Here is a 72,089-nt window from a genome sequence, read left to right as displayed (position 1 = left end):
CGGAATATCAGACCAGCTGTGTGGATGGATTGAAGAGTTTTTAGCAAACAGAACACAGCATGTTGTTATCAATGGAGAGACGTCTACAGACGTTAAAGTAACCTCTGGCGTGCCACAGGGGAGTGTTATGGGCCCATTGCTTTTCACAATATATATAAATGACTTAGTAGATAGTGTCGGAAGTTCCATGTGGCTTTTCGCGGATGATGCTGTAGTATACAGAGAAGTTGCTGCATTAGAAAATTGTAGCGAAATACAGGAAGATCTGCAGCGGATAGGCACTTGGTGCAGGGAGTGGCAACTGACCCTTAACATAGACAAATGTAATGTATTGCGAATACATAGAAAGAAGGATCCTTTATTGTATGATTATATGATAGCGGAACAAACACTGGTAGCAGTTACTTCTGTAAAATATCTGGGAGTATGCGTACGGAACGATTTGAAGTGGAATGATCATATAAAACTAATTGTTGGTAAGGCGGGTACCAGGTTGAGATTCATTGGGAGAGTGCTTAGAAAATGTAGTCCATCAACAAAGGAGGTGGCTTACAAAACACTCGTTCGACCTATACTTGAGTATTGCTCATCAGTGTGGGATCCGTACCAGGTCGGGTTGACGGAGGAGATAGAGAAGATCCAAAGAAGAGCGGCGCGTTTCGTCACTGGGTTATTTGGTAACCGTGATAGCGTTACGGAGATGTTTAATAAACTCAAGTGGCAGACTCTGCAAGAGAGGCGCTCTGCATCGCGGTGTAGCTTGCTCGCCAGGTTTCGAGAGGGTGCGTTTCTGGATGAGGTATCGAATATATTGCTTCCCCCTACTTATACTTCCCGAGGAGATCACGAATGTAAAATTAGAGAGATTAGAGCGCGCACGGAGGCTTTCAGACAGTCGTTCTTCCCGCGAACCATACGCGACTGGAACAGGAAAGGGAGGTAATGACAGTGGCACGTAAAGTGTCCTCCGCCACACACCGTTGGGTGGCTTGCGGAGTATCAATGTAGATGTAGATGTAGAATCCATCGGTCATCGAATCTGTTGTTGAGAAGCGTACAAACACTTCGACTGAATTCCATGCGGGAGTTCCATCGTGCATGAACCACATGTTGTGTCGTACTTGTAAAGGCACATGTTCTAGCAGCACAACTAGAGTATCCCGTATGAAATCATGATAACGTGCTCCATTGAGCTTAAGTGGAAGAACATGGGGCCCAATCAAGACATCACCAACAATGCCTGCCCAAACGTTCACAACAAATCTGTTTTGATGACGTGATTGCACAATTGCGTGCGGGTTCTCGTCAGCCCAGACATGTTGATTGTGAATATTTACAATTTGATCACATTGGAATGAAGCCTCACCCGTAAAGAGAACATTTGCACTGAAATGAGGATTGACACATTGTTGGATGAACCATTCGCAGAAGTGTATCCATGGAGGCCAATCAGCTGCTGATAGTGCCTGCACACGCTGTACATGGTACGGAAACAACTGGTTCTCCCGTAGAACTCTCCGTACAGTGACGTGGTCAACGTTACCTTGTACAGCAGCAACTTCTCTGACGCTGACATAAGGGTTACCGTCAACTGCACGAAGAATTGCCTCGTCCATTGCAGGTGACCTCGTCGTTATAGGTCTTCCCCAGTCGCGAGCCATAGGCTGGAATGTTCCGTGCTCCTAAGACGCCGATCAATTGCTTCGAAGGTCTTCCTGTCGGGATACCTTCGTTCTGGAAATCTGTCTCGATACAAACGTACCGCGCCACGGCTATTGCCCCGTGCTAATCCATACATCAAATGGGCATCTGCCAACTTCGCATTTGTAAACATTACACTGACTGCAAAACCACGTTCGTGATGAACACTAACCTGTTGATGCTACGTACTGATGTGCTTGATGCTAGTACTGTAGAGCAAAGAGTCGCATGTCAACACAAGCACCAAAGTCAACATTACCTTCCTTAAATTGGGCCACGTGTCGGTGAATCGACGAAGTACAGTGCATAATGACGAAACTAAAATGAGCTCTAACATGGAAATTAAGCGTTTCCGGACGCATGTCCACTTTTCTTTATTTGTGTGTGAGGAATGTTTCCTGAAAGTTTGGCCGTACGTTTTTGTAACACCATATATACATATTATACTAGAACTGACACGTGATTACATTTTCAGACAATTTGGGTGCATAGATCCTGCGAAATCAGTACCTAGAACAACAACCTCTGGCCGTATTAACGCCCTTGATACGCCTGGACATTGAGTCAAACAGAGCTTGGATGGCGTGTACAGGTACAGCTGCCAATGCAGCTTAAACACGGTATCACAGTTCATCAACAGTAGTGACTGGCGTATTGTGACGAGCCAGTTGCTCGGCCACCATTGACCAGACATTCTCAATTAGTGAGAAATCTAGAGAATGTGCGGGCCAGGGCAGCAGTCGAAAATTTTCTGCATCCAGAAAGGCCCGTACAGGACATGCAACATGCGGTCGTGCATTATCCTGCTGAAATGTAGGGTTTATCAGGGATCGAATGAGGGGTAGAGCCACGGGTCGTAACACATCTGAAATGTAGCATCCACTGTTCAAAGTGCCGTCAATGCGAACAAGAGGTGACTGAGACGTGTAACTAATGGCACCCCATACCATCGCGCCGGGTGATACGCCAGTATGGCGATGACGAATACACGATTCCAATGTGCGTTCACCGCGACGTCGCCAAACACGGATGCGACCATCATGATGCTGTAAACAGAACCTGGATTTATCCGAAAAAATGACGTTTTGCCATTAGTGCACTCAGGTTCGCCGTCGAGTACATCATCGCAGGCGCTACGGTCTGTTACGTAGCGTCAAGGGTAACCGCAGCCACGGTCTCCGAGCTGATAGTCCATGCTGCTGCAAACGTCGTCGAACTGTTCGTGCAGATGGTTGTTGTCTTGCAAACGTCCCCGTCTGTTGACTCAGGCATCGAGACGTGGCTGCACGATCCGTTACAGCCATGCGGATAAGATGCCTGTCATTACGACTGCTAGTGATACGAGGCCGTTGGGATCCAGCACGGCGTTCCGTATTACCCTCCTGAACCCACCAGTTCCATATTCTGCTAACAGTCATTGGATCTCGACCAACGGGGGCAGCATTGGCGCCATACGACAAAACGTAATCGCGATAGGTTACAATCCGACCTTTATCAAAGTCGGAAACGTGATGGTACGCATCTCTCCTCCTTAAACAAGAAATCACAACAACGTTTCACCAGGCAACGCCGGTCAACTGCTGTTTGTGTATGAGAAATCGGTTGGAAACTTTCCTCATGTCAGCACGTTTTAGGTGCCGCCACCGGCGCCAACCTTGTATGAATTCTCTGAAAAGCTAATCATTTGCATATCACCGCATCTTCTTCCTGTCGGTTAAATTTCGCGTCTGTAGCACGTCGTCTTCGTGGTGTAGCAATTTTAATGGCCACTAGTTTATGATCAATGGCATATGAGAGGACCTTCGGCTCCGAAAGCCCATATCAATGACGTTCGCATGCTGACACTCGTTGATAGCCCAGCGTTGTAATCTGCAGCAGTTTGCGGCAGGATTGCACTTCTGTCCCGTTGAACGATTCTCTTCAGTCGTCGCTTCCCCCGTTCTTGTAGGAGCTTCTTCCGCCGGAGTGATGTCTATGATTTGATGTTTTACCGGATCCCTGATATTCATGTACACTCTTGAAATGGTTGTACGTGAAAGTCCCCAATTCATTGCTACCTCGGAGATAATGTTCCCTGTCGCTCATGCGCCAACTGTAACACCACGTTCAAACTCACTTAAATCTTGATAACCTGCCATTGTAACCGTCTTATACAGGCGTTGCTGACCTCAGCGGGGCATTCTACCTGTTTAGACACCTCTATATTTCAATATGCATGTCCATACCACTTTCTTTTCGCTTCAGTGTATTTAGCCCTTACATATGACCACATCAAGCACCTCGAAAGAACTGCATAATAAACTATCAGTTAAGAATGGATTAAGAATGGTGACATAACAACGATAATTGTTGTTGATCGTCTTTAATGCAAGTAGCTACAAATTACTCTACTGGCTATTAAAAATGCTACACCACAAAGATGACGTGCTACAGACGCGAAATTTAACCTACGGGATGAACATGCGGTGATATGCAAATGATTAGCTTTTCAGAGCATTCATACAAGGTTGGCGCTTGTGGCGATACCTACATCGTGCTGACATGAGGAAAGTTTCCAACCGATTTCTCATACACAAACAGCAGTTGACCGGCGTTGCCTGGTGAAACGTTGTTGTGATGCCTCATGTAATGAGGAGTAACGCGTACCATGACGTTTCCGACTTTGATAAAGGTCGGATTGTAGCCTATCGTGACTGGGGTTTATCGTATCGTGACATTACTGCTCGCGTTGGTCGAGATCCAGTGACTGTTAGCAGAATATGGAATCGGTGGGTTCAGGAGGGTAATACGGAACGCCGTGCTGGATCCCAACGGCCTCGTATCACTAGCAGTCGTAATGACAGGCATCTTATCCGCATGGCTGTAACGGATCGTGCAGCCACGTCTCGATGCCTGAGTCAACAGACGGGGACGTTTGCAAGACAACAACCATCTGCACGAACAGTTCGACGACGTTTGCAGCAGCATGGACTATCAGTTCGGCGACCGTGGCTGCGGTTACCCTTGACGCTACGTAACGGACCGTAGCGCCTGCGATGATGTACTCGACGGCGAACCTGAGTGCACGAATGGCAAAACGTCATTTTTTCGGATAAATCCAGGTTCTGTTTACAGCATCATGATGGTCGCATCCGTGTTTGGCGACGTCGCGGTGAACGCACATTGGAATCGTGTATTCGTCATCGCCATACTGGCGTATCACCCGGCGCGATGGTATGGGGTGCCATTGGTTACACGTCTCGGTCTCCTCTTGTTCGCATTGACGGCACTTTGAACAGTGGACGTTACATTTCAGATGTGTTACGACCCGTGGCTCTACCCTTCATTCGATCCCTGCTAAACACTATATTTCAGCAGGATGATGCGCGACCGCATGTTGCATGTCCTGTACGGGCCTTTGTGGTTACAGAAAATGTTCGACTGCTGCCCTGGCCAGCACATTCTCCAGATCTCTCACCAACTGAAAACGTCTGGTCAATGGTGGCCCAGCAACTGGCTCGTCACAATACGCCAGTCACTACTGTTGATGAACTGTGGTATCGTGTTGAAGCTGCGTGGGCAGCTGTACCTGTACACCCCATCCAAGCTCTGTTTGACTCAATGCCCCAAGCGTATCAAGTCCGTTATTACGGCCAGAGGTAATTGTTCTGGGTACTCATTTCTCAGGATCTATGCACCCAAATTGCGTGAAAATGTAATCAGATGTCAGTTCTAGTATAATAACTCTGTCCAATTAATACCCGTTTATGTTCTGCATTTCTTCTTGGTGTAGCAATTTTAATGGCCTGTAGTGTAATTATTTTCGTGATATCTGCAGATATCTATATCCGGCTCGGAACAAAATAATTATTACTGCGGACGTCAACAGGTGTAGCCCCGAATATCTGCATCAGCGGAGACCTCTATCTGTGGCTGGATATGAAAATTATTGTACCCAGTGTTTTTATGTACTTGCCTTGGTGAACGAGACGCAAGAAGCAGCTCTCTTACGAACGTCTGTTAATTACCGCCCCCCGCGCTTCGTGTCCCGCTGTGCAGCACTCGCTGCGTTTGTATGGCGGGCGGCAGCGGTCCGGCCTGTCGGAGCTGCGATCCGCGTTTGCAGGGACGAGGGTGCGCTGTCAAAGCGTTTTGTTTTGGCGGGCGCGGCTCTATAGCTTTACCATTCTACCGGGATTTGTGAGTTGCAATGATTAACGGATATTGCCGCGCTTGATTGATATCGCAGAAATAGTCGCCTGATTAGTGGGTGACGCTGCAAATCATTTAGCGAGCCCGCGCGGGAGGCGCCGATGGCAGCTGCGGTCCGGGGCGAACCGCGCGTTTGCGCAGCAGTCGCGCCGTCATCGATGAGCCGACCACGAACGGGGAGTATGCTCCAATTTGTGCACCCAGACACAAACTTTTACACTTATTCACTCTGCGCATCGTACAGCACACACGTAGTGCACATAAACTGTACGATTACTTAATAATATTCGTATGAAAAATATTAAAACAGATGCAGTTACTGCAACTATGAACAGATTTCAACTGTTTGTTATTGACACTCAATAAAAGAAACACATTGCCTACGGCACTCGATATAGGAAACTTGAAGATTTTGAAACTGCTGTGCTATTGTTCGTCTGTAGCATCATGGAAGCTACTCCACAAGGACAGTCATTTTATGTTTTGGAATCTGCCTGAATTCAATCCACTGTGCAAGTGCAATTTGCATTCCGCTGTCGATTCAGCAAGAAACCGCCTCTGCACAAACAGATCTATGACTGGCATACAAAATTCTTAGAAGTTGGTTGCCTATGCGTAGGGAAGAGCACTGGTCGGCCACGCACGTCTGATGAAAATGTCGAGCCTATCCTCGATGCGTGCAGGCGGAACTCCCGGTAGCCCACAAGACGGGCAGGCCAGAAACTTCAAAATTGTAAAACAACGGCATGTCGTGTTCTGAGACCACACCTGCTTATGGAGCCTCAGGATCTGCACTTAATGCAGTAATTGCGCTCTGGCGACCGTAACGGAAGGAATGAATTTTGCATTTCATTTCTCCATGATATGGCAGAGGACTCTTGTTCCGAACGACTCATCTTTATGAACGAATCGACATTTCAGCTATCGAGTAAAGGAAATCGCCGTAATATAATAATTTGGGTGTCCCAAAATCCTGGTCTCGTCGTCGAACGTGAAAGAGACTCACCAAAACTAAAAGCGTTTTATGCTGTTTCTTTTCACAAATCTTATGGACCATTCTTTTCTGCAGAGGAAACTGTGACAGGAATGTCATACCTGGACATGCTGTAAGACTGGTTGTTTCCTCAACTTCACAAATATTCCATTGATTTCATTTTTATATGCGACGGCGCCCCGTCTCACTTTTAGCTTGCGGCGGAGCTTGATCTTAACAGCACCATCCCACAACGCTGGATTCGAGGAGGTGCACAAAAAGATTCTGTTCACTGCTTTTCACCTCCCAGGTCGCCAGACTTCAGATCTGGCGATTATTTTCTATGGGAGGAGGAGAGTGGGGTCGTACATAAAAGACAGAGTCTTTGTCCTACCTATGGCAGCTACTCTTCTCTAACTCAGACATTTACTTGTTGAAAGATATAGATTCAATAAACAGAGACACTTTGATTTGTGTGTCAAATGAAATGATCTACCGTTTCGATGTTTCTCGAGCAACCCATAGTGCTTATGTTGAGTGAACGGTATAGTGTGTCTGCGAACGTAAAACAGCCGTGTACCGCAAGTCTCTAGACGAACGGAGGGTTCCAAATGATTGGAAAAGAGCACAGATAGTCCCAGTCTTCAAGAAGGGTCGTCGAGCAGATGCGCAAAATTATAGACCTATATCTCTGACGTCGATCTGTTGTAGAATTTTAGAACATGTTTTTTGCTCGAGTATCATGTCGTTTTTGGAAACCCAGAATCTACTATGTAGGAATCAACATGGATTCCGGAAACAGCGATCGTGTGAGACCCAACTCGCTTTATTTGTTCATGAGACCCAGAAAATATTAGATACAGGCTCCCAGGTAGATGCTATTTTTCTTGACTTCTGGAAGGCGTTCGATACAGTTCCGCACTGTCGCCTGATAAACAAAGTAAGAGCCTACGGAATATCAGACCAGCTGTGTGGCTGGATTGAAGAGTTTTTAGCAAACAGAACACAGAATGTTGTTATCAATGGAGAGACGTCTACAGACGTTAAAGTAACCTCTGGCGTGCCACAGGGGAGTGTTATGGGACCATTGCTTTTCACAATATATATAAATGACCTAGTAGATAGTGTCGGAAGTTCCATGTGGCTTTTCGCGGATGATGCTGTAGTATACAGAGAAGTTGCTGCATTAGAAAATTGTAGCGAAATGCAGGAAGATCTGCAGCGGATAGGCACTTGGTGCAGGGAGTGGCAACTGACCCTTAACATAGACAAATGTAATGTATTGCGAATACATAGGAAGAAGGATCCTTTATTGTATGATTATATGATAGCAGAACAAACACTGGTAGCAGTTACTTCTGTACAATATCTGGGAGTATGCGTACGGAACGATTTGAAGTGGAATGATCATATAAAATTAATTGTTGGTAAGGCGGGTACCAGGTTGAGATTCATTGGGAGAGTGCTTAGAAAATGTAGTCCATCAACAAAGGAGGTGGCTTACAAAACACTCGTTCGACCTATACTTGAGTATTGCTCATCAGTGTGGGATCCGTACCAGATCGTTCTGACGGAGGAGATAGAGAAGATCCAAAGAAGAGCGGCGCGTTTCGTCACAGGGTTATTTGGTAACCGTGATAGCGTTACGGAGATGTTTAATAAACTCAAGTGGCAGATTCTGCAAGAGAGGCGCTCTGCATCGCGGTGTAGCTTGCTGTCCAGGTTTCGAGAGGGTGCGTTTCTGGATGAGGTATCGAATATAGTGCTTCCCCCTACTTATACCTCCCGAGGAGATCACGAATGTAAAATTAGAGAGATTAGAGCGCGCATGGAGGCTTTCAGACAGTCGTTCTTCCCCCGAACCATACGCGACTGGAACAGGAAAGGGAGGTAATGACAGTGGCACGTAAAGTGCCCTCCGCCACACACCGTTGGGTGGCTTGTGGAGTATAAATGTAGATGTAGATGTAGAGAAGCGTTCAATGATTTCGGAAGTAAGACGTTGTCATCCCGAAACGGGAGATAACAATGAGAAAGCCGAAATACTGAATTCGGTCTACCGAAGTTGTTTCACCGCGGAAGATCGTAACACTGTCCCTCCTATCAATGGTCGTGAGGACGTCGAAATGGCAGATATTGAGATAAGCGATCGCGTAATTGCAAAGCAGCCACAATCGCTTATTAGTGGACCAGATGAGATACCTGTAAGATTCTATAAAGATTTTGCGAAAGAACTTGCTCCCCTTCTAGCAGTAATTTATCGCAGATCGCTTGAGCAACGAAAGGTACCCAACGACTCGAAAAAAGCGCAAGTCATTCCCGTTTTTAAGAAAGGCCGTAAGACAGATCCACACAATTACAGACCTAATTCGTTGACGTTAGTCTGTTGTAGTATTATGAAACATGTTTTATGCTCAAGAGTTATGACGTTATTGGAAAATGAACAGCTCCTCTATAGAAATCAACAGGGATTCCGCAAACAGATATCCAGTGAAACTCAGCCCTCTCTGTTCCTCCATCAGAGTCACAGCGCAATGGACAACGGCGCTCAGGCTGATGCCGTGTTCCTTGACTTCAGGAAAGGCATTTGTTACCATCCCGTACTGCCGTTTAACGAAAAAAATAGGAACTTACGGAGTATCAGAGCAGACCTGTGACTGGATTCAAGACTTTCTTGCAGATAGAATTCAACACGTCGCTGTTAATGGGACTAAATCGACAGATAGGTAACATACGGAGTATCACACGGAAGCGTGACAGAACCGTTGCTGTTCACAATATATCAAATGATCTAGTAGAAAGCGTTGGATGCTCTTTAAGGGTATTCGCAGATGATGCAATTGTTTATACCAAAGTAACAACGCCAGAAGATAGTAAGAATCTGAAAAACGACCTGCAGAGAATTGATGAATATTGCATACCCTGGCAGTTGACCCTGAACGTAAATAAATGTAACATATTGCGCATACATAGGGGAAGATAAAATGGCTCTGAGTACTATGGGACTTAACATCTGAGATCATCAGTCCCCTAGACCTTAGAACTACTTAAACCTAACTAACCTAGGGACATCACACACATCCATGCCCGAGGCAGGATTCGAAACTGCGACTGTAGCAGTCGCGCGGTTCCGGACTGAAGCGCCTAGAACAGCTCGGCCACCCCGGCCTGCCGTAGAAAAAGAAATCCGCTACTGTACAGCTACACTATTGATGACAAACAGCTCGACAGCCGTAGAATGTGTAGGCGTAACTATCCAGAGCGAACTTAAGTGGAATGATCATATAAAACAGATAGTGGGAAAAGCAGGCACAAGACTCAGATTCATCGGAAGAATCTTAAGGAAATGTAACTCATCCCCGAAAGAAGTAGCTAATAAGGAGCTTGTTCTCCCGAATCTTGAGCATTGTTCATCTATCTGGGATACCTATTAGGCAGGGCTGATAGAGGAGATAGAGAAGATCCAACGTAGAGCGGCGAGTTTAGTGACGAGATCGTTTACCTGGCGAGAGAGCGTTACGGAGATGCTAAAGAAACTCCAGTGGTACAGGTTTCAAGAGAGACGTTGTGCATTACGGAGAGACTCAGTACTGAAATTTCGAAACAGCACTTTTCAGGAGGAGCCAGACAACATATTACTTCCCCCCACATACATCTCTCGTATTGATCACGAGGAGAAAATTCGAGAAATTAGAGCCAATACCGAGGCTTACCGACAGTCATTCTTCCCACGCACTATTCGCGAGTAGTACAGGGTTGGAGGGATCAGATAGTGGTACCGAAAGTACCCACCATCACGCACCAATGGGTGGCTTGCGGAGTATGACATAGATGTAGATATAGATAAACTCGCCTCTATCTAGTGACATTTGTTTCTGTCTTTCATGCTTTGTAATAAAGTACTGAAATCTGTTCTTTCTTTTTGAACCCCCCCTTTACTTCCTACTCAGTTGTAAACGCTTGTATATACAGATGTCTAAAGTATATAGGAAAGTTCTTGACTCTGTTTCAACTAATTTTCTATCTACTAACAACCCTTAAGAATCAAGGGACTGATTCAGCCTGCACTAGTATAATTAAAAACATGCACGTCAGTTCTACTATTTTCATTAATAAGGATAGGGAGCAAATCATAGCTGAAGGAAGCGTCGGGATAGGGGATTCAATATCATAAAACTATTTTCAGAATAACTATTGGAGATTTTCTAATGCTTAAACTGGAGAAACGAAGACGGAATAGGTGTTGAATGATGTATGATTCATATTCGATTTATTGATGACACTGTACAGTTTCCATGCAGCGCAGACAAAGTTCAGCGTACTAAGTAATAATTTAACAGATCAAGTTCGGAAGTAGCTTTGAAAATCAATTACAACAAGACTACCAAACCCTCCAGACAGGGATGATGCATTGCTTTTTAGATACTATGTGAGGAAAACGCGAGTTGAGTTCCGCATGACCAAGGTTTCTGAGATGCACTGAGGAGGTGATTCTGTTGTAGGCAGCTAACTGTATTCGAGCTGTATTTTGTAGAATCCTACGCCAGCCGCTGTGGCCGCGCGGTTGTAGGCGCTTCAGTCTAGAGCAGCGCAACCGCTACGGTCGCCGGTTCGAATCCTGCCTGGGGCATGGATGTGTGTGATGTCCTTAGGTTAGTTAGGCTTAAGTAGTTCTAAGTTCTAGGGGACTGATGACCTCGATGTTAAGGCCCATAGTGTTCAGAGCCATTTAACATTTTTTTTGTAGAATCCTGCAACAGATGAATATCAATTGTACTGGCTGCAGCTTTGTGGATCGGTTCTGCTGGACTTTCTGTCAACAGTTAAACGTAATGTTCATGATTAAAACATCCGCTACAGTTGTGAACGAGCATGGATGTGTGTGATGTCCTTAGTTAGGTTTAAGTAGTTCTAAGTTCTAGGGGACTGACGACGTCAGATGTTAAGTCCCATAGTGCTCAGAGCCATTTGAACCATTTTGAACAGTTGTGCAAATTTGGAAATTTGTGGTATGTACCTATGGGACCACACTGCCGAGGTCATCGGTCCCTAGGCTTACACACTACTTAATATAACTTAAACTAACTTACGCTAAGGACAACACACACACACACACCCATGCCCGAGGGAGAACTCGAACTTCTGAGGGGGAGGGGGGGGGGGGGGGGGAGCCGAGCGACCCGTGACAAGGCGCCCCTAGACCGCGCTGCTAAGTTGTACAGCTATTTACCTTTTATACCTTTTACAGTACCAGTTTCCAGGGACTCAGCCCCATCTTTAGGCGTATCTGTGTAAGTAGTAGGACGAAGGATACATGTCAGAGCTAACTTACAAGGCAAAACATCTGCCGCACATGGCTCATCAGATTGCATGCCCAGTTGTCAGTATGCAACAAGTACCTTTCAAGTGCAGCTGACGCATGTCACTCCTATCCTGAAAGTGACGGCCAGAGGGCACGGAAGGAAAGGACCAATCGATAAAATGTAACGCTGTCACTGGAATGCAGCACAGAGACTATTTGTAACAAATACTAGTGCAGAGCGCCAATAGGTTCCGCATCCCAACTGAGAGCGAAGTGAAATCAGTTCCCTCGCTCATTACTTTCCAGCAGCTAGACATTGCCTTAGAAGTAAAAATGGCATCTCGCATAGCTGTAAGGAAGCCATTGTAAGATAAGGACTCTGGGCCATACACCGAGATTTTTGAACTTGCTATGTTGTCATGTACAACGTGGATGTTTTTCACGAGAGTGGTCAAAGACTTACGAGATTAGATGCAAAATGGAGACGGCTCAGTGGTGGCTAAACCAGTTGAAATGAAATATGTAGGGGAGAGTGTAGTACTTAGAGGATAGTGTACCTAGGAACACATGATGCTTTTTGCCTCTATTTCAGTATAGTGACCGATCCTAGAATCACACGAACTGTTGCTCACTAGAGACCGCCATAAGCAGTTTCCGCCAATTTCTACCATTTAGGTTGTCGTTAGACACGTTTTGCGCAGCATTTGTAAATTTTTCGTGTTCTACACATCTAAGTGATGTACAGTATGTTACTGATTATTGACACACATTGTTAATTCTTTAGTTGCGAAATTTTACGGTGAGTAAACAACTATATATTTTCAGAATTATTTATATAACATGTGGTCTGTTATCCATACTTCGTCAGTCGAGCGCCCCTTGCGTCTTTAAACAAAGGAGGTGTTCTACAATGGAATATGTGATACTTGCAAATGAGCTAAGTTTCTTTAATGTCTTAGCAACTTAACCTGTCTCGAACATGGGAATTTGTCTTGGTTTTCGATTGCCTCTGTTTCAGAATGAATTTCCGATGTAAGTAGATTTTATAATACTTCTGCTTAATATGATTTCACTTACTGATTATTGGTGTGCTAGAGTAATAATGTACCATGAACAAGCCTTTAAATTGTTCCTAAGTACATGACCATCTTGTATCTTGGAACAAATTTTCACATTTGAAAAACCTTAATTTTTCGGACTAATTTTAATTAAAAAAATATCTGCAGCACGTAAGAAGTGAATGCCATCACTTAAAAGTGTAATAAGAAAATATATTAAAATTCTATTACAGGAATGGGTACAGGCGAGTGTCTGAAAAGTGTACCAAGCTACAACGTCTCCCCTCTGCTGCATTTTCAACGAAACTACGTGACAGACACAGAAAACATTACACAGAAATCCAAGTACTCCATAAAAACCGCAGCAATGGGATGAGCAACTTAAAGAACGATTCTAGGTTGCATATTAAGGAAGTTTTAATTGTTTTAAATGTGATAGATTATCAAATGAAGTACTAAAGAAAATCTGTCGTGTCAGTAAGCTCCACAACAAGTTACTTTCCAAAGCATACAAGCGTATAAGAATTACTAACGAGATATATGCAAATGTGTCATTACTAAACTAGTCCACATTTACACCTAGTATGAAGGCAGTACGGGTTTCCTATATCGTTACACAGTCTTTCTTCCTCGTGGATGAGAGTCGACAATTTACTGTTTCATAAACTTCGACTGCTTAATTATGTAAACTTTCATTAATCCTAAATACAGGAATAAATTTCTAATTGAAAAAAATTAAATTTCGTATTTTGTAACCAGTAATGAAGTGTTACGATGTACGTAAGATCAAATCTAAGATCTGTTATATATATTTAACAGCATAAAGCTTTTGAGAAATCGAACACTTACAACACTTATTTTGGTAAACGAGTTTCATTTAAGAGTTTGACGAAACACTTGTATGACAGAATATGAAAAATACGCGGCGGAATACATTTTAAATTGTAGAATACATACATAATATGTAATACAATACACCCATGTTCCTTAAATTCTCGGAAACAGTTTATGCTCCTGTTTAGACACAGATGAAAGTTACATGTACGACAGATGAATATTGCCTCTCGTTTAGAATTTCGTCTTTCACGTCTTTGACTTGTGTCTGTATCCTGAGACCAATCACCTACTACATCAGTTCAGGTAGACTTATCTGGGATCGGTTTTGATGGACCCTGATGTTTCTTGCATTGTAATTGTGCCTTTATGCTGTAGGAGCGTCTATCTCTTTATTTACCTTGCATTTTCCACGCTTTCAAAGTGCGTCTGCTGTTCTGGATTTGAATTCTAGTAGATGGTTTTGTTTATTACGGGTAATTTTATAACTGTAACACTCCTCTCCGCATGTAGCACGCGAGCTTTGAAATCCCCACCTGTATTTCGTGGAGCATAAGACCTCGGAGACCCATCGATCATAAAATAAAAGCTTTAAAGTATGAGCATTTAATTAGAATTACTACATCACAGTAAAAGTAAAATGTAATTAGTCAAAAGAGTGTTGTGGTTGGACGTTCATATGAATTATTGTAAACGTACTACAAATTAGGGTAGGCTATATATACTTAAATAATAGACACAATTGGTCACTGAGGTATTCTGGTGCTACAAATCAAAAGAAATCTTTGTAATCACGTCACATGATTTCATGTCTTGAATGCTCTTGAAAGATACACGACGTCCTAATGATGCGTAATTTATACAAACATCATTTACGAATTTACATGCATATTGTTGTGTACATAGTCCCGCGTAGTCAGCGCGTACACAACTTTCCCACTAGAGCGCGCCCCGCTAAGCACAACAGCGCAGGCGCAGCGCTCGTCCGTCACCGCTCTACGAGATGGCGCTGCCATAAAGACGGACCAAATTCTGCTTCCGCCGATCCGCATATTAATATGTCTCGCAGCCAATGAGATTGCTGCTAACGTAGAACCTTTTTCTCCTCGCGGATCACACTCGCGCAGTGATACCTGAACGCGCGAGGTGTTATAACGAGTGTACAGACTTCCGATTAGTCAGTCTGCATTAGTCTGCACTAGTCTGCTGCATCAGTCTGCATTAATCTGTAGTCAAGTTTCAGTCTGCGCCTAATAAGACTATCATATTCCTGTACATAGCCATGATGATAAATGAACAGACACTTTGTCAAGTATCAGAGATATGTGAGAATAAGATTAACGTACCAAGACCAAAGGAACTTCAGATTGTCAACTGTAAACAGCATCCAGAATCAAGTTACGTAATGTCTATGATTTTTATTATTTTAATAAATGTGTGTGAAAATTAATCAAGTTCTGTTTAAAGTTGGTCACCGTGAATCTGCTACTCTAAGCGTGCAAGTGGCATTTCTATCGTCTGACCTAACGGTAGAAGATAAACACGCCACGATAAGACCACGAGACATATTGCTGACACTCGCCTACTTCGTTAGAGCGACAAGTCAAATAATCTGATGGTGTGTGTACCGAAGGTCTTACAGTACGCACACCGTACATATGTTAGTAGTTTATTACATCAAAATGTTATTTACGCCACGTCATAAGCGCTAGAGAACAAATTTAAAAATTCAGAAGTGAATTTACCTCTGGATCTTGATACAATTGTCCACACAATGACGATAACATCTCGTGAGCGTGCCGAAAATCCGAAATGCAAGTGATTCTACAAGTACGCAAAACACTCAGGAGACGGAATCACATGTTAGAGACGTTGGTAGCTTCGAGTAGAAGCTGCATCTGCCGTCACTGGTACTCAGAAATAATTAAGCTTCCATTTACTACCGTCGTTTGGTATGACGGGAACTCCCATCGCGCGGCATTAAGGGATTAACAAAATTATATAAAACAGAGATGGGGGAGTGAATTGCAGTGAATAAAATATGAAAATAAAATACATTCCGACTAAGGAGCGGAAACACAGTCGTTCTTCAAACGCGTCACCTGAATTTTCAATTTTACATAATTTCTAGTCACACAATGAACCCAAATGTAGGCATGCTTTGTGAATTTTATTGACAACTTGTTTAACACTGTATGTTGTTTCAGTGGACGTTCGTAAAAGAATCGCAATAATTTTAACAATATCTTATTATCTTTTACTATCTATGGATCTGACCGGGTATGTATTTATTCTAATCTTCCACCCTTTTCTGTCCAACTCCTCCTTCCCCCATCTCCGTCCAGCTCCTCCATTGCCTCTCTCTGTGCACCAGCTCCATCTCTCACTCCTTGTCCATCTCCTCGTGTCCCTCTCTCTCTATCTCTCCGTCTCTCTCTATCTCGGTGTCTATTTGCACTTCTCCTTCTCCCTGTCCACCTGCATTTCCCCTTACCGTCCATCTGTTCCTTCCCCCTCTTCCATCTCCCCTCTAACTTCATCCTCTCCTTTCTCCTCTTTGTGTCCATCTCCTCCTCTTTCCTTTCTCTGTCCATTTCTTCCTCTTACCTTTCCTAATCCCTTCCTCATCCCTTACTCTGCTCCTCCCCCTTTCTACATCTCTTCCACATACTCTGTCTGTCCATAACCTCCACCCCTCACTCCCTGTAATCTCCTCCTCCCTCTCCTTGTCAATCCCCTCTTGTACCTCCCTTTGTCCATCTCTTCCTCCCTCCTCTCTCCATCTGCCTTTCCACCACTGTCCATCTCCTCGTTACCCCTCTCTGTCGGCTCCATCGTCTTCTCCCCCTCCTCTCTCCGCTTTATTACTTCTTCCCCTATAGAAAGTTGCTGGTTCTTACCCCTACAGGATTTCTTTCCACATAGTAAGCAATATGTGTACTAAATTTACCTGAAATCGATCTGGGGTTTAGGAGGAGATATGGAACATTCATACATAAATATATACATACATACGAACGTCCATTTTTATAATATGTGTGATTATGGATGTATGTGCCATTAACTTTAGATACGAATAGTGATCATTATTGAAGTATTTATTATCCAGTACTGTGTGACGTCATAGAAATCATTAAGGATGAGCTGGAGCGTGCGTCTTGGCTTTGGTGTTTCGTCGTCTCTTACTGGTACACTATGTGGACAAAAGTATCCGGACACTTGGCTGAAAATGACTCACAAGTTCGTGGTGCCCTTATCGGTAATGCTGGAATTCACTATGGTGTTGCCCAGCCTTAGCCTTGATGACAGCTTCCACTCTCGCATACATACGTTCAGTCATATGCTTGAACTTTCTTGGGGAATGGCAGCCCATTCTTCTCTCTATCCCGGTGTCTATTTACGCCACTGCACTGATGAGAGGTATCGATGACGATCGGTGAGGCCTGGCACGAAGTCGGCGTTCCAAAACATACCAAACGCGTTCTATAGGATTCAGGTCAGGACTCTGTGTAGGACAGTCCATGACAGGGATGTTATTGTCGTGTAACCACTCCGCCACAGGCCGTACATCATGAACAGGTGCTTGATCGTGTTGAAACATGCAATCGCCATCCCCGAATTGCTCTTCAACAGTGGGAAGTAAGAAGGCGCTTAAAACATGAATGTAGGCCTGTGCTGTGATAGTGCCACGCAAAACAGCAAGGGGTGCAAGCCCCCTCCATAAAAAACACGACTAAACCATAACACCATCGCCTCCGAAGTTTACTGTTGGCACTACACACGCTGGTAGAGACGTTCACCGGGCACTCGCGGTACCCGCACCCTGTCATCGGATCGCCACATTGTGTACCGTGATAAGTCACTCCACACAACGTTTTTCCACTGTTCAATTGTCCAATGTTTACGCTCCTTACACCAAGCGAGGCGTCGTTTGCCATTTACCGACGTGATGTGCGGCTTATAAGCAGCCAGTCAACCATGAAATCCAAATTTTCTCACTTTCCGCCTAACAGTCATAGTACTTGCAGCCGATCCTGAGGCAGTGTGGAATTTCTGTTTGATCGTCTGGATAGAGATCTGTCAATTACACATTATGACCCTCTTCAGCTGTCGGCGGTCTCTGTCAGTCAACAGACGAGGTCGGCCTGTACGCTTTTGTGCTCTATGTGTCCCTTCACGTTTCCACCTCACTATCACAACGGAAACAGTTGACCTAGGGATGTTTAGGAGTGTGGAAATCTCGCGTACAGACGTATGACACAAATGACAGACAATCGCCCGACGACGTTCGAAGTCCGTGAGTTCTGCGGTGCGCCCCATTCTGCTGTCTCTCAATATCTAATGACTGCTGAGGTCGCTGACGTAGAGTACCTGGCAGTAGATGGCAGCACAATGCACCTAATATGAAAAACGTATTTTTTTGGTGGCGTCCGGATATTTTTGATCACATAGTGTAAGTAGTCAGCGTGTTTCTGTTGACGGTGCTATACGGCTGAGAAGTCGCATGAGCTACCTAATTAACTGTTCGTTGGACTTGGAATAATTTGTGATTGCGAGTTATAAACTTTTGCGTTTCACTGGGCTTAGATTATTCGACTGTATATGTGGTGATTGATTTTGGGCGACTGTATGAACTTTATCTTTGTTATAGGAAGCTGCGAACTGCAATTATTTCCTGCAGTCGACATTTATATTCGTGTGTGGTGCATGATTTTTGCACTGGTTAGTCCAGATATATCTTCGGTATAAGTCACGATCGGCAGTGGGAAACTAGGATTCCAGGCTCTGAGTGTCTTCGTGAATTAATTTGCAGTTAAATAAACTTTGCTCACATGTGTTTCTCTTTTCGATGCTCTACTCACACTACATACGTCAATTATTGTTCAATTGCTTTTTCATTTGAAACTGCGACTAATGCGAAGATGCCATTCACACATCCAAAGATTTATTTGGTTTAAGCGATAAACCTCTGGCTCCGCCAACATCATTAATCCATCAGAATGTATCTTGTAATTTCACTTACTTTCATATATTATTCAATGACTTGCCAACTTACTTAATAGGATTAAGGATCAATTATGTGTTAAATGTATGACCCTTAATGCGACAGTGTACAACCAATCATAACAAATCATAACGAGTCTAGCCAACAAATTAGGTCGAGCATTAAGCTCACCGATAGCGGCCAATAAACCACCGGTGTGTACGTTGGTGTAGTTGCACAAGTGGTATTCTACAGCTGGTTAACGATGTAAAAGTCATATAATCCTGTTGCACATACTGGGCAACGAATAGTTTTTCTTCAGCTGGAGAATAAACCCAGAAAATATTCCTATATGAATGAAAATATGCAAAATAAACTAACCTCCCGACAATTTAGTACCAAAGCTAACAAGTCGATGTTAAGCAATAATCGTGTTAAATAATAATCAATATGTTATTCGCCTCTGTAGCGAAATCCTGTAAATACTCTTGACGAGTGGCATGACAGTGGCGGAAAAAAAGTAATTGTCAAGAATAAGAGAGGCTCCTGCTCACCACAAGTTGTGTCAATGCACTGCGTTAAATTACAAATCTCGTCACTGTGCCTCATGTAGTCAGGGCACGTGACACTGTAAGATAGTGATCCGTCTGTCTGGTGGGGGTCTAGCTTAGTGCTGTTCGAGAGGAGTAAGTGACATGCTGGCACTGTGTTTCACATTTTCCCTTGTCGGTCATAATCATCAACTAAAGCCATGAAACTATTCTCCACATCAAATTACCATTGTCACCCAGATGACATGCTGCCCTCGACGGCGAGTGTTCATTAGAGACAAGGATATAGTCAGGACTGCCCCAAGTCAGTTTGTTAGGACCGCTGTTGTTCTCTACATACATAAATGATTTGGAGGAAGGGTTGGCAGCTGATAATGCCGTGGGGTACCGTGAGGTGTCGAGGGTGAGCAGTTATAGGAAAAAAACAAGGTAACTTAGCCAAAATTTCTAGTTGGTGTGATGAATGGTAGCGGAATGAGTAGGAAGATCAAACCTGTAATGTTCTGATACAGTATTACTAGTGTCCTGCTTGACACAGTCAAGTAGTTTAGATATCTGGGAGTAAGGTTGCAATGCGGTATGAAATGTAACGAGCATGTGAGATCTGTGGTAGGGAAGGTGAATGGTCGACATCGATTTATTGGGAGTACTGCTCGAGTGTTTGGGATTCGTAGCAGGTCGGATTGAAGGAAGCAATTCAGAGGCGGGCTGCTAGGTTTGCTACCGGTACGTTCGAAGATGCTTCGGGAACTCAAATGGTAGTACCTGGAAGGAAGGGAACGTTCTTTTCGACAAACTCTATTGATAAAGTTTAGAGAAGCGGCATTTGAAGCTGATTGCGGAACGACTCTACTGCCATTAACATACATTGCGAGTAAGGACCACGTTGATAAGATACGTCAAATTAGGCCTGATACGGAGGCATATAGATAGCCGTTCTTCCCTCGCTCTATTTGCGACTGGTACAGGAAAGGAAACGACTGGTAATGGTAAAGTGTACCATCCGCCACGCACCGTGCAGTGGCTTGCGGAGCCACTGGCCATTAAAATTGCTACACCACCAAGATGACGTGCTACAGACGCGAAATTTAACCGACAGGAAGAAGATGCTGTGGTATGCAAATTATTAGCTTTTCAGAGCATTCACACAAGGTTGGCGCCGGTGGCCTTACCTACAACGTGCTGACATGAGGAAAGTTTCCATCCGATTTCTCATACACAAACAGCAGTTGACCGGCGTTGCCTGATGAAACGTTGTTGTGATGCCTCGTGTAAGGAGGAGAAATGCGTACTATCACGTTTCCGACTTTTATAAGGGTACGATTGTAGCCTATCGCGATTGCGGTTTATCGTATCGTGACATTGCTGCTCGCGTTGGTCGAGAACCAATGACTGTTACCAGAATATGGAATCGGTGGGTTCAGGAGGGTAATACGGAACCTCGTATCACTAGCAGTCGAGATGACAGGCATCTTATCCGCATAGCTGAAACGGATCGTGCAGCCACGTCTCGATCCCTGAGTCAACAGATGGGGACGTTTGCAAGACAACAACGATCTGCACGAACAGTTCGACGACGTTTGCAGCAGCATGGACTATCAGCTCGGAGACCATGGCTGCGGTTCCACTTGACATTGCATCACAGACAGGAGCGCCTGCGATGGCATACTCATCGACGAACCTGGGTGCACGAATGGCAAAACGTCATTTTTTCGGAAGAATCCAGGTTCTGTTTACAGCATCATGATGGTCGCATCCGTGTTTGGTGACATCGCGGTGAACGCACATTGGAAGCGTGTATTCGTCATCGCCATACTGGCGTATCACCCGGCGTGTTGGTATGGGATGCCATTGGTTACACGTCCCGGTCACCTCTTGTTTGCATTGACGGCACTTTGAACAGTGGACGTTACATTTCAGATGTGTTACGACACGTCGCTCTACCCTTTATTCGATCCCTGCAAAACCCTGCATTTCAGCAGGATAATGCACGACCGCATGTTGCAGGTCATGTATGGGCATTTCTGGATACAGAAAATATACGACTGCTGCCCTGACCAGCACATTCTCCAGATCCCTCACCAATTGAAAACTTCTGGTCAATGGTGGCCGAGCAACTGGCTCGTCACAATACGCCAGTCACTACTCTTGATGAACTGTGGTATCGTGTTGAAGCTGCATGGGCAGCTGTACCTGTTCATCCCATCCATGCTCTGTTTGACTCAATGCCCAGGCGTATCAGGGCCGTTATTACGGCCAGAGGTGGTTGTTCTGGGTACTGATTTCTCAGGATCTATGCACCCAAATTGCTTGAAAATGTAATCACATGTCAGTTCTATTATAATATATTTGTCCAATGAGTACCCGCTTATCATTTGCATTTATTCTTAGTGTAGCAAATTTAATGGCCAGTAGTATATATAAGACACAACAGCTTCAGAACACAACGTTGCTCAATGGAAGCGAAAGGAACAAGCTCAGTTTAGGCATTAAACAGTTAGAGACCGTCGCAGCCGACAATGCCATGAGAGATTTACGTCAATATGACGTATCTACGACGGTAACCAAAAAATTATCCACAATGTTGACATAAATCTTCTTACATTAGTCACACTTTTATTTTATTTTATTGTTCTTATGTTGGTACTGCTATGAATGTTTGATTCTAGTTTTTCCATTTTTCTTCCTTTTGCTGCGGATAGACGATGGCCACTCTACTAGAAGTTTGCACCAAAGGGGAACAACGAGCCGTAATCCGGTTTTTGAGCTCGGAAGGGTACCGGAGGCCTCATTCCGTCACAGACTTATGGCATAATATGGGTACAGCGTTTGGCCGCAACGGAGTATTACGAACGGATCGCAAAATCAAAAATGGTTGTGCAAGTGTTACGCATGAGGATGGAGCCGGATGACCATCCACAGCAACAAATTATCACAGCATTGAGCGTGCACGGGACATGTTTCTGGTAGACAGACGAGTGACTATCAGTTAAGTGTCCGCCCCGATAGCTGAGTAGTCAGCGTAACGGATTGCCGTCCTACGGGCCCGCGTTCGATTCCCGTTTGGATCGGGGATTTTCTCCGCTCAGGGACTGAGTGTTGTGGTGTCTTCATCATCATTTCATCCCCAACCTGGGCGCAGGTCACCCAATGTGGCGCCGAATGTAATAAGACCTGCACCAAGGCGGCCGGTCCTGCCCCGCAAGGGGCCTCCCGGCCAATGACGTCAAACGCTCATTTCATTTCCAATGATGAAGTGGCACATACTTTGCTAATTAGTCATGTTTCTGCCTACGAAACCATCGACTGTAGACTCGGGTATCACAAAGACTGTGCGAGATGAATCCCAAAACAAATTACAGTGTTGCATAAAGAAACGCTCTTGGACATTTGCCAAAAACATTTGAAGTGCTGTGGTAACGAATCATCACTGATGACGAAATATTCATTCACCATAAGAGCTGCAGAGTAAACGTCAGAGTGTGGAATGGAAACATCCACAATTTCACAGAAGGAATAAGTTCAAAACCCAACCTCTCGCAGGAAAACTGATGCATACCGTATTCTGAGAAGCGAAGGGTCCTGTAGTGGAACATTATTAGGGGAGTGACACAACAATAAACAGTGCGCGTTACAGTGAGTCGCTTACTGACGGCATAAAGCCTGCGATTCAAAGCTCAATCAGAGGACTACTGCGGGACCGTAATGACCTAACACATGCCGCTGCCCACACTTCTGAAACGCTCCCAAAACTCAAGCCTGAGGTAATGCCTCACCGTCCTTATATTCCTGATTTCCAACTACCATTTTTTTGGTCCACTCAAAGAGGCATTAAGAGGCCATGAATTTACCTCGGACGAAGAAGTGAAGGACGCGCTGATTGCGTGGCTCGCTGCTCACCCGAAAATCTTCTTTTGTGACATCAGGAAGCTCAAAAATGGTTCAAATGGCTCTCAGCATTATGGGATTTAACATCTGTGGTCATCAGTCCCCTAGAACGTAGAACTACTTAAACCTAACTAACCTAAGGACATGACACACATCCATGCCCGAGCTAGGATTCGAACCTGCGACCGTAGCGGTCACGCGGTTCCAGACTGAAGCGCCTAGAACCGCACGGCCACACCGCCCGGCTGATCAGGAAGCTTCTGCAAGAATCGACCAACTGCGTTGGAAAGCAAAGGAACTATAATGATAACGGATACCAACGTACATGTCCTATTTGTATTGCAGTAAAAGTATGATCTACATTGCGGATAATTTTTGACTTATCCTCCAACATCAACATTTTATTAGTGTGAACGTCCGTAAATTAAGATTTTACTGTCCCATAGATTATCTGTCCTTACTATTATTGACGGAGTAATATCCTACCTTGTATGGAACCCCATGAAATCTACAGTCCATCGGTAGAAAACTAATCAGTAATTGTATAAGTCACGAAAGTTTCACAAACTAAGTGAAGGTATACAAAATCCGCGTCAGTCGCTTCGCCAGCTTATGCCTGGTGTGCAGCTTGCTCAACGGAGTAATCACCTGGGTGAAAACTAGCCCTGTGCAGGAGGAGGAAACCGATGAGGCGCTTGTTCGTGTTATCGCAATCTGCAGCTCACCACCATCGTCGAACAATGTGCCGTAATGCGTGTTGCTATGGCCCGACAGCCGGTCCTCTATTATCCGGCAAGTAGCTTCGTCAGCCTCTAACAACGGCGCAGCCGAGCCCCCCTCGCTCGTTCATTTCTTGGGCGCCCGTCGCACCTGCTGTCCTCTGGCGCATCTCCCCTCGCGCTGTGCCGTTAATTGCTAATTGGTCTGGTTGTCGTCGTTAGCCCTTAATGGCCCCTGCCTACCAGCGACGTGGTGCCCCGCCAGGGACGCTTGCGAGCCCGTCACGATAACTGCCTGGTGACGCAAATCCTGACACGTATTCTCCCACCCCCACCTTCCCTCCTTCCAAAATCAGTTTATAACCTGCTGCCTCGACGAAGAAGTAAATGCCGTCGGCACTGCCTGCAACGTCGGATGTTGTGGGCTCGCAAACTGGCGATGAAACCCATCGGACTCCTCCAGAAGTGGTTCTAGCACGGGTGATGTGTGAGGAAGGCCGAGAGGCTGTAGTGGAAGCAGGATAGCGACTGGCTTGCCGGCACTATATACTTCTCGCACCTGCACCCTGGGAGCGCGATTTATCGTACGGGATCCCCAGCGCTCCTGCGGATAATTAAATATTCAGACGCTGCTAAAGTTCCGGGCTATACGTAAGTGCGACGGGCGACAGCAGCTAATGCGTCCACGAGAGCCCAGTTGCCTCGTCGCTGAGTGGATGGCAGCTGTGCTCACAGGTCGTTCTTACATAGCATCTTTGCTTTTCTTGTCAGTGTTTAGAGAAATTTATACTGAACACTCTGCACTGCCGCCTGACTTTTCTCTAGGTTTCATTAGGAACAATATGAAAATATGTCCTTGGTATGACCTTATATGGTGTTGAAACGTCCCCTTAGAAAAATTAATGAATTACTGTGCTGATAAACCTCTTACATTATTTGATTTTCAAACAGCTGAGCACAACTGAAGGTACTCAGGCATTTCGCTTTTTACTTATTCTGATCAACACTAAACTGACACACAATATTTTTAGCGCAACGCAATTTGACTTTCAAAAATCCCTACAAAATAATGGCCCTAACTAACAATAACCTATACCTTTCACAAATCACTTACCTCACAAAAATCTTCGTTACTCGAACTACTGCAATACTGCGAGCGCCACTACTGCCAGCTAAATAAAAGATTCAAACTACTGAAGGCACTAACTACTGATAGGCATACTTAGCAAATGAAAGATTTTGATAGAGAACAAACAATTTATTTACATTAATACTGTTCAAAAGTCAGATATCCAGTATTACAAATTTATTCTCTCTGATGGACACACGTCCAGATCATCCGCTCTCAGAACTCCGCCATCTCTCTCCCCACATCCACCACCGCTTTCGGCTCACCTCCAACTGCGCAACGCTACGCGCTGTTAACGCCCAACTGCCCAACATTAGAATATTCCAACAATGCAAACCAGCCACAGACTGCACACAGCACAGTCAGTGATTTTCATACAGAGCGCTACGTGGCGTTACCAACATGAAAACCTAAACAGCCTACTTACAGTGTCAATACCACACGGTAACAAAGAAATTTATTGCTACGCTCACGAGGTACAACAGGTGACTACGGAGCGTAAAATGTAAAGATAAATAATAACAGATATCTTTTTAAACAGAAAATAGAAAATTAGAATCTTACTTGTGAGTTGTGAAGTAAGGAATGCCACAAAGATCTGTTATAGGTCCAGCCGTGAGCCGTCTTCTCGGTCACTCATAAACCTGCACCACCAATTTTGCTGTGCGCTGTACTCACACTAATGTAAAACTGCTCTGCCGGACGAGTCACACAGGCAGCTATTGCTCGGATCGAGATTGTATTCGATTAGATTAGTAATACTTTTCATTCTAAAGATTAGTAGCGAAGAGATTCTCAGTAACGTAGCAAATGTCACAAAACAAGAATATCCAATACATATTTACAGAGGAAAATTATGGTAATGTACTCTCGACAGATTTCAAGTGAAACGGTCGTAATGCATGCTAAGTCAAATCTCAAACTTATTTTCATTTAAAACATTATATAACGAGGTTGTCACAACACATGTAAATGCGCAATACACTGAGCGACATATGATGATTCTTAGGCTATTGTAGGGACGCATCATCAAACTGAAAAATCAGTTTGGATCACTTATTTACAGAGATCACACCACTGCACTGAATATATCTGCAGAAGTCAGATTTTAAATAATGCTCACATCATCTGATCTTTTTAATAATATATATACATCAGTATGTTCTACTAAATAATTCGCCAATGGACTAGATAGAGTTAGGCGTCAACAATTTTTTCAAGTATCGAAAATGTGTGTTTCTCGTTGATGAACAAAAGTAAGTGACTTTCCATCTTTATGAAGATTATTCTTATTTCTAGTATTCATTGCACCAGCTACACTGTTTTGTTGAAAAATTCTAAAATTTTAGAACGATCTAGATAAAATTTTAATAATATAACATGTTAGCTACTCGGTGAAACGAAAGGAAGTGCGGCAGATGTTGCCATAGGTTTCCCAGTCCTAAGCAGATAGTTGCACTTTACTTGGTTTGAAGTCAGCGTGACAGCAGCTCCAGACGGGCATGGCCCCGAAATACGAGGCTGTTGAAGGATCAGGGAAACACAGTATGTGTCATTTAGTGCGCAGTTACGGTGCACTGAGGTTGATGGTGTTAATCATTACAACATGGCCCGGAGACTATATCTGAATGACTTTACACGGGGAAGTTAAATCGGCAACTCCAAGGAAAAAGTGTGGCGAGTGTATCCCAAGAGTTTGGTACAGCTCACAGCTTTATTTCACGTGCATAGAGAACTTTCCACACCACGAACACAGGCTCTGCTGCCCGAAGGAGTGGTGTGGTTGACCATGGGCAACTGTAGCAGCATATGAGCACTACATTGTGCTACATTCAACAAAGGATCCACGTCAAGCAGCGGTTGCAACTGCAACCACATTTAACAGGAGTGCAAGGCACGTAATCTCACGCTTCACAGCGATTCGGTGACTGGATGGGGTGGTCTCTATGCCCGACAAACAGTACGTTGTCTTCTGTCGACACCGCACACCGATAGAACCGTTTTTCATGGTGCCAAGAGTACTGGACGAACGTGATCTTCTCGGATGAGAGCAGATTCAGTCTCAATAGTGACTCTGGACTTATCAACATATGCCCAGAGGTGGAAACATGTAATGCACCCAGGGTCACTGTCGAACGTGATCGTTTTGACGGTCCAGGTCTTATGGTGTGGAGAAGAATACTGTTGCATGAATGTACTGTCCTCCAAGTCTTTGAATGCACTCACTGGTGAATGTTACTGTGACACTGTATTGTTTCCACATGTTCGTCTTATCAAGCGTACATGCCCAAAGACCTAGAGACACTGGAAGGTTTCAGACTGATTATGTAATGATAAGACACAGGTCGGAACCAGATTTTAAATTGTAAGATATTTCCAGGGGCTGATATGGACTCTGCCCACCATTTATTGATTATGAACTGTAAATTAAAACTGAGGGAACTGCGGAAATGTAGGGAATTAAGGAGATGGGACCTCGTTAACTTGAAAAAACCAGAAGTTGTTGAATGTCTCAGAGGGAGCATTAGGCAACGATTGACTAGAACAGGGGAAAGAAATATAGTAGAAGACGAACGGACGGCTTTGAGAGATGAAATAGTGAAAGCATCAAAGGATCAAATAGGTAAAAATATAAGATCTAAGACGCAGCAAAGCCGCGGGAGTAGATGACATTCCATCGGAATTACTGTCTGCCTTGGGAGAACCATGACAAATTTTTTCCATCGCGTGTTCAAGATGAGACAGCCTCCGACTTCAAGAAGAATGTAATAATTCTAACTTCAAACGATGTTGTCACGTGCGAATGTTGCTGAATTAACAGTTAAATAAGTCATGACTGCAAAATACTAACACAAATATTAGATGAACGTAAACAAAAGGAAAACAATGATAATGGAATTTAATCGAATTAAATCGTGTGACGCTTAGGGAAACGAGATGCTTAAAGTAGTAGATACGTTTTGCTATTTTGGCAGCAAAACAACTAATGATGGCCGATGTAAAGAGGGTAAAAAATTTGACTAGAAACGGTAAGAGAAGCATTTACGAATGAGAGAAATTTGTTAATATCGAATATAGATTTAAGTGTTGGGAAGTCCTTTCTGATAGTTTTTGTATGGAGTGTAACCATGCATTGAAGTAAAAATGGACGATAAGTACTTTAGACACTAAGAATAGAAGCTTTTGAAATGCGGTGCTACAGAAGAATGCTGGACATTAGATGGTTAGATCACATAACCAGTGAAGTGGTACTGAACAGAACTTGAAAGAAGAGAGATTTGTGGCACAAACTGACTAGACGAACGGATCGGTTGATAGGAAACATTCAGAGACATCAAGGTAACACCAACTTAACACTGAACCGAAGTTTGTTGGAAGGAGAAGGGAAAAAAATCGTAAAGAGATGTACACAGTAAGCAAATTCAGAAGGATCTAAGTTGCAGTAGTTATTAGGAGATGAGGATTGCACCATATAGAGTAGCATGGAGAGCTGCACCAAACCGGCCTTCGGATTGAAAACCGCAACAGCAACACAACAGTCAAACCATCTGTAGAATCCTGTATAAATTTTTTCTCTGTATGGTCCCGGTTTCATCGAGCTACGTTATTTGGCACTGAGACATCATACGGAAGTTAATTTCGACCTTACGTTTTGCCTACCAGTGTATATTGCTTATCGCGAATTTCATTAAGAAATAAATGTATTAAGGAGCAGTAGTTAGTATCCCCATTTCCTTGAACAGTCCTCTCTAGGACGTTCTTGAGTTCATACCAGAACTATTTCATACTACACGTTTTTGTATTCGGAATACTTTAGCTTGGATTGATGAGTAGCCACAAAAAATTATACCGCATGACATTATGGCACAAATGTAAGCGGTATATAATACAGGATGATTTTTCCAACGTGTACAAACTCTGTCGATTGATCGATGAGAGTATACGGCACAAAAAAAATCTAATGAACCGGATGTTCAGAAATGCATGGTTTCCATGCTAGGGACCATTTATTCAGTTATACTTTGTTACAGAGACTGCGATCTAATACGCGCTGTACCAGGCATCCACAGCTACACTGTGTGTTGAAAATGGTTTCCATGTGCCTCAACGCATGAGTGTACGTGCCGTAACGTATTCTGTCACACATCTTCACATCGGCAAAGCTTCATCCTAACTGTGTGAAACGCAGCATGAATACGCTCCTCTAGTGTCTCCCCATCTGGAATGGTCTCTGCATACACGATGCTTTTGGGATGGCCCCACAACCAGAAATCCCACGGTTTGAGATCCGGTGAACGAGCAGGCCATACAACTGGACCCCGCGTCCGATCCATAGACCAGGAAACACACAGTTGAAATGCGTCTGGACGTTAAGGGCGAAGTGGACATGTAGCAGCCATTTAACGCTTCGAATCATCAATGGTACTTCTTCCACAGGGGAGGCAAAGTCACTCACAAGAAACGCCGATAGCTCTGGCCTGTTAGGCGACGTAGAGGGAAGAATGGTCCAAAATCTGGTCGCCAATTATCCCGGCCCACCCATTCCGGCTGCACCGATACTGGTGATTCGCTGTCACCATATAATAGGGGTTCTACATACTATCTCATAGATGACTGTTATGAAAGCTGAAGATAACATTCCGCGTAAAAGTGGCCTCATCTGTGAATAGTATGAATGACACAAACCTCGGAATTGTGGTTGCCTGGCAGAGAAACCAGAGACAAAACTGCTCTCAATGTGGAAATTATATCACTAATAGGCTCTGCACTCGCTGTAAATGATAAGATAGCAACAACTGTCATGGACAATGTTTCACACGTTGTCTGCCGTACCCTGTAGTGGAGGGCCAACCGCCTGGTACTGACAAGGCGGTCGCCTTCCACAGTGTTAAGGACATTTTCCTCCAAGTTTGGTGTCAACATTTCGGGTACCTCCTTCATGATTTACTGTTTCTTGAAACGACCCTGTTTCAGGCCAACGGCGAAACACTGTTGCAAACGTTGACTGCTATGGTTGTTGTTGGCGGGGATAGGTCTCCTGATACAAACTTGCTGCCCGTCACCCGTTGCCATTAGCCTTTCCACGAGTAAATATTATGTCGGCAAGCTCTCGATTCGAGTATGAAAACGATGTGTACGAGTATAACGCTGTATCACAGCCACTACAAGGTGACTCAGCAAGAGAAGTGAATCGGACCCAACATTACCAATTACTTTGGCAGGAGAGGGCGCTAGGGCATGGCGTATGAGGAAGAGTACCACCCTCTAGCAGGAAACCACGCATTCTGTAACTGTGGCTGCATGGTACAGAGCGTATTAGACCGCAGTCTCTGTAACAAAGTATAACTGAATAAATGGTCCCTAGCATGGAAACCATGCGTTTCCAGACATTGGTTCATTTCATAACACCTTTTTTGTTCCGTATTCTCTCATCGATCAGTCCCTAGAGTTTGTACACGATGGAAAAAATCACATTGTTTATTTTCTATTTTTATATCGCCTGTGACTGGCAAGCCGACGGCCCTGACACAGTGGGAATACCGGTTCCCATCAGATCATTGAAGATAGGCGCTTGGATGGACGACCGTTTGGGTGTGTCGAGCGCTGTTGGGGTGCACTCAGCCCTTTTGAGGAAAACTGAGAAGCTATTTGACTGAGAAGTAGTGGCCCTGGTCATGAATACTAATAACGACCAGGAGAGCGGTGTGTTGACTAATTTCCCTTCAATATGCTTCAACATGCACATTCAGTGAAGCGAGGATGACAGGGCGGATGGTCGGTACCTGTTCGGACGAAAAGAGCTTATGTCTGATAATATCCGCCTTGCAAATGAAGATTTATTTTAGTGCAGCAGCAATTTTGTGGTATGCTCCTGCCTGATGGGTTTACTGTCAAACTGTAATCCCAGGAATTTAACCACGTCGGTCGCTCTTATGTGCTTGTCGTCATATTCCAGGCATTACTGGGGGGAAATCTACAAGCTATGCTTGCATTAAACCCAGATTTGGTATTGGTATGGTCGGCGACATACTGACCACACAGATCACCGCTCATTATCTCTTGCAGTTGTAGGGCGTACTGGTTAAAAACGACGCTCACTGTACAGGTTGACTATACGAGTAACGGATTATAGTGTAATCGTCGTGAACGATGTAAAAGGACCTCGTTAACTCATACTTAAGGATGCAGCCAAATATACGGCCACCCTATATTGAAGAGAGGGCATTACATCTGATAGAATAGATAGAACCTGATTACTAGATCAGAGGTAAACATCTTAATCACGTAAAATTCTGTGAGGACTTAAGGCAAATGGCCGTGCGGTTCTAGGCGCTACAGTCTGGAACCGCAAGACCGCTACGGTCGCAGGTTCGAATCCTGCCTCGGGCATGGATGTTTGTGATGTCCTTAGGTTAGTTAGGTTTAACTAGTTCTAAGTTCTAGGAGACTAATGACCTCAGCAGTTGAGTCCCATAGTACTCAGAGCCATTTGCACCATTTTGAACTTAAGGCAAATGCTAAGAAACGATGTGAAATTAAACGTTCACGTAAAATCAGTGTCAGGGAAGACGAATGGAAGGCTTGGTTTGTTGGACAGGTTCTGGGAAAATGTATCTGCAATGGAAACTGCGCTCAAGACTCAACTGTGGCCAGTAGCAGAGCACTGATCTACACTGTTGTGCATACCTTAAGGAAGAAAGTGTCTTTCACATGATGTGTGACTGCCAAGTAACATTTATAGGAGAAACGTGGAACATACATAGAAAAAAGTGCTACGGCGCTGTACAGAAGATGACTGAAACAAGAACGCAATGAGATGAAAACAAATGACACTTTTATTCAAAAACAATAATTACACTGAAGCCACAACGATTTATGATCGTTTCTTGGGTATTAGAAAATAATTGGCTCTAAGCACTATGGGACTTGACATCTGAGGTCATCAGTCCCCTAGACTTAGAACTACTTAAACCTAACTAACCTAAGGACATCACACACATCCATGCCCGAGGCAGGATTCGAACCTGCGACCGTTGCAGCAACGCGGTCCCGGACTGAGGCGCCTAGAACCACTCGTCCACAACGGCCGGCCTGGGTATTAGAAACGGCGGGAATTCTTAACAGAGTTAGTAATAACCAAGGACGGTAGTGCATGTTCTGCAACGTGCTCTCAAGCTGGCCAGAAGTTGGGTAAGGAGTTCCCGTGACAGGACATTCCATTCTTACACCAGCGCGGTTGACAACTGATGAATTGTCGTTGGGACACCTGGACGTGCTCAGATACTTCTCCCCAACGCATCCCGCACACGATCGATGAGATTTCAGACACTTCTCGTCATATGTGCAGTTCTGCACACCATGTAGTATTTGTAGTCTTTGCTAGGCATACACAGTAAAGGACATCGAACAAATCTACAGATTATCTGCAAGTATAGCAACAGTTAGATGTATCAGATGAAAAAGTGTAACATAAATGTTCATGGAACTTAAATGACAATACTTGGAAGCATTTAGGTCAAAGGTATCAAAGCGATTACGCCATGCTCTGTCATCCACTGTTCCAGTGCTGATGAAACAGTGGATAGTCTCAAAGTGAATATTGTACACAACATCTCCCAGCCACCACTGACAGTGGTGACATCATGCCATATGTCACTGTGCGATATTGTTCCACTTTCTGGCAGTATTTCGTGGTTATTAGTTTGCGATTACTGGACCTGTGTGGCTGGGAGAAAAGTTTTGCATTTTCGTAATTGGGACTAGGCACTACTGGTGTGGTCACAGAGTCGAGTTGTTGAAAAAAGGCAGTCAGTGAATGTCATTAGGAGAGGTGCACCTACCCAGGAAGACAGGCAGTTTCAGTAGAAATGAAGCTGTTGCCTGCCTCATGCTATCGTGGACCGGACAGGCGCCCTGGTCTAGCAGTGGGTGCCATGCCGCCACAGCCTTAGCTAGAGAATAACTGATTCTGACATTTTTGCCTTTTCTGCACGGAAATAAAATGCCGAGATGTCGTAGCACAGTACGGCAAGTGTAAGAATGACGTTTGCTTTCGCTCCACGGTTTTGGTTACCCAACCAAACTGAGTCTCCGGCCACAACACCCAAACAATTGAGGAATCATTGCTCAGGCTGAAGCTAACCCCGTGTTTATTAATGTGCATTTTTACACCTAGAGTGAGGAGGTTCTGATGCATTACGCTGTTTTTTCATGAAAGAAACGATATTTCTCATTTCTCATAAGGCAACAGTCTCGTGCTCCATCTGCTGCTGATTAATACAAGCTAGCTGTTTTGCAAAATTGTAAGTGTGGCATCTTGTTGTATCCCAGCACGACACTGCCAGTCCGCGCATAGGCCATATGTAGCTCGGCGAGAAAATTCACATCGCTGCAAACACTGACTTCGTGAGCTGCCTAGTTGAGCAGATCTCGTTGCGCTTTCTCCAGATAGTCCTTCACACTTTTTGGTACGTCCTTACAGTGTTAGAGCCATTTTGTAATTTGATTTCAGTTTTAGAGAACTTAACAGTCTGTTAATTCTACTGTAATTTGTATCTATAATTAGAGCAAATAAATAACTATTCGTCTCAGTCTTGACTTAAATTTCAAGATTCCTGTCGTACACCTAGTCTGCTGTTTGGCGGTGTTTTTATTTTGTACAGTGGCCAGTCTCAGCGATCACTTATACCAAGAATTTAGAGTAAAGAACGAGCATTGCACTCCCTCGTCTTTTATGATCAAAGATTTGTCTTATAATGAGCACTGCACTTATACTCCTCGAGTCATAACTTGGATACTCAGATTTCAAGACCTGCTAGCAAATCTAAAAACCCCTTCTTCCTATATAACAGTATCGTATAAATAACAGTGATGATAAATAACATTTGACAGAATGGATGACGTAGAATCAATACTCCAACATAGCGTACTCTTTTGATTAACATCAGATAGATCACCATCTATAATTTCTACGCCCAACTGCTGGGTCGCCAACGACAGTGTCGAATGGCCTCAGGCCATGAGACGGTCTGGAGAGGTTAAACATTTAACCCAGGTCACTGGTGCAAGATCTAATAATCAGGGACTTCAAGTCACCCGTATCTTAAAATACTAAGTGACGAAATCTTATTCAACTTCCAGGAGTGACAGTACTGTATTTTGTGTATTCACGGCGATTTCGTAGTCACAGACAGGTAACAACAATTGCAGTGTTCCTCTTAAAGCCTGAAAACACCCAAAGATGCTTTCAAACAACATCCACGAATCAAACAACTTTTGTTTCATGCAGAGAAAAACAATCTGTCTTCTCGAAAATAATATCTTCGATGTATGTGTTAAATATGGCATGAAACCCATGTCTCACTCATTTGCTGGGACTGCATCTCTCAAATTTCCACCTATATCCAAAACAAATGTGTTTTCGAATGGCATGGATTTGGCTTTAAACACGTTCCATAATAACTAAAGCCGCCTGTCCTAAACACCAACTTCTCTCAGTTTTCTGACGACTTAATAGCGACAGCTGACTTGGTTTAGCACAAACTTCTACTCAGAACTTGCAGGTGATATTATGTACCCTACTTTTCATTTTGAGTTTACTATTGAATAATACTGTAACTCTCTTATTGTTACTATAAAATGGAGGTGCGCCTCTTCAATAAACATTATTGTGGACGCGAGCTGTCCTGATCTTTGGCTACCTGCGTTTGCGCCCCCTGCGTGGTGAAGCCACGGAGATAGGTCAAAGCAGCCACAAGCGCAGTTGGTAGTGAGGCAACGAACAAGAATGTTCGATGGAGCAGCAGGTAACCAGTTGATACACCTCCAGAGCCTGTTTCCTTCCTGCAGGAGACTAGCACTACTGCCAAGGTTTTCTTTGTAAAGACAGATTTTCAAAATTCTCAATAAATTTTGGGGCAGAAGGGACGGGGGGGGGGGGGGGGGGGGGAGGCTATTGCCAAACTAGGGAGCCTTAAAGTGAGCATTTGCCATGTTATTCACGGATGTGTCAATGGCACACCCCTTCTTGATCACGCCGTAGAATGGCTTAAAACAGGAGCAGTGAAAAAGCTTAAGACACCTTTGCTGTTTCAGATCACGTTCAAATTTTGTCGATTGGTTCTGAATGGTCAATAGTGGTTCCACCATGCGCACTAGATCAAAATGACGGTCTCACTGCACTCCAGAAGGATGAGATAATATTCAATGGGATTGCTGGCTCACGATGAGAAGCGCTAAAGCGACAGGGAAATGTCAATAGTATCAAAGATTTTCAAGAAAGTCTTCCTGTTGCTCATTGCACTGCAAAATGACGTTTTCGACCGTGAAATGTGTGATAATCAATGCCTCAAGTAAAGGGGTGGTTTCACCGACGCTCTTTATGCTACCCGTTGAGGCCTCTTTTTGTCCGTTCTTAGCCGGCCGCGGTGGTCTCGCGGTTCTAGGCGCGCAGTCCGGAACCGCGCGACTGCTACGGTCGCCGGTTCGAATCCTGCCTCGGGCATGGATGTGTGTGATGTCCTTAGGTTAGTTAGGTTTAAGTAGTTCTAAGTTCTAGGGGAGAAATTTGGTGTCAATGGGAGATCATTAGACGTCGCGTGAACGTCTGAGGTCTGTGTTTTTTTCGCACGCGTCAACGGCATGCTGTTTGAAGCGTCATCATGCCCGAGGATGACAACGCACTGCACCACACTTTTGCACCGTTACAGGGGAAGGTTGTAAGCACCTTTGAGCCAAGTTTCAAACTTATGCATCGTAGATGGGAGCCTTTCGAAGAAGCGACCCCTTAACTCTGTTTTGCCGTGTATTTTCAAAGCTATTAAAAATTCACAATAGAAATTTTCAGGATTGTCTGTATCGGTTTATGAACCTACATGGGGGTAAGAGAAATAATTCTATACTTTTGAGTACGATTTAAGAGTATAGTATATTAAAAACTGATTTTAATGTAAGTAATTATTTTCCGTTTTTAGTCCTGGTTGAAAGTTATCAGTCAATTTATAACATTTTGATAGAGTACAACAGAGACACGTGGTTGCACACACCCCGCAGATAGGGAAGCTCGCGGCGTAACGGGACCTCAGCCTTGCTGTGCGCTCGAATGACAGAAGCGTCCAAATTCCATGAAATTGCCCAAGAAGTCACACGTCTGCTTTTAGCATGCTATGATGTAGTATGTGGTAAGATGTGGGGCATGATCGCTGTGCGATGTAACTGATTGCTTGCTACAGCGAGACCAGTTATTATGATTTCTTAATACATAATATAATTTAGTTAACTGAGCTTGATTTATACTCGAGTCTGTTGGATCTTCGTGTGATGGAAGTCGACTCATCAAGCGGAGGGAATAAACCCAGAGTTATAATGCTGCATTTGCTGTCAACTTTGATCAGACCCATTATCTTGTAAGCCTTCTATTCTTTTATAAATTTAATCTTAATACATACTTGGTATGACTTCAGTAGCAATTCCCTGAAAATATTCCCTTCATATACTACATTTTGATCCATAAATGGACATTTGCCCGATATAACTTCTTTTTTATGAGGTAAGAAAGATTTTCATTGAATGACGATGTCTGTAGGGGATTATGATCGTATGTTTAAGCACTGCAAAATTACGCCCAATGTATTCAAATCTTACTAACATGATTTGAAACTGTAATACATCCTTGCTTATAGGTAGCATGCGTGCGATGAACGTATAGCCTTCATGATGCACCAACTAACATCTACTCACAACGGCATTAATCTCGATAGTCATTCTAAATGCACTGAGGTTCAGCACATGTCTCGAAGTTCTCTGCAGATGAGACCTACCTTACTCCAGCTGTAATGTGTATGCAAAGAAATAACTGTATAATCTGTCCATAGTAGTTTGTATGAATAACGATTCCATTGAAGCCAGAACGTATTCTGTTACGGGTTCTCACGCCTTTTACGCTTTTACACAACGAATAAATGGACACATTGGAGTTGGCAAAAGAATGCATGATAAATTATGAATGGCTTTGAGTTGAGAAATAATTAAAGAGAAATCGAAATAATGGTTGATTTTCATTCAAGGAAAACACCATAACACATCAGCAATGACATCACGGAAACCACGTGGAAAATAATGACCACAAATTACCAAACCAGAAAAAAATAATCCCAGAAACTACCAAGCCTCGTAACAATAGTAAACAACTTGAATTGTAATATGAGGCATGACGCCGGCCGGTGTGGCCGAGCGGTTCTGGGAGCTTCAGTCTGGAACCGCGCGACCGCTACGGTCGCAGGTTCGAATCCTGCCTCGGGCATGGATGTGTGTGATGTCCTTAGGTTAGTTACGTTTAAGTAGTTCTAAGTTCTAGGGCACTGATGACCTCAGAAGTTAAGTCCCATAGTGCTCAGAGCCATTTGAACCATGACGTATGACCTTTGTTCACGGATGAGTTAATGAGGAACGATAATGATCCTTGAGAATGGAAAATTATCGCTCTGAACAATAGGGCATGCCTCGGACAAAAACAAAGCACATCTACAAAGCTTAAAAGTGCGAGAAGAAGCGACATTCTTACCACAGATTCTTGTAGGTTGAAGCGTAGAAATGGCCATCGAAATCAAACTTTAGATCAAGTCGTCGAATTTGAACTAACAGAACCATGAAAGTGCTGGAAGCATACAAGCGATGCGTCTAGCCCCAGCAGTGCTGCAAACAAAAGTGCCTTTGTCTCCCCGTCCACATGGGTACGCTAGCTCAAATCTCAACACCCTGACACGTGAATGGTTAGTCAGCTACCGCCTCCGAAGTGTAGGTGTGCTTGCGCTATGAAGCCGAAGTCTATGGTATCCTAGAAGACGAAACGCGTTGTTGGAATATCTTTGAACATTTCCAGTGATCTTGCGTAAAGATAAATGATATGGAAGACGATTTCTAATGAATGGCTTTAAACCTCATTGTTAGAAGTAAATAGTACTTCCAGCCATAGTCTGTTGACTATCCTTTAGAGTTGCCCTTACTTAATGCTTTAAAGGGGTAGGCGTCTTCGACAATTTCAAAAATCGATTTTTTTGGCTTAAAATGTTCTCTGAGGTGTCTACTTTATTCTACTGTTCGTCCCAAGTTCGCCAGAAACTCCATTATAGGGTTACAAGGCGATATGTGAAAAAGTGTATCCCAAAAACATTCACCGTGGCAAAAAAATAGTCGACAAGTAATGTGAAAGATGGACTAACAGACGTAATGGAAATTATGAACGTGCTCTAACTTAAAAACGTATCAGCCTGTTACAACTTTTGCACAAAAGCGGACGAAAAGAGTATCAAGCGAGTAGAGCTGTGGATGCCATAAGTTGCCAAAGAGTTCTACAGGACCATCATAGCCACAAAGAGGATGGAAGAGGACATCCTTTCGGATATGCAAGATTGCTTTATCATCCCAGGGTGGCTAACTAGAAGCATGGTAACTTAAAAAAATAGTAACCGAAGACTTCAAACGCGTTTTTCTCGGTACGTCTTCTTTTTTCCAAGTTGGCGGGATACATAACTAGAGAACGATACTTACGATTTTGATTGTTATTTGATACTGGCACTCTAAATTGAATTCTCTATTAGGGCAAGCAGACATTTTGCGATATATTCACAGGTCTGTTTTCGGTGTATGGTTATGTCTAGATGTTTTGGGTGGAGAAAGTGACGTTAGTTTGAGCATATCACCTTTTTGATAGAACTTAATATTTTTCAGTTACTCTGTGTATTTTGATAGTAAATACGTTGAAAAGGACTTACACAAAAATATTTTGTTACATGTTCAATAGGAAAGCTTCGGGAATCACCGCCGACGACGAATCTTGCTGCTGCAATGGGTCCTCCACGCTAGTGTAGCTGCCATAGGGAGCGTGGACATAAAAATGATTTCTTAAAAACAAAAGTGTATGGAATAAAATTTTATCAACAGACTGAAAGACGACAAGTTTTGAGTGGTTACCTCATTTAATTTTAAACATTCAAATCATAAGTACGTGCACTTTTAACATGCTGTTATCTAAATAGGAAGGTACTAGGACAGTTACTACATTTACTGAAGTAGGTTGACGGTGGCTGCGTACTGCTTGCCCTGGTATTAGCTGCAGTGAGTAATTAGAGGCGACGGGTCTTTCTCTTTGTTGAGGTGAATCTTCAAAACTGTTTTGTTGCCAATGTGTGGGGGGAGAGACGCTACTCGGAGAGCTACCACAGAGCCGCCGTAATGACCACAGTTTTGGCACGGCGGAAGAACCAGGTTGCAGGTACAATGGCAGGAATCGTGTTGGGTCCTATAGCCACTTTCACGTCAAAGCAAAGGATTGCGGAAGATCTGTGCTGCCGAGGAGTCACAGCCACTAGCAGTGTCCTGATGTTACCTTACTCCAGTGTATTCTTCCCGATGATACCATAGAGCTTTTTACAACTATCAGGACTTGTCACATGACGGGCTGGCGCCCTTGAGTAAGTTCCCTCTCAGGAGAGAAACGTGCTCAGAATGCGCAGGTATTTGTGGGCTTGCTTCTAGAGGACCTTTTTTGAGGAACTGTATCTTCTAGGATTGTAAAACGTTTCTGCTCAGAGTCTGAAATAGCCCCGCGCTGCTGGGTGCCCCGACAGTTTGTTGCTAGTGCAGCCGGTGTATTTTTTGAGCTGTCTGGTTTCCCACGACATGCAATTACCCAAGCGCACTGACATCTAGGGACGTGGTAGGGAATCAGATGGTGACATCAGATGATGTAACGGGGCCGTCAGTAATTTTTGGTGGCGAGGTACTCTATTGGCGGTGTGACTTTTGACAGTATCATAGAGGGAGATTATGCACCGAAATATGATTACGTGATTAGCAGAGAGAATTGCTGTCACTTGTCAATTGGTAATCAGAATTTTCTGAGGTGCTCCACTTGGAGCGTTTTGTGGTGGCATAAGTTTCGGGGGAAGATTTTGCGGAGTTAATCCGAGGAGGGCATGGTGTGAAGATTGAGGAGAGCGTCCGGGGACGGCGGTCGAGGTGGAGTCCAATTTTCCAATCTGTTCCTCGGCGCATTGGTGGCGGGCTTGCAGATTTGAAGCGCAGCGCACGGGGCTTACTCGTTATGGGCAATTGTGTGTGGTGAGTACATTTGCAGCAATGGGCACGTTACGAATTTTCAAAGGTGCTTTATCATCCTCCGCACCGTAGTCTTTCGACCTGCAGCAGCAGTTGTTCGATTAATGGATTTAGCACAGCCTTACAGTTTAGTGGCTTGCAATCACTGTCGCTTCCGACAGAATCAGTCAGATAGCGTTAATATTGACAACCAAAGACGGATGCGTCGTGTAGAGAATTTCTACTCCTTTCTATCAACTAAGCCAAACGTCCGTTAGTACTAGCATGATTGAGATTTATAGGTGTTTTAAATACATATCTACCCTTCATTATTGTGCCTGAACTTCACACTTCGTGCACGTTTCATGCAAAAATCGATCGTCACAATGAATAACCTTTCTCATTTCAGTAGATGGTATATCTGCCTTACTTGATAATTTTTGGTCTTCTTCATTGGGATGGTTGATGACATTTATTGTTTTATTAGGAATTTGCCAACTTAGGATTCACAACAAGGACCAACCTTTATTAATACGCGTTTAGGTAGTCCACTGTGCATAGAATACAGTTGTGTGTGTTAAGGGTGGTTTTGTGTCGAGAGTCATTCTCGTCCAGAAATTATTCACAGGTAATTCACATATTACCCTGTCACCACGGCGTCTCGTAAGGTTTACTGTTACTTCGTATTTCACTTGAAAAAAATAACGAAAATCGCTTTTTTCGTGCGTTCAATGAGGGATAGCCACTTAAGTTCACAGGAACTTGACTGTGCTCGATTAGTTGCGTTACAAACGTTGAAAAAAGTGACGGATTTACGAGTTAGTGCGCGATGTGGTGCATCTGGAGACGCAACTAACAACACACGTACGAAGTTTCGTAAGAGCACACTCGTCATTTGGGCTCTCAATGCTCTTAAACAACATCCCTGGAAAATATGAAGATACTGTGAAGAATTTGGAATGAGAATTAATAAGAAAAAGAGAAAATGTATGGTGACAAGTGCAAGAAAAGTAAGAACAACTGCAGGGTCAGGACAAGAAGCATAATTACGGAAACAGAATTACGGACGACATGCGATGTAATAAGGAGGTAAAAACACTTACAACAATTGCCAGCCGGCCGGAGTGGCCGAGCGGTTCTAGGCGCTACAGTCTGGACCCGCGCGACCGCTACGGTCGCAGGTTCGAAGCCTGCTTCGGGCACGGATGTGTGTGATGTCCTTAGGTTAGTTAGGTTTAAGTAGTTCTAAGTTGTAGGGGACTGATGACCACAGCAGTTAAGTCCCATAGTGCTCAGAGCCATTTGAACAATTGCCAAAGTGGCATTTAATAACAAGAGGAGGCTTCTATGAGGGTGCCTGAAAGGGACAAGAAGAAGAAACGGGTGAAGTGCTTTATATGGAGCGCGGTATTGTACAGAGCTGAGACATGGACGCTGAAGAAAGAGGAAGAAAGACGAATAGAAGCATTTGAAATGTGGAGTTGGAGGGGGACGGAACCGACGAAATGAGCGGACAAAATAAGAAATGAGAAGTTGTTAAGAAGAATGGGTGGAGAGACAGAAATTTTAAATGTAATCAAGAAGAAGGAATACGACTGGCTTGACTGAGAAGAGATTATGTTCTGATCGATGATATGGAAGGAACGGTAAATGGAAGGAAAAGAAGACGACGCATAAGACACCAAATGGTAGATAGTATAAGCATAGGTTAGGAAATAAAGGGATTGGATGGATAGCTACATGTGAAGACCTGCCCTAAGGCAGAACACCTGTGATAATGAGCATCACTTTTTATTTTACTTGAAAAAAAATGAAAATCACCTATATTTCATACATTCAAACAGGGCTACTCTCTTAAGTTTTCATCAACCTACTTCAAACTCAGGGCAACGGCCTTGCCGCAGTAGATACACCGGTTACCGTGAGATCATCGAAGTTAAGCGTTGTTGGGCGTGGCCGACACTTGGATGGGTGACGATAAGGCCGCCATGCGCTGTTGCCATTTTTCGGGGTGCACTCAGCCTCGTGATGCCAATTGAGGAGCTAGTAGGACCGAATAGTAGCGACTTCGGTCAAGAATGTCATCATAACGACCGGGAGAGCGGTGCGCTGACCCCACGCCTCTCTTATCCGCATCCTCCTTTGAGGATGACACGGTGGGCGGATGGTCCCGGTAGGCCACTCGTGGCCTGAAGACGTACTTCAAGCTCTATTACCTACGTTAGAAAAGCAGGAAAAACGTGACGGTTTTACGAGGTAGTATTTGAGGCAGAGCATCTGGAGACGCAAGTAAGAACACACTCACAAAGAGCGTAACAGCATACTTGTCATTTGGGCTCTTAACACTTGGAATCCAATGACACAGTACTCGTACAAGCCTGTGCTATGGTAAGTGAGCGGGATTCACCTTATGAGAAAGGATTTTCGCATAGATATCGACCGCGTGTACCTGAATGGTGGCAAATCAGACTTGCATCCACTGTGTAATAACAATGATGCGTCAAGTAAGTTCGAAATGCAATTACACGTCAGGACGGATCAAAAGCAAACCAGAAGACGCTACCAATGTGACAATAATACGGTCGCCAGCCTAATTAGACATTAACTGAGTTTCTTCCCTGTACAAGTTGGTATATATTCATGCAAAACAACAAGTTGTAACACTGCATAATATAGTAGAATTATAGAACCAGAAAATCTATTGAACATATAGTTTCACGTTCTGTACTGATATGGAAAATCATGAATACATAACACTACACTATAATGTTTACTACAAAATTTTATACTGTCTATTAATCTGATTAAAATTGTACTTTTATGTCACACACAATATGTCAGTTTTGAGAAAGATGAAACACTGAAAAATTTTGACTTTTATATTGACTTTAACGTTTCCTGGTTAAACCAATTTAGAACACTTCAGAATTCAAATGAATGAGGGGGGGACCCTGAAACTGTTATGATCGCTGTATTATAAAAAAAATGATTACTGAATTTATTATTCATTCAAGATTTCCAGTATATAAGTTACTACTATTTTCATCTTACACTCCTGGAAATTGAAATAAGAACACCGTGAATTCATTGTCCCAGGAGGGGGAAACTTTATTGACACATTCCTGGTGTCAGATACATCACATGATCACACTGACAGAACCACAGGCACAAAGACACAGGCAACAGAGCATGCACAATGTCGGCACTAGTACAGTGTATGTCCACCTTTCGCAGCAATGCAGGCTGCTATTCTCCCATGGAGACGATCGTAGAGATGCTGGATGTAGTCCTGTGGAACGGCTTGCCATGCCATTTCCACCTGGCGCCTCAGTTGGACCAGCGTTCGTGCTGGACGTGCAGACCGCGTGAGACGACGCTTCATCCAGTCCCAAACATGCTCAATGGGGGACAGATCCGGAGATCTTGCTGGCCAGGGTAGTTGACTTACACCTTCTAGAGCACGTTGGGTGGCACGGGATACATGCGGACGTACATTGTCCTGTTGGAACAGCAAGTTCCCTTGCCGGTCTAGGAATGGTAGAACGATGGGTTCGATGACGGTTTGGATGTACCGTGTACTATTCAGTGTCCCCTCGACGATCACCAGTGGTGTACGGCCAGTGTAGGAGATCGCTCCCCACACCATGATGCCGGGTGTTGGCCCTGTGTGCCTCGGTCGTATGCAGTCCTGATTGTGGCGCTCACCTGCACGGCGCCAAACACGCACACGACCATCATTGGCACCAAGGCAGAAGCGACTCTCATCGCTGAAGTCGACACGTCTCCATTCGTCCCTCCATTCACGCCTGTCGCGACACCACTGGAGGCGGGCTGCACGATGTTAGGGCGTGAGCGGAAGACGGCCTAACGGTGTGCGGGACCGTAGCCCAGCTTCATGGAGACGGTTGCGAATGGTCCTCGCCGATACCCCAGGAGCAACAGTGTTCCTAATTTGCTGGGAAGTGGCGGTGCGGTCCCCTACGGCACTGCGTAGGATCCTACGGTCTTGGCGTGCATCCGTGCGTCGCTGCGGTCCGGTCCCAGGTCGACGGGCACGTGCACCTTCCGCCGACCACTGGCGACAACATCGATGTACTGTGGAGACCTCACGCCCCACGTGTTGAGCAATTCGGCGGTACGTCCACCCGGCCTCCCGCATGCCCACTATACGCCCGCGCTCAAAGTCCGTCAACTGCACATACGGTTCAAGTCCACGCTGTCGCGGCATGCTACCAGTGTTAAAGACTGCGATGGAGCTCCGTATGCCACGGCAAACTGGCTGACACTGACGGCGGCGGTGCACAAATGCTGCGCAGCTAGCGCCATTCGACGGCCAACACCGCGGTTCCTGGTGTGTCCGCTGTGCCGTGCGTGTGATCATTGCTTGTACAGCCCTCTCGCAGTGTCCGGAGCAAGTATGGTGGGTCTGACACACCGGTGTCAATGTGTTCTTTTTTCCATTTCCAGGAGTGTATTTACTGCCTTTAAATCTGTCTCGAAATAATAAACTTCATTACTATATCAATACTAAAGTTATCTTTCGACTTCCTTAGCCTTTGGCTATTCATTTACTGGTTCATTAACAAAATATTTCTTTAAACACCATTCCAATATAGCTAGTTCTGCAAATAATTATTATCAACACAATTTTTAATTTTCATTTCGGGACACTCGGATTGCACAACGTTTGGAACGGACCCTGTCTAGGTTACTTGTCAGATTAATTAAATGATGGGAAAGTTCTGGTAAAATTTAGGTTATTATTGCACCAAACAAACACAGTTCACTCTCTGATCCATACGAATACAGTACTAAAAGTTTCAACCTGCTAGTATCGATGCGACGGTTGGCGGACGGCAAGATGGCGAGGCACAGAGCACACATGCGACCGCAGCTATGGCTGTTGATGTATCGGCACTTTAATTCTTCTTAGCATCGCAATACTTTTCCATTTAGTGCCTAAGGAATTTTGCCATGCTGTGTGGGCGTTGGAACGGCATACCCGAGGTTCAGTGAAGCTATGTCTTCCAGGAGAACCTCGTCGCTGCAGAAGGTGTTGCTCTAACCATTGCCACATTCCAGCTACTACTGTGCCAATTGTGCCGTGCAGTGCCCGTGCGCATTTTCCCGCGCTCGCCTGCCATCCACCTTTTACCGCTCTCTGACAGACCGGGTATTCACCCGAGGTTTTGCATTCTACATATCCTAACACATTGCCTACGTATGGGCCAGACGCACAGATAAAACTTAAAACATTTTACAACAGTTTCAACATTTGTTACACTTCAATTCTATTACAATATTACTTGACATTTGACATGAACATTAATATTCACATTGAAATTTATTTACAGTTTTCTCAACATAATGGCATGAAACGAAAAGAAATGAAATCAGAACATCAATTACACAAGTTTATCGTAAAATCAGATGAAAAGAATAACTTATATGTACAATAGTACAGAGTCGTTGTTGTTACACACTCATAAAGAAAATTCGTAACAACTGGGAAAAGAAACGTCAGTCTACGCGTTCACGTGATGAGCTTGCGGCAGAAAGAAGTTGAGGTAGTGGGCGCGCCGCAGTGGTGGCGACATGTCTTGGGCAACCAGGAGTGACGCAGCCCTCCAGAGGCCGGGAGGCGCGCGACCGGACGGTGGCTCGCGCCGCCGCCCCCACGAGGGCCGCTGTCGGCGCCACCTGTCAGCAGCGGCCTTTGTGGGCACCGGCGCCGTCTTTAACCCGCTGTCTCATCAGCGGCTCTTTAAAACGGCCGCTCCCGCTCGCGGGCTCCCACTTTCCGAATTCAATCTGCGGCCGAGGGCCCTGGACTATTGATGTGACGCGGCGCGTGTCCGCCGACCCACACCGCTGCGGCCGGACCAATTTTCCCCGCCAGCGATAACAGGCGTGGGCGCGAGGGTGTGCAGGACGCCACCGTCAGCTCCGCCTCCATCCTAAAGTCCAGCTCCGAGGATAAACCTCGCCCGCTTCCGCCCAGAAAGTTGGGCCGCCGTAGTTTTGACAATCGCGCCTATTGTGCGGTCACCCGGAACCACAGCTCTCCCCCGCTATGCGAATCACTTTACTTCGACTCCAAGCGCCCTCACTATATTACTGCGTAATCCATACTAGTATTACATTGAGGTGACAAAAGGGATAGTGGTATACAATATACAGATGGCGCCATATCACGTATGCTACGTATAAAAGGACAGTGCATTGGCGGAGCTGTTATTTGTACTTAGGTGATCCATGGAAAAAGATTTCTGAAGTGAGTATTCCTGGAAAATTAACAAACTTTCAACGTGCATTAGTAGTTGGAGTAGATGCATGGAACATTCCATTTCGGAAATCGTTAGGGAATTCAGTACTCCGAGATCCACAGTACAATAGTGTTCAGAAAACACCAAATGTTTGGTCTTACCGCTGACCACGCACACATCAGTGGCCGACGGTTCACTTAACGACTGAGAGCAGAGGCCTTTTCTTAGTGTTGTCAGTGCTATCAGACAAGCAACACTGCGTGAAACAACGACAGAAATAAAGGTTAGACGTACCGCGACCGTGTCTGTCGTAGGGCAGTGGGCAGGATTTGGCGTAAATGGGCTATGGCAGCAGACGACCGAATCGAGTGCCTTTACCCACAGCACGACATCGCCTGCAGAACATCTATTGGATTTGTGTCCAAACCGATTGGACTATAGAAGAGTGAAAAACGGTGTCGTGGTCTGATGAGTCGCGGCTTCAGTTGGTAAGAAAGAGATGATGGTAAGATTCGAGGGTGTCGCAAACCCCACGAAGCCATAGACATAAGTTGTCAACAAGGTACTGTGCAAGCTTGTGGTGATTCCACAATGGTGTGGGCAGTGTTTACATGGACTGGACTGGGTCCTCTGGCTATGTTCGGCTGCTTGGAGGCCATTTGCAGCGATTCATGTTCCCTAACAGTGACGGAATTTTATGGATGACAATGCACCATGTCAACGGGCCACAATTACATGAATGGGGCCGTCTGTTCTTTAGGACATTTATTCACCTCTATGGGCAATGAATCGAACACCTTCAATGCGGGTGCCGAATTATATCTGATATCATGCGAGAATCTCGAATTAGCGAGCATGGAGAACATGGACAGAACCTGCGGAAAAGTGGCGCTAGGTGGGAGTGTGGCTCCTACAATTACTTCACCTCGATGGGCAACGAATCCAGACCTTCAGTGAGGATGTCGAATTGCGTCTTACATCCTGCAGCAGTCTCAAAGTAGCGACCACGGAGAACATGGACAGGGACTGTGGATAGGTGCCGCTGGATGGGCGTGCGGATGCATGGCAAGAAGGGACAGACATTTCGCTGCTAATGTGAGACGATATCTGACATACCAGAATGGCCCAAGATGGATAGGTCTAGCAGCACCCGTACATTATCCTCCAAGATCACCTGACCTCATTTCTCTGTCGTTGCGCACATTCATTTTTACACCCGCCTGGAGTAGCATCTTGGACCATTACAAACAACATTATTTTTAAATCGGAATTTGGATAGCGCGCTGTCATATTAGTCTAATCCGAAATTCTTTTTATCGATATGTTTCAACAGAGCCATTAAAACACGAAAAATATACAGCAATTCAGCAATGACTCAGTATCGCTACATGCATAGCGGGCCGGCCGAAGTGGCCGTGCGGTTCTAGGCGCTGCAGTCTGGAACCGCGAGACCGCTACGGTCGCAGGTTCGAATCCTGCCTCGGGCATGGATGTGTGTGACGTCCTTAGGTTAGTTAGGTTTAATTAGTTCTAAGTTCTAGGGGACTAATGACCTGAGAAGTTGAGTCCCATAGTGCTCAGAGCCATGCATAGCGGTAGCAGTCATCCCGGGCCAAGTCTTTGCTGGCGCTGCTCGAGCATGCATGGCAAGATAGCCCGTGCAGCTGCGATAAACACTGTCCCTGGTGGTTAACGCAATTGCCTAATAAGCAGGCGACCCCAGGTTCAGAATCGCGGTCTGGCATACATTTTCACTTGTCGCTGCTGATCTCACGTAGAGTCCCGATGCATCTGACATCAATTATCCCTTCCGTTTCCTCTCCTTTCTCCTCCATCCACCTTTAGTTTACGTAACGAGCCACAGTTATTCGCGTATGGTCTTAAGAACTTTCTGGACATTTCAAGGGAATGATTTGGCCACCCAGATTGCCCAGTATCCATCCCGTCGAACATTTATGAGATACAACCGAGATGTCAGTTCATGCACAAAATCCTACACTGGCAATGCTTTCACAATTGTAGACGGATATAGAGGCAGCATGGCTCAGTATTTTTGCAGGGGACTTCCAACGACTTGTTGAGTCTCCGCCACGTCGAATTGTTGAACTACGCCAGGTAAAAGGAGGTCCGACATGATGTTAGGTGCTATCTCATGACGTCTGTCACTTCAGTATATAAATGCCAAAGTAACTCTGTCTTACGTTTTTTAAATGAATTCTAGTATGGAGAACAAAGGCTAATTTAGAAAGTGCATACTAAAAGATATTTATGGAATTGTAGAATATTAAGCGAATTAGCGAGAAATATTTACTTTTTCAAGAAGGAATTTGCTCTTTGACGTTTGAATCTTATCTATTTGTGAAAATGCTTTCAACGGTTGATAGGTTACATTGAATACAGTTCAATGTTATGAACACTATGTTTTTATACAGTCCTCAAAGTGTTTAATCCATTTCCATACTAACATTATTAATTGTAAAAGTAGCTATATCTGTTACGTTTTCACGACTAAACCGCTGAAGTAATTTAGTATAAATTTGGTATGGAGATAGCTCTGACACAGGAAGAACACAGGGTACCACAGAAAGAAAGAAAGGAACAGAGAAACAAAAGATTCTGGTCCCTGAGAGGGTGATGTATTGAATGGAACATGTTAAAAAGTTACTAAATTTGTTGTATAATTTATAGCTACTTCAGTAGCACGATGCATAGATATGCGCTACTACCCACACCCCTCCCCATACACAAGTAGCAGTGGGTGACACCAGGTCGTGTGTTGGATCAGTTGGGGGACAAGGAACAAGTGGGAGCGCACATCACAAGCTATGCTTATCCGAACAGTCAAGACACGGGAAGACAGCTGCCATTGACTGTGCAGTAGCTTGATCACTCGCTGTCTCTCATCGTAATAAAATTAGTAATAGGCGAGTGCAGCTGCTGATAACAGCTTATACAGCTAATTCTTAAGCTAACCCAACGCAGAAAGTGCTTTGTCGGGGGTTGTTTGTGAGAAGAGACCAAACTGCGAGGTCATCGGTCTCGTCGGATCAGGGAAGGACGGGGAAGGAATTCGGCCGTGCCCTTTCAGAGGAACCATCCCGCCATTTGCCTGGAGCGATTTAGGGAAACCACGGAAAACCTAAATGAGGATGGCCGGAGGCGGGATTGAACCGTCGTCCTCCCGAATGCGATTCGAGTGGGCAGAAAGTGCTTTCACATACTTATCTTCGAAGGATCCTTCCTGATCACCTGCTTTCCATTAATAAAGTGAAAATTTTGAATGCATTGCTGACACAAGCTACGAACGTCAGATTCGAGTAGGAAATAGTTCAAATCTTAGAAATTCTAGTTCTGCATGCACTCTGTAACTGCACGTCTGTCCCAGATGACTGAGCGTGACCAAAAATACGCCATATAGAGGAAACGGTAGACGCAGAGTGACATACTGTCCACACTAAGTAACATGTAAGGTCTCTACAAATCTCTTGAGCATGTAATGGCCTTTAGCTATTTTCCACTAAACATCGGTGGGATGTCAGTCACTCAAGTTTATCATCATAGAAGCAGGATAACAGTAGGTCTGGTGAGATAGCTCTAATGCAGTACTGCCTGCGCTGTAGAAGACTGTCAAGTCTATTGCTGTTGTGAATCCTTGTTACATTCTGTAGTGAAATAAAATTATATCATAGTTGTTAATCGATATTAAGCATTCATGCATTCTAATATATCCCATTTCACCGCCTCTTACCCCTCTCCCCTCCCCCTACCGCGACGCAAACAGCCGAGGCGAGTAATGTGTCCAGAAGTTGGGTCTAGAAAATATGGCCACCGTAACATTTTATTTGTTTTCAAAAATTTTAAATTAACAAATGCCTGCTAAAGTCACACTCAAAGTCTCATTTTTGGTTTTATAACATTTTAAATGCTTGATAAATGTACGAGGTTTGAAAGCCAAAGTACGAGATTTTTAGTTGTTTATGTACGAGGAAAAGACTTCTATGGTTGGCAACCCTGGCGAGAGTAGAAGAGTACTGTCGGTCGAGAGCTCGGAGACAGAAGACACATCACGCTGCCCTCACGTCGGTGATGGCAGATTTTACCACACTCAAGGCCTGATTTTATTCATATTTCCAGGAGAGAGGTAGATGGCTTAACTACGCTTGAAGGAACTCAAGGTAAAATTCCGCAAGTATAGCGCAAAAGCAACTGCAGGGTTCGGCTCGTTATTGTTAGTCCGAATTCGCAATATAATTATTCTCCACATCTAAATAATATGCTGTGGTTAATAAATGTTAATGCACTTTTGAAACTGAAATAATTCGTTAATCTGGCACTGAGCCATTATTGACACATGTCATTTGTCATTGTCATTATTAATACACGTTCATTATGATTCTGAAGTTTTAAATGGACTTAATTAATTAAATCCCTTCTCAAAAGTTATTTAGTAGTTAACAGGACCCAAGCAGACTCCTTTTTATTAAATTCATTCTTAGTGTAAGTAGGCTGCTTAGGTTTTTATGTTGGTAGCGATCTGTATGAAAATCACTGGCTGTGCTGTGTGCAGTCTGTGGCTGGGTGGCATTGTTGGAATAGTCGCTATTGTAGTGTTGGGCAGTTGGATGTGAACAGCGCGTAGCGTTGCGCAGTTGGAGGTGAGCCGCCACCAGTGGTGGATGTGGGGAGTGAGATGGCGGAGTTTTGAGAGCGGATGATCTGGACGTGTGTGCACCAGAGAGAGTATATTTGTAAGACTGGATGTCATGAACTGATCTTTTGAACACTATTAAGGTAAATACATTGTTTGTTCTCTATCAAAATCTTTCATTTGCTAACTATGCCTATCAGTAGTTCGTGACTTCAGTAGTTAGAATCTTTTATTTAGCTGGCAGTATTGGCGCTCGCTGTATTGCAGTAGTTCGAGTAACGAAGATTTTTGTGAGGTAAATGATTCATGAAAGGTATAGGTTATTGTTAGTCAGGGTCATTCTTTTGTAGGGATTATTGAGTCAGATTGCTAAAAATATTGTGTGTCAGTTTAGTGATGATCAGAATAAGTAAAGAGAGAAATGTCTGAGTATGTTCAGTTTTGCTCAGCTGTTTGAAAATCAAATAACGTAAGGGGTTTACCAGCACAGTAATTCATAATTTTTCAAAGGGGACTTTTCATTAGTAATAATAAGCTTTAGCTGCTGCTGCTGCACATTTTTGTAAACCACATGGAAAAAGGCAGTCATCGAAAGAGGTGAGTTCAAAACTTAGTGCGAAAACAGAGGCACTGACTCACCACAACATGTCATGTACTCTAGTCCAGCAAATTCCGCTGCACAAGTCAGATTCTGTATCACTTACAAGTTCATATTCAAGTAAGCAGTCAGATAGCTTATCGAAATTTTAGTTTCAAGTTTCTCATGTAACGATCTGTCGAGGGCTTAAACGACAGTGCAACTCATACAACACGCACACAATGTTACGGAGGTTAGATTCCGTTTACTGATAGCTCAGGTTGCTTACGGAATCCATTTTCACAGACGAACGTAGGTAATATTGGCTTTAGCTACACATGTTTGTTGCATATTCGTAAGCTTTAGCCACTGCCGCTGCGGAATGGTTGCATGTACGTTACAACTTATAGCTTACCACTTAGAAAGAAAGTGTTGGCAGCACGAAAGCTAACAGTAAGAATAATACGTGGTATTCTCCCGTGGTCGTCATGCAGGTAGCTCTTCAAGGAGTTAGGTGTTTTAACTGCACTATCAGAATACATACCGGGCGTCTTCTAAGAGTAGTCAGGAGCATTTTCTCTGGTGTTTCGGCAGATATCTGCAATTTCATTTTTTTTATTGTGTTACTGGAGTCAGCCGAAACAGCTACTGCTCGTCCCGTCTTTCATGCGATGCCCAGTGTCAACAGAGAAAAGCTGGCTTGTTTCCCACTGTAAGGTGGCTATAATTTCGTACCTTACAAGCACTCATCCACATACTTTGCAGTGAACTACAACCACAATTAGGCATCATTTTATAGGTTGTACATCGTATATATTAATATTTAAAGGAGACTGACATTGTCACGTACGCCTTGTAAATAATTGTTAACGCTTATTGCATGAAAGGTGACGGAGGGTCTTTATTAACAGAATGGCGTAATGAATGATCGGCTATACTAGTAGAGGCTGGAACGCCAGTAGAGATGAAACGGCAGGCAGAACTCAAGCTTTGGGTGGAAGGCCCGCACAGGTGTTGGTCCTGCTTAAAAACCGGAAGTAGATGGACGTCGTGGCACCTGAGCTCTGCAGCACAATATGGTCACGGCCGGCCGCTATTGCAGCAGGACCCGAAGGATAACCGGGAATTCTGCAAATCTTGGACGCAGATGAGAGGAACGAGGAAGCGGCACCTCGAAAACCACGCAGGCTGAGTTATTTCCAAGGAGTTTTACTCAGAAGCGTACCATTGCACGAGTATAGGTTTTTCCTTGCAAACTTTCCGTGCTGGACGACAAAAGACTAAAATATGGTTGGTCGGCGTTCGGAAGAATCTGTAGAGACGGAGAATATTCCGTGGTTTCGAGATATGATTCGTTTTCGGATTTACGAGGTTGCGGAGCCGAGCCTTGCTGGGAAGCCAGCGGTGGAGACACGAGGTCTTACGTTGTGAGCTCCCGTGTGTGATGGTCGCTCGGTATCAGCTTTGTTGGTACAGATAGACTTTCTGTCTTTGCTCTCAGGGGAATTGATAGAACAGTTAGGTACTGCACTGTTGCGAACATATACGATTATGGACTTCGACTTCGGGTTGGAAGTCGTCGTTGAGTACGCAGCGTTCAGCAATTGACAGCACTCACTTCTTCTGCTATACTTAGGTTGAGACACCAGAACTCCGTCCTTGTGCTTGGGAGTTCGCGTTTCTCGTCTGTAGAACACAGAGAAGAGAAGACAGTATTAGAATATATTAGTCAGAGGACGGTCCTCTGCCGTCCTAGTGTTTGATAGCGTTTATTTTTGGCTGGAGTTCTTCCATCGTCGCAGACGAGTACGAGAACCATCACATCGACGCACCGGACGCAGTACATACGGTGATATTGCAAATTGCTTCGGCTTATTAGGGCTATAAAGCTAAACAGCTGAGATCACGTTAGTTTGTTTCCACTGAGGTTCCACACCAGCCTAGATCATCTTTGAAATTAGTGTCTTATAGCGTTCGGTACGTAAATGATGTTAGTCATTTCGCGTTGGTGATATTAGACCGCGCAGTCATAATAAGGAGTAGAGTTGGGCAATTGATTAATAATTTTAGTTAGGAAACATAGACAATTGTACTTAAAGGGTGATTTTAATCTATAATAAATATATTGAACAACAACATTTATGATTTAGTCGTACCAGTTGCCTTCGTCATTCATTTATGTTTAGATTGTAATTCAAATGTAAAAAAGAGCATTAAGAGATCCTAAGATCTGCTTCAGGGGGTAGTCAGAGATGGCCAAATCATCATTTTAGCGTTTATGAGTTTCAGTTGCGCACATTCATTTTTACACCCGCCTGGAGTAGCATCTTGGACCATTACAAACAAAATTCTTTTTATCAATATGTTGTCAGCAGCACTACTGACAATATGACTCGTGCATGTGATGTTATTTACACGTAATTGACGATGCTGGTGCTGATTCCGCGTTTAACATTTGACGATGCCACTATGGCTGCATTACATTAGGTCTTTATTTTTATGAAACAGATCTGATGATGGTCATTAAAGAGCGATACCGGTAATCTGTTAACAAAAAGTTTGTGACCATAGACGTAAATTAAAGGATACTTATTACTCATAAGGGTCACTGTTTTTTCGCGACGATGCCGCAGCTTGTGTACAACAAACTTTCAGTTTATGGCTATCACAAACATGTTGCAATGTTTGATGTGGATTTTTACTGTCCCAAGCCGGCCTGTGTGGCCGAGCGGTTCTAGGCGCTACAGTCTGGAACCCCGCGATCGCTACGGTCGCACGTTCGAATCTGCCTCAGGCATGGATGCGTGTGATGTCCTTAGGTTAGTTAGGTTTAAGTAGTTCTAAGTTCTAGGGGACTGATGACCTCAGAAGTTAAGTGCCATAATGTTCGGAGCCATTTGAACCATTTTTTCACTGCCCCAAAATCTTACAGTTATATGTGTTAACTTTGCCACTTAAGCGAAAAGGCGACCAGTCAGAAAAGATGATTTTGTCCAGGAAATTTTCGTCCTCATGTAATCGATTTAACATACCCGCACAGAAGTCCTTTCGGGCTATTTTATCAGTGATTCTATAGCTTGTACGATCATCAATCTGTGCGGTTTCAAATGCACACGGTTTCTCTACTCACGCCAAACAGTCGTGTGTGTGATTTGCAGTTTGCGAGATGCACGCCGGATCGATTTCGTAGGCTGTTGACGAAACGTTGTCTCACTCACTGAAAGACGTCGTCAGATGTGCTTGGACAACGTGATGATTTCCCATGTCTTACTGAGCACCCTGTTTCCGTAAATCATTTATGCCACTCATAAATTGTAGGCCTACTAGGAGGATCTTTAGCGTACTTGGTACGGAAATCACGCTGAACTGTTGTTGGCGACCTCGATTCTTTAAACCAAAACACACAGATAGCACTCTCAGGTCCAGTGAAGGCAGCCATCTTTTATGCAACTGCCGCTAACGTTCCTTACGGTGCTATTCGGCACTAGCGAACTACACGAGACAAAACTTGATGTATTTCCCTACAAATTGATACTACAATCGCCTCTGTAGGTACTATGAATTAACTTATATTAATTTTCATTGCTGTGAAGTCCTTCTTGAAACACCCTGTGCTTTTACCCTTATCAGTTTTCGCTGTCATTACTAGGTTATTCAGTTCTTCTCAGGGAAATAGGCACACCTACTGTTCCAGACCTCATAAGTTTAGCAGCCGGGTCGCCGTATTTCAGCGAAATTGGAGTCACGAAGTGTGTGTGGCTGCAGTGGGGCCGACCAGACGGCAGACGGGCTGTCCCGCCAGCTCCGGGTCTCGGATTACGGCCGTCGCTCAGAGAGAAGACGGTGACACGGCGGGACAGCTGCACGGCGGCCCGCTTGCGTTATTAATACACCTGTCCGTCTGGCGCGCCTCAAGTACCGGAGCCGACGCTGCTGCTGCTGCCTGCTGTATTAGCCCCGGCGCGTTTCTTACTGGCCCTCCAGACGGCCGGAAAGTAGCGCTGGCCCCAGGCCAAACCTCCCTTCACATCTGCTCTCGCATTTGTCCAACTGGCTAACAGCGTCACCGCAGACCGTATAATGGACCTGTGAATATCCCTCAAGAGCTGGCCACGTCAGTTTTAATAGCTATTACACACGCAGTATGCACGGTATACTGAGGGAATATCAAGTGAGAAACTGCAAAAGGTGATTTTTGAAGAGAAAACGGAGCGACGTACAGGGTAATTTCTTGGTGATGTTACAAATTTTCAATAATGGTAGAGAATTTATCAATCTGAGGTGAGGGACCATAAATGGTAGTATGGACCAAAACAAGGGAAAAGTCTCGTAAACATAGCCTCTAAAATGCATACCTTAATACCTATGGGCACTTGCGTAGTAGAAGTGAAGTGCTGTTTCACAGTATTGAAGGTGAACAAGTGCTGGCTCTGAGCACTATGGGACTTAACTTCTGAGGTCATCAGTCCCCTAGAACTTAGAACTACTTAAACCTAACTGACCTAAGGACATCACACCCATCGATGCCCGAGGCAGGATTCGAACCTGCGACCATAGCGGTCGCGCGGTTCCAGACTGTAGAGCCTAGATCCCCTCGGCCACCCGGCCGGCGTGAACAAGTGCTCATAGCTCCTAAGGTAAACATTTTACAGCCCGTATTTAGTGGATGTTTTTTTCTGGTTTTGGTTCACACTCTTCTCAAAAACTTGAAACCAAAGAGTTTGCATTAAAAGACAAATGTTTCATAGTATCTAAGGTGAACAAATGCTCACAGCTCTTAATGTATGCATTTTACAGCCCTTGTTTACTCGAGTTTGCTTCTTGTTTTGATCCGTACTATAACCTCTGAAAGTCATAGCAACTGTCAGACAAATGGTTCAAATGGCTCTAAGCGCTATGGAACTTAAACATCTGAGGTCATCGGTCCCCTACACTTAGAACTACTTAAACCTAACTGACTTAAGGGCATCACAACCATCGATGCCCGAGGCCGGATTCGAACCAGCGACCGTAGCAGTCGCACGGTTCCGGAGTTAAGCGCCTAGAACCGCTCGGCCACCCCTCACCGGCCGTCTATACTCGACCTTAAGAAAATTCTCTTCTTCAGAAACGCTTTTCTTCAAATGACAGTCTACATTTTACATCCTCTTTACCTCGCTTATCATCAGTTATTTTACTGCCCAAAGAGCTCAGCTTATTTATTCCTTTAGATATCTCGTTTCTTAATCTGATTCCCTCAGCATCAGCTGATTTAATTGGACTACATTCCACTACCCTTGTTTTGCTTTTGTTGATGTTCGTCTTGTATCCACCATTCAAGACATTGTCCATTAAGTTCAACTACTTTCACGAGTCCTTTGTTGTCTCTGACAGAAATACTACGCTATCAGCACGCCTCAAAGTTTTCATTTCTTCTTCCCGATATTTAACTCCTTCTCCGAATTTTTCTTTGATTTACCTTACTGCTACCTCAATGTTCAAATTGAATAATATCGGGAACAGTGCGGATAGACTACAACTATGTCTCACTCCCTTCTCACCTTGCTGCGTTTTCATGCTCCTCGACTCTTGTAACTGCCATCTAGTTTCTTTACATGTTGTAGATAGCCTTTCACTTCCTGTATATTACCCCTAATATCTTCTGAATTTCAAAGAGAGTACTCCGGTCGACAGAGTCAAAAGCTTTCTCTAAGTCCGAAAATACTATGAATGTAGGTGTGCCTTTCTTTAAGTTATCTTCTAAGAGAAGTCGAAGGATCAGTATTAGCTCGCGTGTTCCTTCATTTCTCTGGGCACCAAACTGGTCTTCCCCTACGTCGGTGTCTCCCATTTTTTCCATTCTTCTGTGAAGAATCGTGTTAGTATCCTGCAACCATGACTTATTGAACTTATAGTTCGATAATATTTACATCTGTTTCTGGGGAATTCTTCTTGAATCCAAGGGTGTTTCGCCTGTGTCAAATATCTTGCTCAGCAGATGGAAGAGTTTTGTCATGGTTCGCTTAGAAGGCTATCAGTAGTTCTAAAGGAATACTGTCAGCTCCCAGGGCCTTGTTTCGATTTAGGTCTTTCAGTACTCCGTCAAATTCTTTTCGTAGTATCATATCTCCCATCTCATCATCACCTACGTCCCTTTTCAGTTCTATAATACTGTCCTCAAATGCATATCCCTTGTATACAAGCACTGTATACTCCTTCCACCTTCACCTTTTGCTTCTTTGCATAAGACTGATATTCCATCTGAGATCTTCATATTCAAAAAGCTCCTTCTCTTTTCTCCGAAGGCCTCTTTAATTTTCCTGTAGGCAGCTTCCATCTTTCCCCTAGTGACACATTCCTCTAAATCCCTTCGTTTGTCTTCTAGCCATTCCTGCTTAGCCATTTTGCACTCCATGTTAATCCCATTTTTTGGAAGTTGGTATTCCCTTTCACCTGCTTCATTTAGTGCATTCTTATATTTTCTCTTTCCATCAGTTAAATTCAGTATCTCTTGTATTACCCAAGGATTTCTACTACGCCTTGTCTTATTACACTGCTGGCCATTAAAACTGCTACACCACGAAGATGACACGCTACAGACGCGAAATTTAACCGACAGGAAGAAGATGCTGTGATATGCAAATTATTAGCTTTTCAGAGCATTCACGCAAGGTTGGCACCGGTGACGACACCTACAACGTGCTGACACGAGGAAAGTTTCCAACCAATTTCTCATACACAAGCAGCAGTAGACCGGCGTTGCCTGGTGAAACGTTGTTGTGATGCCTCGTGTAAGGAGGAGAAACGCGTACCATCACGTTTCCGACTTTGACAAAGGTCGGATTGTAGCCTATCGCGATTGCGGCATATCGTATCGTAACATTGCTACTCGCGTTAGTCGAGATCCAATGACTGTTAGCAGAATATGGAATCGGGGGGTTCATGAGGGTAATACGGAACGCCGTGCTGGATCCCAACGGCCTCGTATCACTAGCACTAGCAGTCGAGATGACTGGCATCTTATCCGCATGGCTGTAACGGATCGTGCAGCCACGTCTCGATCCCTGAGTCAACAGATGGGGACGTTTCCAAGACAACAACCATTTGCACGAACAGTTCGACGACGTTTGCTGCAGCATGAACTATCAGCTCGGAGACCATGGCTGTGATTACCTTTGACGCTGCATCACAGACAGGAGCGCCTCCGATGGAGTACTGAACGACGAACCTGGGTGCACGAATGGCAAAACGTCATTTTTTCGGATGAATCCAGGTTCTGTTTACAACATCATGACGGTCGCATCCGTGTTTGGCGACATGGCTGTGAGCGCACATAGGAAGCATGTATTCGTTATCGCCATACTGGCGTATCACCCGGCGTGATGGTATTGGTTACACGTCTCGGTCACCTCTTGTTCGCATTGAGGGCACTTTGAACAGATGTGTTAAGACCCGTGGCTCTACCCTTCAATCGATCCCTGCGAAACCCTACATTTCAGCAGGAAAATGCACGACCGCATGTTGCAGGTCCCGTACGGGCCTTTCTGGATACAGAAAATGTTCGACTGCTGCCCTGGCCAGCACATTATTCAGATCTCTCACCAACTGAAAACGTCTGTTCAATGGAAGCCGAGCAACTGGCTCATCACAATACGCCAGTCACTACTCTTGATGAACCGTGGTATCGTGTTGAAGCTCATGGGCAGCTGTACCTGTACATGCCATCCAAGCTCTGTTTGACTCGATGCCCAGGAGTATCAAGGGCGTTATTATGGCCAGAGGTAATTGTTCTGGATGCTGATTTCTCGGGATCTATGCACCCAAATTGCGTGAAAATGTAATCAAAATTCAGTTCTAGTATAATATTTTTGTCCAATGAATACCCGTTTATCAATTGCATTTTTTCTTGGTGTAGCAATTTTAATGGCCAGTAGTGTATTTATTTGACCCTCTGCTGTCTTCACAATTTCATCTCTCAAAGCTACCCATTCTTCTTCTGCTATACTCCTTTCCCCTGTTCTTGTCAATCGTTCCCTAAAGATCCCTCTGAAACTCTCAACAACCACTGGTTCCTTCAGTTTGGCCAGGTCCCGTCTCCTCAATTTCCAACTTTCTCGTCATTTCTTCAGTTTTAATCTACAGTTCATAACTACTAAATTCTGCTCGGAATCCACATTTGCCCCTGGAAGTGTCTTACAATTTAAAATCTGGTTCCAAAATCTCCGTCTTAGTATTATATAAGCAGTCTGAAACCTTCCGGTGTCTCCAGGTTTCTTCCACGTTTAGGACCACGTGTTAACAATAATGAAATTATGCTCTGTGCAAAATCCTGCCAGGCGGCTTCCTCATTCATTTCTTTCCCCTAGCCATATTCATCTACAATTTTTCCTTCTCTTCCTTTTCCTACTATCGATTTCCAGTCCCATATGACTGTCAAATTTTTGTCTCCCTTAACTATCTATCTGAATAAGTTCCTGCACCGCGTCATACGTTTCTTCAATCTCTACAGCATCTTCAGAGCTAGTTGGCATAGAAACCTGTATTGCTGTTGTGAGTGTGGGCTACGTGTTTATGTTGGCTACAATAATGCGTTCGCTGTGCTGTTCAGAATAGCTTAACTACTTTCCTGTCTTCTTAAGCATTATTAAACCTTTTCCTGGATTACATCCATTTGATTTTGTATTTAAATCCTGTATTCACTTGAGGATAATGGAATGTAGTCAAATTAAATCGGGTGATGCTGAGGGGATTAGATTAGGGAATGAGACACTTAAAGTAGTAAAGGAGTTTTGCTATTTAGGGAGTAAAATAACTGATGATGGTCGAAGTAGAGAGGATATAAAATGTAGACTGGCAATGGCAAGGAAATCGTTTCTGAAGAAGAGAAATTTGTTAACATCGAGTATAGATTTAAGTGTCAGGAAGTCGTTTCTGAAAGTATTTGTATGGAGTGTAGCCATGTATGGAAGTGAAACATGGACGATAACCAGTTTGGACAAGAAGAGAATAGAAGCTTTCGAAATGTGGTGCTACAGAAGAATGCTGAAGATAAGGTGGGTAGATCACGTAACTAATGAGGAGGTATTGAATAGGATTGGGGAGAAGAGAAGTTGGTGGCACAACTTGACTAGAAGAAGGGATCGGTTGGTAGGACATATTCTGAGGCATGAAGGGATCACCAGTTTAGCATTGGAGGGCAGCGTGGAGGGTAAAAATCGTAGAGGGCGACCAAGAGATCAATACACTAAGCAGATTCAGAAGGATGTAGGTTGCAGTAGGTACTGGGAGATGAACAAGCTTGCACAGGATAGAGTCGGATGGAGAGCTGCATCAAACCGGTCTCAGGACTGAAGACCACAACAACAACAACAACATTCACTTGACCGCAAGTCCTGTCCCCTTTCGCCGAACTTCGCTAATTTTCACTGTATCTATAAGGGGCGTTCAAAAAGAAACGAGCCGGAGGCATAATTACAGAAACCATTACCTGTACGTTAGAAGTATAGACCCTGGCTGTTGAGACACTTGTCCCATTGTGACACAAGGCGGTGAATGGCTGTCTCATGATATTCCCGGGGCTGCGTTGTGAACCAGTTCCGCACGTACAGCTGGACGTCGTGGTCAACAGGAGTGTAGGAAAGGTTATGCTGACGTTCTTCTTGGACCAAGATGCCCCCCTTCTGATTCACTTCCTGCTGCACAGGACAACAGTATTCCATATTCGGCACTTCTGTGTATTCACTGGTCAATGTAGTGTGAAGTGTGCCTCGTTACTTCATAGAATATTGCCTGGCCACATACCATTAACTTCGTTTGTGCTAGAAACCTAAGAGCAAATTCAGAACGTTGTTGCAGATCATAAGGTTTCAATTTCAGCTCTGTCTAGATCTTTTACAGGTACCATTGTAAAACAGATCGCAAAACGTTCTGTACTCTTAACCATGGGGTGGACAATTCTCGTGACACTGCACGAACACTAACACTATGCGGGGCACTTGCTGGACGGCCAGTTGCGGTAGCTTCCACCGGGATAGAACCCCTTCCTTTTTCAGGTACCTCGCCAAACTCACTCGTGCTTTCTAAATTCATTATCATCTTCTTTCAACCGCTTAATGGCATCGGACACCTCTCAAGGCATATTAGTCGGCTGCACTGTAATAGATGCCGTTCACATACACGAGTTTCACTAACAGCGCACGATTTCTCTTCTCGACAACCACACTGTTCGCTCACGTTATGGCTTGTCAAATGACAGCATGGCTGCCATATCGTCATACAAAGAACCTAAAATGCCAGATTTGCACCTGGTGGTCAAAACTGGAACTAACTTTTTACCAGCAAAAAGTGGTTCCACATTAACGCTTTAGCATATCAACCATGTTTCGCTGTCGGTACTATAATTATAACTCACACTGGACCTCCGTGAGTAGCTGCACTTTAATTATGACCACCCTGTACGTCATTTCAGAGTAGGCCGTTATTTTCAGGAAAATGACGGAGTTTAGTGATCAAAATACTAACATCAAGACTTGCGGAGTACAGATGCTCATTAATAGTGCAAGTTATGTAATTCACGGTGACTAAGTAGTTGTGTGCAGCGGGTGAGGAACACAAAGTGCGGAGCATCTGCCCCACCTAGCGTGTCACGCCAAGTGTCCGCGCAGGCGATCGGCCCAGTGCTGAGCGAGCGGCGACACGCGTCCTAATGAAGAGCGGGACTCCCGCCCTACGACCCCCCCCCCCCTCTCTAACAGCACCCTGCGGCCGAGACCGATGATCACGTGACGAGCGGCCGCTCCGTTCTAATTTAGAGCTGTGTCATCCGATAGGCGGCGAGATTTACCGCCGGCTAATTACGGGGTCCGCCACTTGTAAAACAACGGGCCGGGCTCTGCTGGCACTGCACCCCGCAACGCCCACGCGGGGGCGGCGGCTGCCGAGGCGGCGAGGGTGGACTCGCGTGCTTTATCTGGCGGAGGGAAGGGGGGCAGAGGTGATGGGCTACAGATGCGATGAGTTTCCATTTGCAATGAACGAGAGTAGCGCACATCAGTCTTCAAGACTGACATGTACTGTTCATGGTATAGCAGCTCCCAAAAGTATTATAATCTATAAAAGGGAAGATCACGTATTTTTTCCCACAGCGCCATATACAGATCAAAAGTGTGTGGACATCACCATGATCAGGTGGTGCGCGTCATCAAAACTCAGTTATCGTCAGCCACAATCAGCATATTTTGGACAAGCATTTCTGGTCAGATGAGTGTTGGGTAATCTCAATGGCAGCAGAAAATGGTATAACGGAAGTAGGATGAATAGGAAGATAGGACAGAAAGCTAGTTACGTTAACAGCACAGTTGCAGGGTCATTCTCATCGACAGCAAACCAATACCAACAATGATGATTCAGGTACACATGCCGACGTCGCAAGCTGAATATGAAGAGACAGAGAAAGTATATGAGGATATTGGTCGGATAATCCAGTACGTAATGGGAGATGGTTCAAATGGTTCAAATGTCTCTGAGCACTATGAGACTTAACTTCTGAGGTCATCAGTCCCCTAGAACTTAGAACTGCTTAAACCTAACTTACCTAAGGACATCACACACATCCATGCCCGAGGCAGGATTCGAACCTGCGACCGTAGCAGTCGCGCGGTTCCGGACGGAAGCGCCTAGAACCGCTCGGCCACCGCGGCCTCCAATGGGAGATGAAAATCTAATAGTTGGAATGCGGTTGTAGGGGAAGTAGTAGAAGAAAGAGTTACGGGAGCATATGGGCTTGGTCCCAGGAAAGAGAGAGGAGAAAGGCTAATTGAGTCCTACATTGAATTTCAGCAGCCGGCCGTGGTGGCCGTGCGGTTCTAGGCGCTTCAGTCCGGAACCGCGCGACTGCTATGGTCGCAGGTTCGAATCCTGCCTCGGGCATGGATGTGTGTGATGTCCTTACGTTAGTTAGGTTTAAGTAGTTCTGAGTTCTAGGGGACTGATGACCTCAGATGTTAAGTCCCATAGCGCTCAGAGCCATTTTTGAATTCCAGCTAGCAATAGCGAACATTCTGTTCAAGAATCACAAGACAAGGAGATATACTTGGAAAAGGTCAGGAGATACAGGAAAATTTCTGTTAGATTCCATCATGGTCAGACAAAGATTCCAAAATCAGATACTGGATTGTAAGGCGTAGAAAATGCAGCAATGTTCCGGGAAACTCAGGAATACAGAAATACAAGTAGCTTACGAATGAAACAAATAGGAACAGCAGAGAAGTTATGACGACATAGCTGCATCACAAATCTGAAGAAATCGAAAAAGAAATGATTTTCGGAAGGACTGACTCGGCCTATAGAAAAGTTGAAACAACCTTTGGTGAAATTAAAAGTAAAGGTGGCAACATTAATAGTTAAATGGGAACTCGACTGTTACATGTACAGGAGAGAGTGGATATGTGGAAAGAGTACATGGAAGGCCGCTATGAGGGCAAAGACATGTCTGACGTGATAGAAGAAGAAACAGGAGTCGATGTAGACGAAATAGGGGATCCAGTATTACAGTCAGAATTTAAAAGTCTTTGGAAGACTTAAGATCAAATGAGGCAGAAGGGATAGGTAACATTCCAATCAGAATCTCTAAAATCATTGGGGGAAGTGGCAACAAAATGACCAATTACGATGGTCTGCCGAATGCATGAGACTGACGATACACCAACTGACTTTCGTAAAAATCCATCCACACAATTCCGAAGACGACCAGAGCAGACAAGTGTGAGAATTATCGTACAATCAGCTTAACAGTTCATGCATCCTAGCTGCTGACAAGAATAACATGCAGAAGAATGGAAAAGAAAACTGGGGGTGTGTTAGACGACGACCAGTTTGGGTTTCGAGAAGTAAAGACGCCAGAGAGGCAGTTCTGAATTGGTGATTTCTAATGGAAGCAAGACTAAAGAGAAATCAAGACACGTTACTCGGATTTATTTACCTGGAAAAGACGTTCCGCAATGTAAAATGTTGTAAGATGTTCGGAATTCTCAGGAAAGTGGGGGTAAGTTATAGGAAGAGACGGGTAATAAATACACAACATGTACAAGTGCCAAGAGGGAGTAATAATAATGGAAGACCAAGAACGAAGCGCTGGGATTAAAAAAAGTGTTAGACTGGAACATAGTCTTTAGCCCATACTGCTCAATAATACATCGAAGAAGCAGTGATCCATTTAAAAGAAAGTTTCAAGAGTGGAATTAAAATTCGAGGTGAAAGGATATCAATAGTAGGATTCACTAATGACATCGCTATCCTGAGTGAAAGTGAGGAAGAATTACAGGATCGGATGAATGGAATGAACAGTCTGATGAGTAGGGAATATTGACTGAGAGTAAATCGAAGAAAGGCGAAAGTAACGAGATGTAGCAGAAATGAAAACAGCAGAAACTTACCATCAGGACTGATGGTCATGAAGTCGACGAAGTTAAGGAATTCTGCTACCTAGGCAGTAAAATAACACATGGCCGACGGAGCAAGCAGGAGGTTAAAAGGAGATTAGGTAAAAATGGCATTCCTGATCAAGAGAAGTCTATTAATATGAAACAAAGGTCATAATTTGAGGAAGAAATTTTTGAGAATAGACGTTTGGAGCACAGCATTGTACGGTAGTGAAACATGGACTGTGGCAAAACCGGAAAAGACGGAAAAGAAGAGAACTGAAATATTTGAGGTGTGGTGCTGCGGACGTATGTTGGAAATTAGGTGAATTGATAAGGTAAGGATTGATAAGGTTCTGCGCAGAATGAAAAGAATGGAAAACTATTATTGTAGTGTTTATGGTGTGATTCGGTAATACTATGCTTTTACTGTGATACAATTTAACGTTAAAAATTCACTGTTATTATATGAACTTCTCAGTATCTGAATCAGTCTTATTGTTCTCAATGTGTGTTTTCTGTACACATTAAGGGGGAAGATGGCTATAGCATCAGTCCACTAATTTACATCTGATAACATCCTAATTCCGCCCAAATTAGCCCTAACGAGAAAAATCGTTGTCTAGACTGTGCTTTGGTTATAAAATTATAAAATAAGATCTGCTAGCTACATAATATTATGTTTTTATAAACCACGAAAGTGAATCAGAAAATTATGGCCGTAAACGCGAAGTCAGCACATCAATTCCCAGCTATGAACCTCTCTTGGACCAGCCCGGCCTTATCTGCCGGTAGCTCCGCGGCACGGTGATGCTGTCTATTGTTGAAGATGGCAGCTGTGACTCACTCGTCCACGGTGTACCAGCAACGTGATTCGTTTTATATGGAGCGAGGGTCAAACAGGCATCGAAGCCTACGGAGAAATGCAACCCACGTACGAGAAAAAGTGTCTCGCTTTGAGAAGTGTGAGGCGGTGGTGTTGTGACTTCGCACAAGGCCGTGAAAGCAATGAGCGTTCGGGCAGACCACATTCGTCGCTACTGACGACAACATTTAAGGCATGGATGCAACGGTGAAAGCGGATCGGCGAGTGCACCTAAAGGACATTTCTCGAGAGTTGGCTTTCCTTTCGGAGTGTTTACGGCATCGTTAACGGGTCCTTAGGGTACGAGTGTCTAAGCAGTTGGATAGTATTGAGAAAGGCAAGCGAATGATAGCTTCATTGAATTATCTGTAACGATATGCCGAGGAGAATGACAGTTTTATGGACTGCACTGTTAATGGTGATGAAACGTGGATATTGAATTTCGCACCGGAATCGCAGCAGCATAGCATGAAGTGGAAACATCCGGGTTCTGCTATGTCAAAAAAATTCTATTCAGTGCCATCTGTTAGGAGAGCGATGTTAATGGTCTTTTGGGATCGCCGTGGACCGCGACCATCAACGTCGACTTATTGTTCCACGCTGTGACGACTGCGGGGCACCATTAGGAAGAATTGCAGAGGGATTCTCGATGTGGACAGCGTCAATACCCTCCACTACAATGTGAGACCGTGTGGCAATCAGAGCAGTAGACAACCTCCTGTCATTACACTGAGATAATTGGGACCGATCACCATACTGTTCGGACGTCGCTCCTTGTGATTTTCACATTTTCGTCTGCTGAAGAAGTTCCTGGCAAGAAATTGATTCACGTGGAGTGATGAAGCCAAGACAGCAGTCCGACGGTGGCCCCACAGACAGCCGGACGAATTGTACCAGGGGGGCATCTCAAATTCAGTACTGCGATGGGACAAGTGTCTGAACCTATGTGGGGACTACGTGGAAAAGTAGTGTAAGGTAGTCAGAATAGTACGTGTACTTATAATTACCTATATGTACCTCATTTAGACTTATAAACAATGGGAACAAACACTTTCCAATTCGCCCTCGTATAATAAACGTTCAACTAATGCTGTCTAGGGCCACATTTGACATTAAAAAAAGGGGAGGAATTCTACTGGAGACCAATGCTCAAAAATCCTGGATGGAGATTCTGATCGTTGGGTAGATATTTTACGTTGAGAGCTGCTAGCCATTGATAACGTACTGTTGAGTGTTTACTCACTACATATTTGACAACTTTGACGACAGGGAAAAGCGTCTCATACTTATGGGCAAACTAGGAAATTTCTAGCTGTGTGGATGAGGGGGAGGAATATCTACTCTAAATGTGAAGTTCGGTGCTGAGTACTCACCTACGCCTCTGAACGAAACGACCACTTTTAACATTTCCGCCAGTACGATTGCCCGAAACCACGTATAGAGTTACAGACATTCACAAGAACGGTGTAGACTATTCACACTTGCAGCTCTTGATACTCTGCATTATATTCGTACAGCTGTCCGCCCCCTGTAGCTGAGTGGTAGCCGGCACAGTAGCTCAGCCTGTTCGGTCAGAGGGCTTCGTGCTCTCTGTAATAAAAAGACTGAGTCAAAGAATCAACGATCAAATTCAACGGATGTCTTGTGACGTCCGCCCAGACCAAACGCAACGAACTACATCGATAAAAAAAAAAAAGTGGTCAGCGCGACAGAATGTTAAACCTAAGGGCACGGGTTCGATTCCCGGCTGTCTCGGAGATTTTTCTCCGCTGAGGGACGGTGTTTTGTTGTCCTAATCATCATCGTTTCATCCCCATCGACGCGCAAGTCACCGAAGTGGCGTCAAATCGAAAGATTTGCACCCGGCGAACGGTCTCCCCGACTGGATGCCCTAGTCACACGACATTTACATTCGTACAGCTGACGGCGTGAAAGTTTAGAGCTCCTTAACCACTGCAGCCTTCCATTTTCATTCTCTTAGTTAGCATCTTCTTTTGTTTACGCAGTGCCTGTAGATCTACTTCCGTTGACGCTGTACTCACTGGACATATACTCAGTGCAGAAACCACTTTTGTGCTAGTGGTATTCGTTTTATACCTAACAACACTGCTTAGTTCCTTTTGTTTCTACTTGTAGGTATAATTTTATACAGTTATATCTTAAATGGATGTCTTTTCCGTATTACCTCTGCACATTCTGTAACTCAGTAGCTCTTAACACGCACATTAGCGATTGTTATCACTGATGGGCCAGTCAGGTACTGAGATGGACATCCACCAGTCTTTACGGTTTGGAAAGACACTACATCAATGTTGCAACTATCACAGACCCACTGTCAACCCAGAGCTGGAGGAAAACAGGTGATAGTCGCAGTGTTAGAAATTATTCGAAAAACAATACTCGAAAAACGTATTATTTATTCCTATGGGTCAATATTACTTTATCAGTCACTGTACGGACATAGACTTTCTGATATGTATGAAGATGGTATCTGTTGTTTCGAATATTTCGGAAAGAACAGATGCAATTGGTGAACTTGCAGCTCTCGAAGAGTGTAACCAGACCATTAGCTGCTTACAGGCGTTGACAAATATCATTGGGGACAGTTGTAAATGTGAGCCCAGACCGGGACTCGAACCCGGGCTCTACTGCTGCTGCCTACATGGCAGACGCTCTATCTGACATTTCTTAAAAAAATATTTAAGGAACAATATTACACATTCCAAATACATGAAATGAAACAGTCTGATCATTGCAGTTATGGTGATATTAAAGAAATACAACGGAAGATTGTGTTACTGACTAAATTACCAGAAAGAATTACTTTGAACATCAAGAAAAGTTCTTTTAAGACACTCAGACTTCTTCAGATATAAATAAATAAAAAACTGCTCTTTCAACTACATGTGCTCCAATCATTACAGAATCATAAATAGCACTTTATGAAGGATATCAGCAAGTTTTTAGGATAATTTTTAATATATTAATGTACACAAGGAAATCATCTGCGTGGGAGACAGGTTAAGGGAAGAAACTGGTCTTTAACCTTCTCAGCTCAGCCAGCGTAGCTATGAGCATTTCACACAATAGTATGGAAGTCACCAAAACTTATAGTGAATATGGAAGTTTTATGCCCATCGCACATAAAAAATTTAATAATCATATTAGACGCTCTCTTAAATACTTGAGAATGGCGGAAAACAGATGTTATAAAGTTGCCTAGCCTTCCAAATACACTTTCTGGATATTTATGGAATGTTAATTTTCTGAAGTGATCAGACCTATATCATAGATCTTTCATTGGAATACAGACTTACACATCACAGTGCAAAAGTGAACACGGCAATTTGCCAGCCATTGAATATTACATTATATCAGATAGAATCTCATGGTTTTAACCAATCGATAACGACATTTACATACAAATGTCAGTTTTCATATTTATACTATAAACAAATTATGTGTTTGACTCTATTAGCCACACAGTCTGACTGTCACGTAAGTTCTGCACATGAGCTTATAAAATTTCAAAAAATAATTTCTGAAAGTAGAAAAACCACACACCAAAAATTTACAGTAAAAAATTAAATAATATCCTTAAGGTAACTACAATACATCACTCTCAACACAGCTTCCTTTTTTTATGTTGACCAGTACCCATTGTTTCAATTATAATTTTAACATATTACCGAACTTTTTCTAATTTCGTGGTATTCACACAGTATATATACCTTGAACTCTATGGTGCTGTCGGATCCTAGATTGTTAATGACGTAATTAACAAAACTTCCCACCAACCAGTGCACAGCCTTATTTTTACCTCTGGAAAATAGCGTGCTTCAGGCATGTGTATCAATGACAGCGATATACTCTCAGGGGATGTCCTTGTAATCAGAGCTGTTAGCTCCCAGATCCACTTTCAATTATTCATGTGACTACCGCAAGTGTATCTATGAATTACTGTGTCAACGAGATGGCATTGTTGACATAAGTTTGTTTCACGAAATCCGATTGCGTACAGTCTGTCATTGATGCTACGTTGTTAACTGTCTTGTACCATGACGTTTTTATGTTAGGCGTGAGCACACTAGGACTAACGTTTTTCCAAATCTCAGTCCACTCAATGTTTCGAAACTGTCGTTCTATTTTGTTCCTTTCTTCGCTTTTCTTTCGTTTCCGCATTATGGCTCTTTAAATTTTCGACATTTTAAATTCCTTGAAACGGCTCTTTGCTTAACAATTTTTAGACGTTTTTGTAGACGATATATATGCTGGAAGTCATGTAACTGGTATGAGCGCCATCTTAGTGGGTCCTCTGCAGTCGTTGTATGCAAGCCTCGTTCCATTGCTCGCCTGTGTGTCCACTTGACGTTCCTGCCGTGAAGTTGCAGCAGCATCGCTGTGTATTGTGTTCAAATTTGTATACTGCTTTGTGAGTGTGGTCCAATCATTGCACTATTCTGGTCTGCTGGTACCACTAAGATATGTTTCGTTCAGTCTGATTATTTATTTAACATTCTGTCCCGTCGTTACGCAATATTATATTAACTATTTTTGAATAGGACTTTGCTTATTTATCTGATTTGGCGCATGCTTCAGTCTTGCACAGAGCCGTTTCATAGTTTTTAAATTGTTGTAAAAGGAAAATTTTAAGGTCAGTGACAATTCTTTGTTTGCATTTCGAATCGTGCATGCCGAAACGGTTCCTTAATTTTTACTTATTTTGTTATCTTTAAACACAATCGGAAGATGCTACACTAAAATGAAACGCATGGTTAATAAAAGAATAAACTGCAAGGAAGACGGTTTTTAATTCAAATAATGGACCACACTAGTAATGCCAAAAAAATGTATTCTCATCATTAAAGTAAAAAATAACAGTATGGATGGCGAAGAAATTCATGGTAAGTTCAACATAGCCATTAGGAAGTCATAATAGACTGCACAATCTTATGTGTAAAAAAATTGTGTTACCGGTTTGAACCATAAGTATTATATCTGTTTTTTCAAACTCTCATATGTTTCAGGAACGTCGCTAGATCTTGTTGGTATCCAGTAGGTTGTGTAAGACCTCATGTACCACGAAAGATATATAATGCATGTGATGCAGAATCTACTATCCACAAGCGACCATAAATATTTAATGTACGGAAGAGTTTTTTTCTAGATGCTGACTCTTTCGACCTGTGTGCCCCAGAATTAACGTACTATTTCCCAATTTTTCTGTCACAGTTACACTGATAATCTTGGTTATCGGTGACTAGTTTCGAATGTGTCCGTTCACTGTCGAGAGATTAACAAAATGACTCTGAAATAATTAATGAAACAGCATTTGTACATTTTTAGCTATTTCAAAATTTACAAATGTTATTTCATTAATCATTTCGGAGTCAATCAGTTAAAGGTTCGAAAATGAGTGGAACCTTTAGAAACTAGTCACCATTAAACCAAATTATCAGTACAGCTGAGATATAAAGGTAAAGAAATAATGAGGTAGAATACAGTTGCTGATAGTTCTGCCAACGTAATGTTGGAATTCCACGATTACTATGAACAGTTGTAGAAAATGAGCTGTAAAGTGGAAATAAAGCTTTTCACGAGTCATCTTCATTTACCGTATTCTTCTATGTGTGGAGAATGTGCCCCGAAAACTTGGCCATAGCTTTTTAATACGTGCGCCCTGTACATTAGCTTGAAGTTAATTGCGTTAACGAAATACATAAGCCATTTCTCACCCTTGTGATAGCCATAATTCTGTGTAGCGTTCGGACAAGTACGTACGTGGAGTAGAGACCTGTACTCCACGATGATCTGTTGCAGACGTAAAGTACCTGCAAGGTTAGCCACGAACACGAACAATTTGACTCTCCCTTCGAGACCAGGTGACCGCGGTATTTACAACGTCTTTCT

The sequence above is a fragment of the Schistocerca serialis genome, chromosome 1 (assembly GCF_023864345.2).
Source record: "Schistocerca serialis cubense isolate TAMUIC-IGC-003099 chromosome 1, iqSchSeri2.2, whole genome shotgun sequence".
NCBI classification, from domain to species: domain Eukaryota; kingdom Metazoa; phylum Arthropoda; class Insecta; order Orthoptera; family Acrididae; genus Schistocerca; species Schistocerca serialis.
This window is presented reverse-complemented; position numbering follows the sequence as displayed.